We start from the raw sequence: 72,089 nt of genomic DNA, 5'->3' as shown, positions 1-72,089 counted from the left end.
TGAAAAGCAGACTGGGCCGACTGGCTTCCTACAATTTACAAAGGGCGGGTCCCAAAATTCTGTTGAAGCACAATAATTTAGGATGGACTGGTCCCAAAACTCTAAGGAAGATACAATTTTGGATGGACCCAGAAGTAAAATAATTTAGGATGGACTGGTCCCACAATAATTGCTCCTGGTGTTGGCACGATCAGAGACTCTCACTCTTTCCCCTTCTCGGTCTATATAAGAATTTAGGTATGAGCCCAAAGTCATCTCAAATCAAAGGCAAACTTTTGGAAGACAAGGAAATCATGGCAATCAACAAGATTGGTGCAATGGCTCTTCTTTTTTGTGGTATGTACAATTTTATTCTTTTGTATATGAGTTGAACCTGTTGGGGCAATTTTAAAAAATAAAAAGAGAACCATTCATCCCATCTAAAAAATAAAAAATAAAAAATAAAAAATTGAGCATCTCCCAAAATTTATAAGGATGATTTTTCAAAATATTTGCGCATCACCCCATACGTGATTTGGTTGGCACATGATTTAAAATGATTTTGGTACTGAAAACAGGAATGATGCTTCTGGGAGCAAATGTGGAAGGTAGTATAGAGATAGCAAAGTATATATTTGGTTTGGTTGATAGATGCCTTATATATAGGCTAAGAAATTAGGAATATTAAATATCCAACACCTATTGTCTGGCAACAATTGCTTTTGCATAGGAATCCTTAATCTGCATTGTTTTGGGACCAATCTGGGTTATCCTACCAGAATTCAGTTTGAGCAATAAGGCTAGTGCATTGAGCGAGCTCATGTGCAGGTCTAGAAGACTAGAACAACATTTCTCAGCCTAAAAAAACACCTAAACTTGCAACTGATGAAGGCAATTTCAATGTCATATACTGAAGGGCCCAATGCAGATAGAAATAGAAAAACTGCAACATTGCCTTTGGTCAAAAGTTGATTGTAGGCTTGCAGGATATTGTTGCATTGTGAGTTAGACAAAAGCCATCCATGTAGGCAAAAGAAAGCCACTACTTCTCACGACTTTGGGCGTGTTTTTGTGTTAGGTGGACAAATTGTCAAGGTTCAATTTTACAGCTTAAACATGGGAATTGTTAATTTGAACCGGATTTATACACTACTAGAAAAATAGCTTTTAGTGACACTTGTATTATGACATTTTTTCCTAAACGTCATAATAGGGTGATAACATGACAGTCAGTCAGGAGTGTCATTAAAAAGGTGCCAAAAATAGACAAAACTACACCGTATCACCCTTAATTTTGAAAATTGGCTCTATGTTTTAGCGCGTGATTATTTTCACCAAAAATTCTAATATTTCCTCCCTTTTCTTACTTACCACATCTCATCACATCTCTCCTCACCCGCTGCATTTTATCTCTTTTTGTATTGTGACTTTTCCCTCCCTCTCTTGTTTCTCTCAATTTAGGGCAAATTTAGCCAATTTTCTTGCCAATCTACTAATTTTTCAAGGAGGAAGCAACTAGGATTCATCCCACCGATGGAGGTATGATGATTAAGATGTTTGTTTAGTTTACTGAATATCAATGATTCAATTTTTTGTTAACATCAAGGTTGTTTTCTTTTTGATTTCTTGTATTTAAGAGATAATTTTAACTTTAGGTCTAAATGGATGATGTCGAAAGATAATTGTCTTTTGGATGCCGTCGAAAGATTCCAAAAAAATGTTATAGCCTTCTTTAGCATCAGTTTGGTAGCATCTGTGACCCACCACATGTTTGATAAATTGACTAAATGAGTTTTTCATTGCTTGCCAAATGGATTTGCTCTCTAGTTTACTCAATTCTTCCAAGCAGCATACCCTTTAATTTTTTGCCAAGGCTCTGCCTTCTTTTCTTGAAATTTATTTTATAAACTTATCTTGAGTTGAATAGAGAACTGAAATACTGCAACATGGTTGAATGTGTCTTTATGTTTTCTCTTCAGATCTTTAGTTTGAACATGCATTTTCTGTTTGAGATATTTAGCTGTTTTTGTCTATATAGAGCTGGTCACATCAAACACAAGCTCAGGCGATGTTGTAGCTCGTCGGCCGCGAGGCCGGCCGCCTAGCTCCAAAAACAAGCCTAAACTCCCGGTGATAATCACTCAAGAGAGCGCCAACACGCTCCCAGCACATATATTAGAGGTCAATAGCGGCTGTGATGTGTTTGAATTAGTTGCAACATATGTTAGAAAAAGGCAAAGAGGTATTTGCATATTGAGTAGTAGTGGCACGGTCAACAATGTGAGCTTGAGGCAACCGGCTGCTGCCGGCTCAATCATGACGTTACATGGCTGGTTCGAGATTTTATCATTGTCAGGCTCCTTCCTTCCACCATCAGCTCCACCGGGTGCCACCAATTTGACCATATATTTGGCTGGTGGATACGGTCAAGTTGTTGGAGGAAATGTTGTAGGAGCTTTGATTGCTTTTGGACCTGTGATTGTTATTGCTGCTTCTTTCACTAACGTAGCATATGAAAGACTGTCTTTGGATGAAGATGATCACTCACTTCAGGCAGTGGCAGTAGTGGTGCTGTTGCTGGTGGCTCAAATAATAAATTTTCTGATCCATCTTTAAGGCTTCCCTTATTCTAAATTAGTTTGTAATTTGTAGACACTTTTGGTGTGGATTGTTTGGATGATGTACTTTTGCTCAAGTTTGGATGATTGTATTGCTTCTTTTATATTATTGTACTAGCTACGTTACAATCCTTCAAAATTTAGGATTGGAGATGCTTGTGTGGTAGGATGAAATGTGGTTTCTGCCGTCATATGATATACAGCAGGAATTTGGAACACTTTAATTTGGATGCTACACCGACAAGTAGAAAATGTCATAAAAGCTTGATCTAGTTACTCTTCAAAAGTGTCATAATATTTCTATCTACTTATACTAAAAAAGTGACATGATATGTTATTGTACCCCAACATTTCTTGTCATTTGAAAGTGTCATAATATGCATAGATAATGATATTTAATAGTGTCATAATAATGATAAATTGAGACACTTAAAATTGTCATAAACCTATCATGACGCTAGAATGGATAACGCTTCTAATAGAGCGTCATTAGAGCCTAAACGTCATGACATAGATCTATAATGACGCTTTTGAATGTCATAAAAGGACACTTTTGTAGTAGTGATAGGTGATTATGCATTGCTGATGTATGGCAAATTAGTGCTGAATGTCTCATTCTTCGCATCGCTGCCTTGGACCAAAAACAAAAGGAGTTCAAATATTTTAAGAGCTCTACTCTAGAATTTCGAGTACACGTTTAAATTGAATGAGCATTTGAGATTCAATACAAAGAGTCATTTTTGTGGTGACTATTAATCCCTCTTTCCTGATTTGTTTGTAGCGTTGCATCTAGGTAGTGAGCAGTTTGTCAACTGATACGTTTTATCAACTCTGACCTGCTATCTTAATATGCACATTCACTAACACTTCAATAAGGCCGATACTTCTGATAGAGCGGTTATTTGGCACATTTTGCACCGTTATTTTGTCCTAATTTTGGCTATTCACGGTGCTAAGAATTGGAATTGCACTTATATTCAATATTTGTGTGAATTGTAGGTAGTAGGCATGAAAAATGATCTCGCGGGGTAAATTTTCAGAAGACTTTTCGTCTCAGGGCGTGGCTACGCCTTAGAAGATGGACGAAACCGAAAGCCGGACTGCGGTCCACGTGAACCGCGAGAAGTATGGGATAAAAACTCCAAAAGGATAGCTTTTGTTAGATGAATTACTCCAAACGTCTCCTTTCTTTACTTTCTTTTGGGCGGCGGCTATAAAGAGAAAAGCAAGATTCAAAAAGTAAAAATAGACCCTAGCTTTAGCTTCAGAAGTGAGACGCTTTTTATTTTATTCTTTTGCTCTCCGTCGGCTGCAATTAGATTAGTTTTGAGTTTTCTTTTTCTTCTCTTTCAGTCAGACGTATTTCTTCTTTTTCTTTTAGCTTTCATCTTGTACGGCTTGACTCCTGAGTTGTTACTTTAGCTTGAGACAATTCGCGTTGATTTTCTGCCTTGTGATTGCGACCCCAATTCTTCGGCAAATAATCGAATGAATTCAATTAAATCACACGGGATCGACACGATGAGGAGCGGCTAATTTCCTCCTCTACCCAAAGGTTGACGCGAGGGCGCGGTCTATCACACCTGTGAAATCTAATCAAGCTTTCATTATTTCTTCCAATTCGTTATTATTCGTGCGTTTTCTGAATTAATTGTTCATGGGTATTTGATTAATCGAATATCAACGGCCGGGTATTTGATTTAATTTAATAGCCTACTGCCACGTTAATTAAATAGAATCCGTAATTGTTCATTTAGTTAACACCCCGTGGCAACCACCATAATTGGATTTATGATGGGGAAACGCAAGATCTAATTTAAATAAACCCTCTTAGCGTGTTTATTGGTTAGGGTTGGGTTCTTCTAGCTTTAATGCAATTGGGTAATTAAATTCCTACGGTCGTACTTAGGGTCGTTTTCTGGTTAGAGAAGCAGTCAATGGTCGTACCTTGACTGTCGAAAAAGTAAGGAAGAGCTGGTTGTCAGAGCTTATTGATGGCTATAACCAGCCTAGTGATAAATGGATGAAATATCTTTGCATCGATGAGCATTTATTTGGACCGTGCCTGAGCAGTTGATCCTTTGGGTAGTAGAACTTTTATTAATTGCTATTTTTAGTGAATTGTGCTTTGTGAGTTAGTTTTGAATTTTGTTTGTTTTATTTTTTTATTTTTTATTTGCCTCCCATTGAAAATCCCCCCAATTTCGTTCTACTAATTTGGAAAGAAATAATTTTCTACCTGCTCCCTGTGGAATCGACCCTACTTGCCATTGTACGTAAAATTAGTATTTTTATAGACAAATTCGGTATATCGGATCAAGCAAACTCTTCGGGAACAGGGTGAATCAAGTAACCCATTGCACACCTAGGGTCCCTGCTCCAGTACTTGGATTTGTTCTATAAGTATTTAATTGAGGTGGTAATTAGGACTTTTTAGTAATTATTATTGCACAGGTTCGGCACTTGTCAATTTTTGGCGCCGTTGCCGGGGACTGGTGCCTGATTAATTTGTTTCTTTTTTAGTTCAATTTTTTTTCTCTTATTTTTTTACATATATATTATGGCTGCTAACATTTCGTATTTTGGTGATAGACTGGATTTTAATTCTACAAGGGGTTATGAGACTCATGCTTTTTCTAATGATCAATGTGCTGTTGCAAATTGTGGAGCTTATTTTGCCTCGAATTATTCAACCGACATATGCCCTGCATTTCAAGATGGTCTAAGTACTCCAATCGATACTTTTGAAGATTTTTCACCTCAATATCAAATGTGGTATGACCCTTATTCGAACAGATATGAGCAAGGATGGTGGGATGATTCCACTTTTAATTATGAACAAAGGCCAATAGATTTTCAACAGCTAGAGTCTCAAGGACCGTCATCCATGTCAGGTATGTCTCTTGAAGAAATAGTTGAATTAATAGCTACTAACACATATCAAATTCAAGACACGTCAATTTCAACAGGAGACACAAAGGTTGATTAAAGAGATGGAAGATGGAAGGCGTGAATTGGCATCTACAATGAGCAAATTGATTTCTCCATTTTGTGAAGAATTGCCCTCAACGGCTATTATCGACCATGAAAAAGATGAGGGTATAATTATCCTGACAAATGACATGGAACTGCAAGAGTCTCATGAAGAAGAATCTAAAGATGCAGTTGAAAAGAGAATTGAAGTACAAGAAAAGGAACCCCAATATCAAATTGTTCAAGTGGATGAATCCAGTGAACAACCTCCAAATGCGGTGACACCTCCCCCATTCCTTGATCAATATTCTCTTGACCCTTATTCTTTAATTCCTGTTAGTGAGATTGATTTTATTATATCAGAAAATTTTGAGTTTTATGACAGGAATAAGTTAAGAGTCACGATGGCAAAATATCTCGAACCAATAAGTGCTCTTGATGGAGGAATGAGTGAAGATTTAAGGTCATCACTTATTTGTTTTGCACCATTTACTAATCCATGGAAGACCGTAGCTCGTGGAGTCAAGAATTACTCTATTTACGAGGGCTATCAGGATTACATAGAAGATGAAGCACTGAAACGAGCTACACGATTTTATCCTCCGTGAATAAACATGACGATGTCTAGCCAAAGACATTAAAGAAAGGCGCTGCTTGGGAGGCAACTCAAGGATTATTTTGTTTTAGTTTTCTTATATTTTTGGAATTTTTATTAAGTGTTAGTGTCATTTAGTGGATTGCTGTTTTGTGGCAGGAAGCTGGCAGTTGGACATGCCTACTCTAGTTGATCATGCCTAAGGAATGAAGCTTTGAAATTGATGGTCAGAAGACTATTATTTCCAAGGCGTGCCCACGCCTTCCAACCCTTCCGAAAACGAAAGTCAAAAAGGAAAAAAATTTTCCTAGCCCCACTTTTCTACTTTTTTTTTTTATCCTATCTTATCTAATCCCTTTTCACTTTGTTTTAGCTTCAGTCTTCTCCTTCCTGTTGGTGTTGCGTCCATCGCTGCCACTCCACCTTGCGTCCGCCGCCACCACACCACCTTGTGCACGCAGCCGTCTCACCTCCTCCGCCTTAGTGTCTCACTTTCCCTCCCCGGTAGTCAAGGAAGTTTCTTTTCTTTTCTCCTAATACTTCATTTGTCTTTTCTACATTGAGGATAATGTAGGTTTTAAGTGTGGGGGAGTGGCTTCCATTATTTATTTTTGCTTTGTTACTCCAAAAAAAAAACAAAAAAAAACAAAAAAAAAATGGGAAAAATGAAAAAAAATTAAAACATTGTAGTTAGTCGGCTTTTTATTTATTTCTATGTTTGTTAATGCTGGAGCATGTTGCTGTGATAAATGAAACAATCAAGGTGCGTGGGTATGTGGGTAAATATACTAGCTATGCATTTCGTTTTCCCTTGGCAGTGTTGTTGAGTGTTGAATACGCTGGACTTGACCCATTTTTGAAACTTTTGGGAGCTTTTGAGCCTTATATGAGCATATTATTCTTGTTTGCTCTATTTTTGTTTGATTGAGTGGGTATCACACATGGTATTGGCATTCTAGAACTTGCTAGTTTATACATGTCAATGCCACATTTTTGTTGAATTAGATGCATTTGAAATGATAAGGGCATTTAGGATTTAACCATCTTTAGCTATCTAAAAAAATCAAGCCCTCATCTTATCTCCCAATAGTGAACCAATTTGAGCTTTTGTCCTTCGTTTCTGGTTGTTATCCGTGTTTGTTAACCAAAGACCTCTTTAAACTTTCTTGTTTATCCCTGTGTTGTCACGGGATGTCTGAATTCCATCATTTGTGCAAAGCAAACAAAATTGGGGTTGCAAGTGCTGATAGATTAGGAGCTATATGATGCTATCCTTGTGTAAAGGAGGGGAAATTGGAAAAATGCCACTGATCAGAGAACTTTGGCTTACAGGATGTGCCCAAACCTTACAGGACTTTCTCCTGAAAAAAAAAAATTCCTGAAGAGATCTCATGACCAGAGGACTATGGGCTACAAGGCGTGCCCACGCCTTGCGAGCAGTATTCAATCAAAAAAAAAAAAAGAGGGAAAGAGAAAAAAATTTTGGGGCACTTGTACAGGGTGTACAGCAAATGGAAATTGGCTTGTTAGTGAAACTCCTCCGGTAAAGTACTGTGGTTATTGGTGAGTTTCAGACATTCTCTTGACACTTTACCACCTATCTACACCTTCTTAACCCGCCTTTCACCCGAAGCCCCATTACAACCCTATTAAAGTCCTTTTGATTTATGTGTTTAATTCACTTTTAAGTGGTGGAGATGTGATAAATGTGCAAGCCTATGGTAATGGCATTCCGTGATGTTGAATTGAGCGTTCCTAGTATTCATATAGATTCTTTGAATTACAACATGTCCGGTGTGTTCTACCTTTGGTGATACTGTCAGGGATCTGAGGTGCTTGTGTTAGTATAGCTTATTGCATGACCTTTGCTCTCTCGGTTGTACTTCTGAGCTCCGAAATGCTTGAGGACAAGCATTGTCCAGGTGTGGGGGGATTTGATAGAGCGGTTATTTGGCACATTTTACACCGTTATTTTGTCCTAATTTTGGCTATTCACGGTGCTAAGAATTGGAATTGCACTCATATTCGATATTTGTGCGAATTGTAGGTGGTAGGCATGAAAAATGATCTCGCGGGGTAAATTTCCGGAAGACTTTTCGTCTCAGGGCGTGGCTACGCCTTAGAAGGTGGACGAAACCGAAAGCCGGACTGCGGTCCACGTGAACCACGAGAAGCATGGGATAAAAACTCCAAAAGGATAGCTTTTGTTAGATGAATTACTCCAGACGTCTCCTTTCTTTACTTTCTTTTGGGCGGCAGCTATAAAGAGAAAAGCAAGATTCAAAAAGTAAAAATAGACCCTAGCTTTAGCTTCAGAAGTGAGACGCTTTTTATTTTATTCTTTTGCTCTCCGTCGGCCGCAATTAGATTAGTTTTGAGTTTTCTTTTTCTTCTCTTTCAGTCAGACGTATTTCTTCTTTTTCTTTTAGCTTTCGTCTTGTATGGCTTGACTCCTGAGTTGTTACTTTAGCTTGAGACAATTCGCGTTGATTTTCTGCCTTGTGATTGCGACCCCAATTCTTCGGCAAATAATCGAATGAATTCAATTAAATCACGCGGGATCGACACGATGAGGAGCGGCTAATTTCCTCCTCTACCCAAAGGTTGACGCGAGGGCGCGGTCCATCACACCTGTGAGATCTAATCAAGCTTTCATTATTTCTTCCAATTCGTTATTATTCGTGCGTTTTCTGAATTAATTGTTCATGGGTATTTGATTAATCGAATATCAACGGCCGGGTATTTGATTTAATTTAATAGCCTACTGCCACGTTAATTAAATAGAATCCGTAATTGTTCATTTAGTTAACACCCCGTGGCAACCACCATAATTGGATTTATGATGGGGAAACGCAAGATCTAATTTAAATAAACCCTCTTAGCGTGTTTATTGGTTAGGGTTGGGTTCTTCTAGCTTTAATGCAATTGGGTAATTAAATTCCTACGGTCGTACCTAGGGTCGTTTTCTGGTTAGAGAAGCAGTCAATGGTCGTACCTTGACTGTCGAAAAAGTAAGGAAGAGCTGGTTGTCAGAGCTTATTGATGGCTATAACCAGCCTAGTGATAAATGGATGAAATATCTTTGCATCGATGAGCATTTATTTGGACCGTGCCTGAGCAGTTGATCCTTTGGGTAGTAGAACTTTTATTAATTGCTATTTTTAGTGAATTGTGCTTTGTGAGTTAGTTTTGAATTTTGTTTGTTTTATTTTTTTATTTTTTATTTGCCTCCCATTGAAAATCCCCCCAATTTCGTTCTACTAATTTGGAAAGAAATAATTTTCTACCTGCTCCCTGTGGAATCGACCCTACTTGCCATTGTACGTAAAATTAGTATTTTTATAGACAAATTCGGTATATCGGATCAAGCAAACTCTTCGGGAACAGGGTGAATCAAGTAACCCATTGCACACCTAGGGTCCCTGCTCCAGTACTTGGATTTGTTCTATAAGTATTTAATTGAGGTGGTAATTAGGACTTTTTAGTAATTATTATTGCACAGGTTCGGCACTTGTCAATTTTTGGCGCCGTTGCCGGGGACTGGTGCCTGATTAATTTGTTTCTTTTTTAGTTCAATTTTTTTTCTCTTATTTTTTTACATATATATTATGGCTGCTAACATTTCGTATTTTGGTGATAGACTGGATTTTAATTCTACAAGGGGTTATGAGACTCATGCTTTTTCTAATGATCAATGTGCTGTTGCAAATTGTGGAGCTTATTTTGCCTCGAATTATTCAACCGACATATGCCCTGCATTTCAAGATGGTCTAAGTACTCCAATCGATACTTTTGAAGATTTTTCACCTCAATATCAAATGTGGTATGACCCTTATTCGAACAGATATGAGCAAGGATGGTGGGATGATTCCACTTTTAATTATGAACAAAGGCCAATAGATTTTCAACAGCTAGAGTCTCAAGGACCGTCATCCATGTCAGGTATGTCTCTTGAAGAAATAGTTGAATTAATAGCTACTAACACATATCAAATTCAAGACACGTCAATTTCAACAGGAGACACAAAGGTTGATTAAAGAGATGGAAGATGGAAGGCGTGAATTGGCATCTACAATGAGCAAATTGATTTCTCCATTTTGTGAAGAATTGCCCTCAACGGCTATTATCGACCATGAAGAAGATGAGGGTATAATTATCCTGACAAATGACATGGAACTGCAAGAGTCTCATGAAGAAGAATCTAAAGATGCAGTTGAAAAGAGAATTGAAGTACAAGAAAAGGAACCCCAATATCAAATTGTTCAAGTGGATGAATCCAGTGAACAACCTCCAAATGCGGTGACACCTCCCCCATTCCTTGATCAATATTCTCTTGACCCTTATTCTTTAATTCCTGTTAGTGAGATTGATTTTATTATATCAGAAAATTTTGAGTTTTATGACAGGAATAAGTTAAGAGTCACGATGGCAAAATATCTCGAACCAATAAGTGCTCTTGATGGAGGAATGAGTGAAGATTTAAGGTCATCACTTATTTGTTTTGCACCATTTACTAATCCATGGAAGACCGTAGCTCGTGGAGTCAAGAATTACTCTATTTACGAGGGCTATCAGGATTACATAGAAGATGAAGCACTGAAACGAGCTACACGATTTTATCCTCCGTGAATAAACATGACGATGTCTAGCCAAAGACATTAAAGAAAGGCGCTGCTTGGGAGGCAACTCAAGGATTATTTTGTTTTAGTTTTCTTATATTTTTGGAATTTTTATTAAGTGTTAGTGTCATTTAGTGGATTGCTGTTTTGTGGCAGGAAGCTGGCAGTTGGACATGCCTACTCTAGTTGATCATGCCTAAGGAATGAAGCTTTGAAATTGATGGTCAGAAGACTATTATTTCCAAGGCGTGCCCACGCCTTCCAACCCTTCCGAAAACGAAAGTCAAAAAGGAAAAAAATTTTCCTAGCCCCACTTTTCTACTTTTTTTTTTTATCCTATCTTATCTAATCCCTTTTCACTTTGTTTTAGCTTCAGTCTTCTCCTTCCTGTTGGTGTTGCGTCCATCGCTGCCACTCCACCTTGCGTCCGCCGCCACCACACCACCTTGTGCACGCAGCCGTCTCACCTCCTCCGCCTTAGTGTCTCACTTTCCCTCCCCGGTAGTCAAGGAAGTTTCTTTTCTTTTCTCCTAATACTTCATTTGTCTTTTCTACATTGAGGATAATGTAGGTTTTAAGTGTGGGGGAGTGGCTTCCATTATTTATTTTTGCTTTGTTACTCCAAAAAAAAAACAAAAAAAAACAAAAAAAAATGGGAAAAATGAAAAAAAATTAAAACATTGTAGTTAGTCGGCTTTTTATTTATTTCTATGTTTGTTAATGCTGGAGCATGTTGCTGTGATAAATGAAACAATCAAGGTGCGTGGGTATGTGGGTAAATATACTAGCTATGCATTTCGTTTTCCCTTGGCAGTGTTGTTGAGTGTTGAATACGCTGGACTTGACCCATTTTTGAAACTTTTGGGAGCTTTTGAGCCTTATATGAGCATATTATTCTTGTTTGCTCTATTTTTGTTTGATTGAGTGGGTATCACACATGGTATTGGCATTCTAGAACTTGCTAGTTTATACATGTCAATGCCACATTTTTGTTGAATTAGATGCATTTGAAATGATAAGGGCATTTAGGATTTAACCATCTTTAGCTATCTAAAAAAATCAAGCCCTCATCTTATCTCCCAATAGTGAACCAATTTGAGCTTTTGTCCTTCGTTTCTGGTTGTTATCCGTGTTTGTTAACCAAAGACCTCTTTAAACTTTCTTGTTTATCCCTGTGTTGTCACGGGATGTCTGAATTCCATCATTTGTGCAAAGCAAACAAAATTGGGGTTGCAAGTGCTGATAGATTAGGAGCTATATGATGCTATCCTTGTGTAAAGGAGGGGAAATTGGAAAAATGCCACTGATCAGAGAACTTTGGCTTACAGGATGTGCCCAAACCTTACAGGACTTTCTCCTGAAAAAAAAAAATTCCTGAAGAGATCTCATGACCAGAGGACTATGGGCTACAAGGCGTGCCCACGCCTTGCGAGCAGTATTCAATCAAAAAAAAAAAAAGAGGGAAAGAGAAAAAAATTTTGGGGCACTTGTACAGGGTGTACAGCAAATGGAAATTGGCTTGTTAGTGAAACTCCTCCGGTAAAGTACTGTGGTTATTGGTGAGTTTCAGACATTCTCTTGACACTTTACCACCTATCTACACCTTCTTAACCCGCCTTTCACCCGAAGCCCCATTACAACCCTATTAAAGTCCTTTTGATTTATGTGTTTAATTCACTTTTAAGTGGTGGAGATGTGATAAATGTGCAAGCCTATGGTAATGGCATTCCGTGATGTTGAATTGAGCGTTCCTAGTATTCATATAGATTCTTTGAATTACAACATGTCCGGTGTGTTCTACCTTTGGTGATACTGTCAGGGATCTGAGGTGCTTGTGTTAGTATAGCTTATTGCATGACCTTTGCTCTCTCGGTTGTACTTCTGAGCTCCGAAATGCTTGAGGACAAGCATTGTTCAGGTGTGGGGGGATTTGATAGAGCGGTTATTTGGCACATTTTGCACCGTTATTTTATCCTAATTTTGGCTATTCACGGTGCTAAGAATTGGAATTGCACTCATATTCGATATTTGTGCGAATTGTAGGTGGTAGGCATGAAAAATGATCTCGCGGGGTAAATTTCCGGAAGACTTTTCGTCTCAGGGCGTGGCTACGCCTTAGAAGGTGGACGAAACCGAAAGCCGGACTGCGGTCCACGTGAACCACGAGAAGCATGGGATAAAAACTCCAAAAGGATAGCTTTTGTTAGATGAATTACTCCAGACGTCTCCTTTCTTTACTTTCTTTTGGGCGGCAGCTATAAAGAGAAAAGCAAGATTCAAAAAGTAAAAATAGACCCTAGCTTTAGCTTCAGAAGTGAGACGCTTTTTATTTTATTCTTTTGCTCTCCGTCGGCCGCAATTAGATTAGTTTTGAGTTTTCTTTTTCTTCTCTTTCAGTCAGACGTATTTCTTCTTTTTCTTTTAGCTTTCGTCTTGTATGGCTTGACTCCTGAGTTGTTACTTTAGCTTGAGACAATTCGCGTTGATTTTCTGCCTTGTGATTGCGACCCCAATTCTTCGGCAAATAATCGAATGAATTCAATTAAATCACGCGGGATCGACACGATGAGGAGCGGCTAATTTCCTCCTCTACCCAAAGGTTGACGCGAGGGCGCGGTCCATCACACCTGTGAGATCTAATCAAGCTTTCATTATTTCTTCCAATTCGTTATTATTCGTGTGTTTTCTGAATTAATTGTTCATGGGTATTTGATTAATCGAATATCAACGGCCAGGTATTTGATTTAATTTAATAGCCTACTGCCACGTTAATTAAATAGAATCCGTAATTGTTCATTTAGTTAACACCCCGTGGCAACCACCATAATTGGATTTATTATGGGGAAACGCAAGATCTAATTTAAATAAACCCTCTTAGCGTGTTTATTGGTTAGGGTTGGGTTCTTCTAGCTTTAATGCAATTGGGTAATTAAATTCCTACGGTCGTACCTAGGGTTGTTTTCTGGTTAGAGAAGCAGTCAATGGTCGTACCTTGACTGTCGAAAAAGTAAGGAAGAGCTGGTTGTCAGAGCTTATTGATGGCTATAACCAGCCTAGTGATAAATGGATGAAATATCTTTGCATCGATGAGCATTTATTTGGACCGTGCCTGAGCAGTTGATCCTTTGGGTAGAACTTTTATTAATTGTTATTTTTAGTGAATTGTGCTTTGTGAGTTAGTTTTGAATTTTGTTTGGTTTATTTTTTTTATTTTTTATTTGCCTCCCATTGAAAATCCCCCAATTTCGTTCTACTAATTTGGAAAGAAATAATTTCCTACCTGCTCCCTGTGGAATCGACCCTACTTGCAATTGTACGTAAAATTAGTATTTTTATAGACAAATTCGGTATATCGGATCAAGCAAACTCTTCGGGAACAGGGTGAATCAAGTAACCCATTGCACACCTAGGGTCCCTGCTCCAGTACTTGGATTTGTTCTATAAATATTTAATTGAGGTGGTAATTAGGACTTTTTAGTAATTATTATTGCACAGGTTCGGCACCTGTCAATTTCGGATCCTGCTTGGACAAAACGGATCGATAAATAGAAGTACATCTTGTTCATTAACATCTCGGAAATATTCTGACGTAGTTAAAGCAGTCAAACCAACTCTCATACGAGCTCCCGGCGGTTCATTCATCTGACCGCAAACTAGAGCCACTTTTGATTCTGCAATATTTTTTTTATTAATCACTTCAGATTCTTTTCAACAATTTTTTTTGGCAAATTAATGTTTTCCATTGCTGGAGAGTAAAGTTTAACAAGAGAGGTACTACCTCATATTTATGTCCACTAATTTCTAGCACTATACAATCGGAATCAAAATTGAAACATTCACTACCGAACAATAAACAAAGCAACGCTGATCAAATCTGGATTCCGATGCAAGCTCCCATTTTTCTTTAGCTAGAGGAACACCACGCCAAGAGGCAAGAATCATCTGAATAGCGGTGACAACCATTTCAACAGCTGCCACATACAAGAAGTTTGAATTTGCTGGAAAATCTGTTTATTCCTTACTTGCCAGATAGAATGGAGTGTTATAGTTAATTTTATGTGCAAAACAATTTGAGCCAGCACCACCATTCAACTTCATTTTACCAAGTTGTATGTCTTCTAGTTCTGTATATCAAATATAGCAGTGGAATTGTAGAGGAATTACAGTAAACGAATAATTATAGTATGTAGTAACCAAATTGATCTAACACTTTTCAACACAATTATTATTAATAAAAGCAAGAGGAGTCAAGCTAGCTAGTAGCAGCTAGCATACTGCTCTTACAAAGTACCAGAGGACAAAACGATCACTAAACCTACAAGTTGTCAATAAACTCTATCACACCTAAGAATAAATGTACATTGAAAAACACCATTTCATAATGAAGGATGATGATTGATGGCTGACAACCTCAAATCCACAGGGGCCGAATAATGGATGGGTATCATGAATGAAAGGCTTGCAAGTGAAGAGCAAAATGAGGAAAGCAAAACGTAACTAATTTTGCATGGACATTGTACTAAAACGTGGAACGCATTGGAAGGACTGGCTTCCAATAATTTACAAAGGACTAGTCCCAATATTCTGTTGATGCACATTAGTTTAGGATGGACCAGGAAGCACAATAATTTAATTAGGATGGAGAAGACTGACATGGCAGTTAATTTTGATTGAGAAATTATTTTTACTTAACAGTCGCGTGCCAAACACGTGATTTTCTCCATCCAAATTAAGCAATTTATCGTTTTTCGACTAAATGTGGTAAAATATAATTAATTCATGTATTAAATGTGGTGCATCTAAAAGTTTGGCAATGAAATGTGTCCCTAACTCAAAATTTAGGGACGAAAAGTGGATTTTTCCTCTCATCAATTACTTCTTCACTGAATTTGATTATCAACGAGATCATGTACATGCTGTATTCCAGGCAATGGTGATTTCTGAACACGTCCGAAAACATTTTGAACCCAAATTTAGAGTACTAAACTAAAATCATGTTCTTTTGTCCTATATTTTAAGTAACTAGTATAGGAGAGCGTCCGTTGCATGTTGTTTGTATTCCTTTTTGTGATATTTAGTCGCTAAGTTTTTTCTCGTGACTACTAGAAATAATAGAGATATTAAGGATTTAAAGTGTCGTATCAAAATAATATTCTCCTTCAATAAAACATAAAAAAATACAAACTTTAAATGATTTTCAATCTCATTAGAAAGCGTAGAATATCAATATCAATCTAAATTAAAATCCAGCAGATAAACTACTCACATAAAAGTCTCCAAACAAACTCCTCCAAAAATTTAATGGAATTTTAACATACTTGACAACCATTTTATTGAGTTTGGTACATCCATATGCTGAACACTCAAACTGAAAGTACTAATTCACGAACGACATATACTACTTTTTGTATAGAAATTTACATGCAGGATTAAAACCATCAACGCAAATTCGCAAAAGTTGATATATTTAACAAAGAAAAAGGTTCTATCACTGTGGTCTTGTCAGGAGGTACCCTTATCGATACAATATAAATGTGGTACATAATCAACAATATGAAAGAATCATTTGAAATCATATGTGCAAGAAATTAATGTCGTCACCTACCCCAAAAAAAAAAGAAATTAATGTTGTCTACTTACGTGTTTAATGTAATACAACTTAATGGTTCAGTTTTTATGTATTGATTGCTTGATTAAAGTTGATATGGATACATATCTAACTCGGCCCTCACAACGAATTAGTTTGGATAGCAAATTATTTATACATATTTATCTGCTTGCATCATAAATATATTTTTAATCATATTTTTATCTCATAGGCATCACATCAGAAAAGTGTTGCACTATTTTTTTAAAAAAATTTTCCCAAATAATCTCCTATCTAAACACAATCGCATCGGCCAAAATGGAATCTATTTTCATTGAAAAGTACTACACTATGTTTTTTTGAAAAAAAAATTATTCCAAATAATCGTAGTTTGTTTGGATTGAGCATTATTTCTCCAATTTTATTTGCTTACATCATCATTACAATTTCCAATACACCTTTTTATCTTTTCGATTACCTTTTTATCTCATATACATCACATCACAAAAAGTGCTATAGTAAGAATATCCCAAATAACTTACAATCCAAACAGTTGCAATTGGTCAAAATGGAGTATATTTTCTTTGGATGAGAGGCCAGTTCCTCTGGTGAATACCTTTATGCGCAAAAGATAGAGGTCCAAAATTCACGTAAATCTTTACAAAAATGTCTACGGACATAACGTGGCCAATTGAGGTCCTAAATTCATGCAAAACTATCTACGGGCAAATCTATCTTTTTAGCTTAATTCCCATTAAAAGAATCCAAACTCCCTACTTATGACTTTGGACAAAATTATACTCCATCCTTGAATATCAAATGTTTCGCCAATTATATAGCAAATTTTCCATTATAAATATCTGAACTATAAAAAGATTTCCTTTGAAAAAAATATTTGCGAGCCAATCTATTGATATATAAAGAAACAAAAAGTAAACTAATAGCTACAGACATAATCAATAAAAAGAAAGCCATATATCAGTTTAGACAGGAGTTTTAGTGCTGTTCTAACTAATACACAGTCTAACAAAAGGCAAGTCATTCATCGTTTACAAAAGGATACTTGGAGCAGTTCTTCTGTATTAGATCCTACCGCATTTACTGTGATCCATTAGATTAGACTGTCAACAGATACCTGACATATGGCAAATTAGGTCGACCGTCTCTCATTCTTGGTACTCCTGATTTGTTTGTCGCATTGCATATCAGTAGCGAACAATTTGTCAACAGACACGTTTTATCAACTAAAAACATTGAAGAAGGAAATCTACAAAACATTTGTTTGGTGATGAGAATTCAAAAGTTGCTAGGAATATTTGAAAAGAAACCAATAATGGCTGGGTATCATGAATGAAAAGCAGACTGGGCCGACTAGCTTCCAATAATTTACAAAGGACGGGTCCCAAAATTCTGTTGAAGCACAATAATTTAGGATGGACTGGTCCCACAATAATGGAGGAGGGGCTGGAACGATTGTAAGAGACAGCCGTTCCGGAAGGTTCACGGCCATGATTAAGCCAAAAAATTTATACGGCTCAAATCACTTTTTGTAACTCGATTTTCACGTCATCTGGAATGATTAATTACATTTCAAAAAATTATACGCAATTCTCCCAAAAATACGAGGGAGCGAGAAAGATTCTACAGCTTCTCCAATTGAAATTTGTCCAATTAATGTAATTGTTACAATATATGCTGTAAACTAACATTGAAATTTGTCAACTCATACAAATAAGTTAGAGTAAATTTACAATTAATATTATATCAACCAACCTAAATTGGATAAAACTCAACTCGAGAAACCCATTTTGGATAATAGTTTCAAGAACTTGACGATCCTTTCATTTTACTTGATCCACCAACTTCTTGTCCATCATTTGTTCAGTATTATCCAGAAAAACATTATGGAGACATTAGAGTATACCCGTCATGGATAATGTTCATATATACCATCATGAGATCAGCATTCTAATCTCTTGACCTGGGCATTAATTACTCAAAATCAACCCCAACTGATGCAGCTCACATTTTCTCACTTCCACCTTACCAATTTGACCAATTCTCCAAGACAAAAAGAAGTATCCTTTTATACTGGATATTTTTTTTAAATCAAAAATCAAAAAACATTTTCAGCTCTACGGAAGATTTACTTGATTTTGACTCTAAATTAACATTAGAAGAATATGAGGAAGAAAATTAGCGTTATTCAATATGACAAATTCATGCATAACTTCTTACTAAATTAATTCCAAAAATGTACTTAGTTAAAAAAAAACCAAGATAATGTGTGTTGCGCATTGTACGTACTACTTTTTAAAAGTATGCTCCTTTTGTCCACTACTTAGAGCAGCTAGCATAAGAGAATGTACATTGTACATTATGCATATTACTTTTTGTCATACTTAGTCACAGTTTTTTTTTTTCTCATGAATACCAAAACAAAAAAAGAGATATTAAGCATTAAAGTGTTATACTAAGACTAATTTTCTCCTTCAATGAAAAATATAAAAAAATTTTACAAACTTTAATTGATTCTCAATCTTATTGAAAGTCATAGAATTTTAATATCAAATAAATTAAAATTAAGAAGCTAAACTACTCTCATCAAACTCTCCAAACAAACTCCTCAAAAAATTTAATGAAATTTCAACAGTCTTCACAACTATTTTCTTGAGTTTGGTACATCCATATCCTGAATATTCAAAGTAAAAATATTAAGAGGAAAATGAAGGATAAGATTTTATTCAAGCAAAAAGAAGAAAAGAACCCCGTTGACAAATTTAAACACATTAATATATTTGTGGACTCTCTCATTGTTTAGTTAAAGAATCTAGTATCCACCCAAAAAGTTAATTAGCATTTGATCAAGCAATTTGGTTACCAAAAGAACCATCTAAATGTTGTGTTCAATACAATGGTGATAATTAGGCACGTCTAGAAAAATTCCAGTGAATTTCAAGTGTTTCGTTCCATTAGACATTGAAATAATTTTATTGGTGGATATCAGAATAATTAGGAGGTACTAGATTTCTTTTTGGTGAAAAATTTGCGATCATTTTGGTGGATGGAATAAAAATAGGGGACAAAGATTGCATTTCCCACTTCAAAAATTGACCTTGTGAGCTCAAGTTCCAAAAAAAAAAAAAAATCTAAAGTAGGTATTCTCTCCTTGGAAGATGCCAATTTTGCATGACTACAAAACTATCAACAGATTAGGTTGAAACCAAATACATTGATCAAAGACGATTAAGGATGCCTTATATACTTTTTTTTTTTTCATCACTGTGGGTATCCGAGTCTACACCCGACTAATTTCATAGCGCTCCAGCAAAACGGGCCCGACCAATACTGAAGAAGATAATAACTGAATTGCTGTCCGGAATCGAATCCAGGTAAAATTCACCTAAGAAAATTATTTTCATCAGCAGAGCAACCCAGCGCAGCGCGGGCAAGGATGCCTTATATACATTTCAATCTATTTCAACGTTGCCCTGTTCATTTAATAGAAACAATTGGTGGGCCTATGTGTTTTGAAAAAAGTCGCACGTCCTCTGTATATCAAACATAGGTGCATCGCATCTTAACTGACATTGACAGGCATGCAAAAACGTGACTAATTTTGCTTGGGAATTCTAGTAAAACATTGAATGCACAGGAAGTACTGGCTTCCAATAATTGACGAAGGACGGGTCCCAATTTCTGTCGAAGCACAATAATTTAGAATGGACCTGGAAGCACAATAATTTAGGGGGATTATATCAGAAGCCACTCTGGAGGTTTCTCCTAATATTATTCAGTATCCTTAAGATTTTAAAAACAACACTTACTTCTCATAATAATTACAAAAAGACTTTATTAGCCCTCGTTTGATACATAATTTACATATCAAATAAAGAGCTAAAAAAAATAGAAACAAAAAGAAATAAAAGAACTTTTTTCTCTTTCTCATTTCTCCAACATCCTCTCTTACTCATTTTTTTGGGATGACTATGCAATTTTTTATTTTTAAATTATAATAAATTGAATTTTATTTATCTTTTACCTCTTGTGATTATGATAGAATGGGGTTTGACTTCTTTGTTTATTTCGAGTTGATTTTTGTAATGATTAGTACAATTTAAAGGATTGGACCATGAGTTGAGAAGAAGTTGGAAAAAAATATATAAAGTTCATAAGAAATCGATTTTGAGCATATAGAGTTAAATTGCTGTTAATATATTTCTACTAACATCTTTTTTTTTTCCAAATTTATATTTTTATGGACTATAGTTTTGTGATATGGTGGTATTACAAGAAATTATTTTTTAGGTGATGATTTTTCTTGGCGTAAACAAAGTGGCTTATGAGTATTTTTATTTAGCAAAATAAGCAAAAGGGCAGTTTAGGGCTTTCACACAAATAGTAAAAGTAAAAGAGGCAAGTCATATTTTTAATATCTTAAGAGTGATAGATGATATTAAGAGAAAGCTCAGAGGAGGTTTCTGATATTTTCCCTAATTTAGAATGGACCAGTCCCAAAATTCGAAGGAGGATTGGGTTTGTTTGGATATCATTTTATTAGTAAAAATTTATATGATTGCAGCATAAACATATTTCTCAAGTACTTTTTTATCTTTTTAACTATTTTTTTATTTTATAAACATCATATTACAAAAAGTATGACAATATTTTTTAATATATTTATTTCAAATAATTTCCTATCTAAACATACTCGATAATTTTGGACGGATCCAAAAGCACAATAATTTAGGATGGACTGGTCCCACGATTACGTGGAAGCACAATGAGCAGAATAATTGCACCCAGTAGCAGGAGGGCAGGTGGGCGGGCTCAATAAATCTGAATTCACTCTTTACTCTTCTCGTCTATATAAGAACACAGGTATAAGCCCAAGCGATTTCAAACCGAAGGCAAACTTTTGGAAGACAAGGAATCATGGCAATCAGCAAGATTGGTGCAATGGCTATTCTGTTTTGCGGTATGTCCAATTTTATTCTTTTGTGTACGAGTTAAACCTGTTGGGGCAATTTTTAAAAATAAAAAGACAACTATTCATCCCATATGTGTATATATATATAAAAAATAAGTTTCGAGCATTTTTCAAAACCCTATACGGGATTTGGTTTGCACACGATATAAAATGATTTTGGTACTGAAAACAGGAATGATTCTTCTGGGAGCAAATGTGGAAGTCATGGCTGTCAGGCCCGGGCCTATCAGGCCGTGCGTACTGATTTGCATACTGACGCCGGTGTACAAGATCTGTAATGGAACTAAGACCTACACAGACTGCGGCAATTGTTGCTTCGACGAAGGCTGCACTCTTTACTTTGGGGATGGAAGTTCACTATATTGTGAGTGGCCTTGGGCTAAATATTAATTCCATGATTAGTGCTTGTGCTCTAGACAGCCAATATCAGGCTAAACGAGTACTAAATAATGGGTAAAATATATGCCCCTTTTAGTTTGTGTTTCAGTTCCCACGAGAGTGGAATGTAACTATGTAGTATATCAGTGATTCATGAGATAGTGAATCATGTTCAAGTGAAACATAACTAAAATTTTTACAATTAAATCGTAACAAGTTATTACTTGAGAAGTGACAAAGGGAAACATTTGGATCTATAAGTTCAAATAGAACTTGGATTGGTTCTTTTCATTTTAAATCCTTTATCCTGTATTGAGACTATAAAGAAAATTTGCTCTAGTGAAGGAACCAAGGTCTCATTACATACCCATAGACTTGTTAAGCTGCTACCACATGATTTGGTGAAAATCATTGATAGGAATAAATGTGAAAATAGAAAGAGTACCTGCGGATAGCACCATAGTTGATCCATTTACTAAAACTTATTTTAAAGGAAATAGGATAGTCATGTAGACTCATTTGATCTTTGACTTATGAGTGATCGGCTTTACTGTAAGTGGGAGTTGAAAGTGTATATGCTTTAAAGTCAATCAACTTCTAGGGTTTAATATTCACTTGAACTATTTATGTTATAATAAGTGACATCTTTATAATATTGGTTGCTTATATTTATATAAGTATGATAAAGTCCTCAGAGTAAACCTAATCGATGAAATCATGTGAGTTATGATGATGAGATTCATTCGATTATAAATAATGTTTATTCTTAAATATCTCTAGTCAAAGTATTAACAAGGCAAGACACTGTTAATATGGTTATACTAACACATACTATACTGCTTCTATTTAATAAGTATTCGATCTCATCTACTATAGTGTTTGAGATACCTAAACTAGTATATGAGTGTTTGATAGGATAATCAAATTTACTAGATTGATCCGTATAAGGATATTCTTTAAGTGCCAAAGGATTAATCTCTAAATGACATTTGTGTAATTAATTCTTAGATTTAAGATTATTAGGGTATCTTGAGTATGGAAGGTTATATTTTGTTTTGATATATGATTGCTCCCGTAATAGAGAATGTTTACATCATTAGCTTATAAGTATATACTTAAAGCATGAAAAGATGGTGAATAACTTATAAGGATTTAACACCTCTGATGAAAAAGGAGTTATATCATGTCTGGCAATTTGAAGATGTGGCAGCCCCACCCCCCCTAAGGCGAACCAGAGGGTTCGGTGAGTCACCTGCCCAGCTCTCGTCGGAACTCACTCACTCAATCATCTAACATCATCAAATATAATTCGTAAATAAACTTTACTTCTCGCATAAGCCAAGTACTTAAACAAACCGTACCATTCAACTTACTCTGTCCAAAAGTACAATTTCAAGCATCAAAGAAAATGTCGAACTTAAAATACTTAAATTCAACTTAATTTACAATTTAAAAATTCCTAATCCAGGGCACAGAAGCACCACAGGATTCACATTTTCCCAAAGACACCAAAGTCATCCAAAAGATACTAAAGTTTTCCCAAAGTACAAATACAAAAGTGGGCATTCAAAATATAACATTTCTTTTCTAGTTCTCCAAGACTTCATACAATTCAGAACCTGTCAAGGAAAACAAATTGGAAGGGATGAGCCAATAACTCACTGGTGTCTCAAAACATGCAATTCACATAGGGCAATTTAACAAGTACAAATGGACAAGTAAGCAATGAACAATTTAGGAAATCGAAGTAACATGACAAGAAAAGGATACGGGGCTCTCAGGAGCCAAAGTCCTCGTGCTTGATCAGGGAATTTATAGTAGTTGACACTCCGTCAACTTTCACTATCTAATATCTATGTAGACATTTCCCTAATCTACACGTTTCCTAGTAACGACTTCCCCCTTATTTTCCAGCCCGACTCCAACAAGAATTTTGCAAGCACTTTTACCAAGACGGCAGAGAGGTACCTCCCACTCTAATAGAGCATGGTACGTACATCCGTTTGGTTTATTTAGTCGACGAGACCACGCTCCAATCGACCTTGCAACACTTGTACTTGTGGCATTTCACGCAATCACATAGCATATAACATTTCATGATATCTCTAGCAAGTACTTTTAATAAGTAGTTCAACTAGCAGTTAAACACGATTCATGCAAGAGACACTCACCTCAAGTGAAGAGTCTAGAATTCCAAACTTTGATCGAGATTGTGCTCTTTACCAACTCCTAAAATCATACAAAGAATTCACATAAATTTCCACTTTTGAGTTGGCAAATTTAACTCGAGTCAACTAGCATTTAATTTCACTCAAAAATCCCAAACTAGTATTAATTGTTTTCTCAAAGTGAAATCCACAAATTTCGAGTGAAATTAAATTTTGAGGTTTCTTTAAAACCAAAAACTTGCTAAATTCGTCAAATATTCCAATAACCAAGTTCTAGAGTCATATAAGAAATTAACACCACTTTGGTGTCACAGGTTGAGAAAAATCACGTTTAACCATTTAGAGGAATTTTCCCTTCTAATTTTTCCCAAAATATCTTGGGGAATTCCTTTAAGAGGAAATCATATAAACCAAGTAAAACTAGTCGTTGGAATTTCTATAAAATAGAAACTCCTTAAGTTTGCCAAATTCCATTGACCAACTTGGTTCCAGGATTTTTATGAAGGCAAAAACTTGAGTTTTCAAGAAAATTTCCAGATTTGGCATATTTCTCGAAATAGGGCATTTGGTCTAATAAAATTCAAGGTTATTGACTCGAAGTGGACCTAGTAACAAAGGTTAATGCTAGAAAACATTTTCGGGACAGATTTAGTCCACATTTAACCAGAACGAAATCCAAACGTCAAAATCATTTCTAATTTCAAACAAAATTTCTGTTTTGGGTAGCCTCGTGAAGAATAAAATTTTGGTCCACTTTTTGAACGTAAACTCTACTAGATTTTGTCCCGAAATTGAGCTATACACACCCCTTAACTAAACACAAGTCAAATTGGGTTCATGTTAACGTGAAAATCATTCAACGTGTCTCATGCAAAGCTGGAAAAATTTTCAAGTGCATTCGGTACAAGCAGTCCATTTTCTCTTCAATTTGTCCAAAATTTTTCAACTACTCAAAGGCTACATTTTTACCCAAACAATACTTCACATATAGGTTAACATGTTTACAGCTCAAATGGTTCAAAAACTTGTCAAAACCAAACCCCAAATTCGCCCAAAAATCTGGAAATTTCCAGAATTTTTCGGACAGCTCAAGGGGCATTTTTCTCTTTGATTTTTCAATGAAATTTCCCATTGTACCAAAGCTGCATTTTCACCAAAACTACTCTACACATATAGGTGAACATATACACGATTTAAATAGCTCAATAACTTCAAAAAATCCGGCTCAAAATTTCGGGTAAAAATGGAAGAAAAACAGGCCTGCTGGTTCGGTTTAGCAGAGCAGAATTTTCTCCTCTTTTTGCTCAACCATCTTCAACTTATAACTCATACTTTAAGTCCATAACAATCACAACTAATTAGTCTAACCTCCCAACAAGCAATCCAGTTCATTACCTAAGCAAAAATTGCAAAACAACAACCGGTAACAAAGCTGGAAAATTGCTCCCTCATCCGGCCAGCACCCCATTTTCATTCTTAAAATTTCCCCAACATTTAACCACCACAAAACACACATATAAACACATAAAACACCTCTAGCTTCATCAATTATTAGCTTAGAGGATCAGCAACCCAACAAGTTTCACCAACGCAAGCTAATATTTCAAGAACCAAAAGCTGCAAAAATCTGAAATTTCTGGCTAAGGTGCTAAGCTGGAGTTTGTTACCTTCAAGTGGGTTGTTTACTAGCTAAAGGTATTGTCTAGTTCCTCAAGTTGCTCCTAGAACCACAGAGGGTCAGCCGGCTCCCTTGCTCTCTGTTTCCCTCTCGGTCTGACCACCCACAGCAGCAACACAGCAGCAAACGTTAAGGTGAAGAGAAGTTTGGGTCTGGGGTTTTTGAGTCAGCTTGGAAGGTTCTGTGGTTAGAGGAAAGAAAAATGGCAGCTGGTTTCTCCTTCTCCCCTGATCCGACGCAACGCCGGCAGCAGCAGCAGCGATCTTCCTCCTCCTTGCTCGGTCGAGACAGCAGCCAAGAATGGAGGTGGAAGCTGGAAATGGAAGCTTGAAGATTGGGGTGTGAATGGCTGAGAATGGAAGGCTGTTAGAAGCTTGGAATGGCAGCGGCTTCTGCTTCTTCTTGCACCAGAGGATCGGGAGCTTGGAGGGAAAGAAAAGAGTTGATAGCTGGTGACAAGATGGGAAGAAAATTGGGGTAATCTAGTGAGTAGGCTAGTTGACTTTTTGGGCATGTCATTAATGGTGGGCATTTCGAATTCGAATCGCGTTTACGCGCGGAATTTTGATCTACTGGTAGAATTTCCTCATCTAGCATTTCCTCAGTTTAGTTGTACATTTTTTTTTTTATAACCTCTACATACCCTACATTTCAACTTAGGGCTACATTACACGTCAGTGCGCAAATATTCACCCTAATGCTTAGCTGAACACGAACCGCCAAATAAATTTTTAAAATTCATGTAATTTAAAATATAACATTTATATAAGTAAACAACAATATTTAAATACAATTACATATTATTTAATAAATTCAACATTTAAATAATATTTTGATTTTAATTTTCAGAAATTAATGCAATTTTGAGATTCTCACAGAAGAAGTATAGCTCGAAATTCTTAGCGTTAAGTGCAAGAGTTTTAAAAAGTGTTTCTAGGTATTTATTCATTGGGGTCATCTTTTGGTATAAGAAATGAACATCAATCAAATAATAGAATAAGTACAACTTATTTCAAAATTAATATAAGATAAGTGTGACAAAAAGATATTAATTACATGATAAACTTTTATTGATTTTTTTAATTATTCGCTGTGCATGTCTCTATGATTCCTTACAAAAAAACGCCACTAGTTCTCAGGCTTTGGGGTATTTTCGTTTTACTAGTTTATGGTGATGGACAAATTGTCAAGGTTCAATTTTACAATTTAAACATGGGAATTGTGAGCCTGATTTGAGAGTTAATTTTCACCGGATTTATCAGTGATCGAGCATTGATGAAACATGGCAAATTAGCGCTGAATGTCGCATTCTAACATTGCTGCTTTGGACCAATAACAATAAGAATTCAAATATTGTAAAATTTTTGCTCTAGAGTTTTAAAGTAAAATAATAATCAAATATCCGTTTGGCAAATGAATCTTTTGAAATGTTTGCCTAAATTTTATTATAACTTACCGTAGAAATTGTAGAAAAAATTTTAAAATAAAAAACTTTTTATTTCTTTTCGTTTTCTCTTTCTCTTTCTCTTTCTTCCTTTCTTTTTTCTTTTCTTTCCTCTCTTCTTCTTCTCCCTTCTCCCTTCTCCCACCCTTGCCAGGCCGCCAACCCTCACAGCCGGAAGAGGCAGATGCAAAAAAAAAATTTATTTTTTGCCTTTTCTCTTTCCCTCTCCCTCTCCCTCTCTCACTTTCCCGCCACCTCTCCCTCCTTTCGTCGAAAGTTGCAGCACTAGAAACGGGATTTTTTTTTTTTGCTTTTTCTCTCCCTCTCTTCTCTCTTCTCCCCCTCCCTCGCCACTTCTCCCTCACTTTGTTGGAAGTTGTAACAACAAAAATGAGAATTTTTTTTGCTTTTTCTCTCCCCCTTTGCTCCCTCTCCCCCCCACCTCCCCTCCCCTTCCCTTCCCCCTCCCCCTGAGAGGAAGGGGGAGAAGGCCATCCCCATCGGACCAGGGGGAGGGGGAAGGGAAGAGGAAGGGAGGAGGGGAGAGAAGGCCATCCCCCTCTCCGATCTGGTGGCGGGGGGAAGGGGAAGGGAAGGGGAGGGGAGGAGGGGGGAGAGGGAGAGGGAGAAGAGGGAGAGCGAAAAGAAAAGCTGCATCTGCTGACACTAGCCAGTCTACCGTGGTGGTGGGTTGACATGGAAGAAGAGAGGGAGAACGGGATTTTTATTGTGTATTTTGGATATTTTGAAATGTATAGATAAAAAATTTTGAGAAATTTTTAAAATTAACGTAATTAAAATTAATAAAAAAAACTGATAAGAGGCAAATTTGGGTAAAAACCCATTTGCCAAACAGGCCTTAAATTGAATGAGGGAAGGAAAGACATCCTTCATGGTAGGGTGGGGCCCAAATAATGATTGATATTGTGGTGGAACCCACAGCTGTAATGTCATTTTTTTCCTTCCCAATAGATAATGTGACATGGTAGTACGGGCATAGCGTGGCCAATTGAGGTCCTAAATTTATTCAAAACTATCTTTGGGCAAATCTGTCATTTTAGCTTCATTCCCATGGAAAGAATCCAGATTCTCTCCTCGTGACTTTGGACAAAATTTTACTGCATCCTTCTAGCACTGTACAATCGGAATCAAAATTGAAACATTCACTACCGAACAATTAATAAAGCAACGCTGATCAAATCTGGATTCCGATGCAAGCTCCCAATTTTCTTTAGCTCGAGGAACACCACCACGCCAAGAAGCAAGAATCATCTGAATAGCGGTGACAACCATTTCAACAGCTGCCACATACAAGAAGTTTGAATTTGCTGGAAAATCTGTTTATTCCTTACTTGCCAGATAGAATGGAGTGTTATAGTTAATTTTATGAGCAAAACAATTTGAGCCAGCACCACCATTCAACTTCATTTTACCAAGTTGTATGTCTTCTAGTTCTGTATATCAAATATAGCGGTGGAATTGTAGAGGAATTACAGCAAACGAATAATTGTAGAGGAAATCAAAACGTAACTAATTTTGCATGGACATTTGTACTAAAACGTGGAACGCATAGGAAGGACTGGCTTCCAATAATTTACAAAGGACAAGTCCCAATATTCTGTTGATGCACATTAGTTTAGGAAGGACCAGGAAGCACAATAATTTAATTAGGATGGACTGGTCCCAAAATTCTGTGGAAGCACAATAATTAAGGGTGGCCCGGTCCCAAAATTCTTTGGAAACAGGTATGAATAGTCATATTTGGGGTGTACGGTGATGTTAATGTCAATTTGAGTCACCATTCGAAGGAGAAAAGAAAGGAATCTAGCGAAAAGAAAATGTGCATAACTAAGATGTTTGTCGAGTCTCTTAACTAAGATGTTTGTTGAGTCTCTTATTCTTTAACAAAAGAATCTAATAGCTCATTTTAAGAATATCAATTAAGGAAAAATCCACTTTTCGTCCTTAAATTTTGAGTTAGGCACACATCTCGTTCCCAAACTTTTAGACACATCACATTTAGTACATGAATTAATTATTTTGGACCACATTTAGACCAAAAACGATAAAATATTCAACTTGGATGGAGAAGATTGGCGTGACTGTTAATTTTGATTGAGAAATTATTTTTACTTAACAACCGTATGCCAAACACGTGACTTTCTCCATCCAAATTAAGCAATTTACTATTTTTGGACTAAATGTGGCAAAATATAATTAATTCATATATTAAATATGGTGCATCTAAAAGTTTGGGAATGAAATGTGTCCCTAACTCAAAATTTAGGGAGAAAAAGTGGATTTTTCCTCTCATCAATTACTTCTTCACTGAATTTGATTATCAACGAGATCATGTACATGCTGTATTCCAGGCAATGGTGATTTCTGAACACGTCCGAAAACATTTTGAACCCAAATTTAGAGTACTAAACTAAAATCGTGTTCTTTTGTCCTCTCAGGAGGTATATATCACTGTGGTCCTCTCAGGAGGTACCCTTATCGATACCTATATACATGTGGTACATAATCAACAATATGAAAGAATCATTTGAAATCTAGCAAATCATGCAAGCAAGAATTTAATGTCGTCTTCTTACGTGTTTAATGTAATACAACTTGACGGTTCAGTTTTTATGTATTGATTGCTTGATTAATGTTGATATGGATACATATCTAACTCGGGCCCTCACAACGAATTAGTTTGGATAGCAAATTATGTACACAAAATTATCTGTTTGCATCATAAATATATTTTTAATTATATTTTTATCTCACTGGCATCACATCAAAAAAGTGCTGTATTATTTTTTAAAAATATTATCGCAAATAATCTCCTATCCAAACAGAGTCACATCGGCCAAAATGGAATATATTTTCATTGAAAAGTGCTACACTATTTTTTTTTTGAAAAAATTATTTCAAATAATCACCTATCCCGACACAGTTGCATTGGTCTAAATGAAGCATATTTTCGTTGGATGAGAGGCCAGTTGAGGTCCTAAATCTCTTATCCAAACACAGTCTACGGACATAACGTGGCCAATTGAGGTCCTAAATTCATGCAAAACTATCTACGGGCAAATCTATCATTTTAGCTTGATTCCCATTAAAAGAATCCAAACTCCCTACTTTTGACTTCGGACAAAATTTTACTCCATCCTTGAATATCAAATCTTTCACCAATTATATAGCAAATTTTCCCTTATAATTATCCGAACTATATAAAAAAAAAAAAGATTTCCCTTGAAAAAAAATATTTGCAGGCCGCATTGACCAAAGTTACCATTGAATTGTTTTTGTGAATAAAATAGTCCATTTTTTATGGTGTAAACTTAAAAAGTTTAAAATCAAGATGAGTGATTTAAAATTCTTTGGAAGTACAATATTTAGGATGGTCTGGTCCCAAAATTCTATGAAACAAGGGGTAAGAATAGTCACATTCGCGGGGTAAGTTGGCGTTGGTGTCAATTTGAGGGACTCGTGCCAGTCCAATAATTACAAAGGACTTTTTGTTCAGGTAATTTACGAAGTACTGGTCCCAAAATTATGTTGAATCACAATAATTTAGGACGGACAAGGAATTACAATGATTTAATTAGGATGGACTGGTCCCAAAATTCTATGAAACAATGTAAGAATAATCACATTTGTGGGGTACGATGATGTTAGTGTCAAATTGAGGGACTCCACGCACGGATCGGAATGATGTAACACTTTTTGAACACTTTTGTAACTTTATGTGAATTACTTGTAAAATTTTATAACAAGACACACAATTATTATGTACGGGATCTATATGAACAATAATAAAATATCACACTACTGTTGTAAGTTTGCACAAGTAATTAAGAAGCAATTATAACTTGTTTAAAAAGTATTATACTGTTTTGAACGGTTGTCAGTGCATGCCCCGCGTCCCAATTTGAATCACTACTTGCAGGGACTGGCTGTGGGCGGCCACCAAATGGTGATGCATATGTAGTCTTCAATTGAGTTTGTAAGAATGTATTTATCTTGTAACATGTCAAGCCGCACATATGTATTTTGACAGAATTTCAGGGTTAATCTTCCTATACACAGTTCAACTAAAGTCAATCTATTGATAGATAAAGAAACAAAAAGTAAACTGATGGCTACGGACATAATCAAGAAAAGCCAAGCCATATATCAGTTTAGACAGCAAGTTTTGGTGCTGTTCTATCTAATACACAGTCTAATTTTGACAGGCATGCAAGTGACTAATTTTGCATGGGAATTCTACTGAAGAACGGAATGTATGGAAAGGACTGGTCCCAATAATTGACGAAGGACTGGTGCACAATAATTTAGGATGGACATGGATTGCATCGTAAACATATTTCTCAAGTACTTTTTTTATTTTTCTATCTTTCTTTGTATTTCATATACATCATATTACAGAAAGTGTTACAGTGTTTTTTCAAAATATTTATTCCAAATATTCATCTATACAAACACATTCAATAATTTTGGATGGACTCGGAAGCACAATAATTTAGGATGGACTAATCCGACAATTCCGTGGAAGCACAATAAGCAGAATATTTGCACCTAGTAGCTGGATATACTCTCACTCTTTACACTTCTCAGTCATTTCAATCGGAATCCGCCATTTCAAATCGAAGCAAAACTTTTGGAAGACAAGGAATCATGGCAATCATGGCTATTCTCTTTTGTGGTATGTACAATTTTATTCTTTTGTATGCGAGTTAAAACCTGACTATTCATCCGATCTATTTAAAAAAAAAAAAAACAGTTTCGAGCAGTTTTCAAAAATTAAAAGGAATTTGGTTTGCATATGATTTAAAATGATTTTGATACTGAAAATAGGAATGATTCTTCTGGGAGCAAATGTGGAAGTCAAGGCTGTTAGGCCTGTGCTTGTCAGGCCCGGGGCAGTCAGGCCTTGCCCATTGAATTGCATGGGGCCGACCGTGTACCAGATCTGTAATGGAACGAAGACCTACACATCTTGCACCAATTGTTGCTTCTCCGACGGCTGCACTGTTTACTTTATTGGTGGATTTTCAATAGATTGTAAATGGCCTTATGCAACACTAGGCATTGGACCCCGCGGCTGTCGCGGGGTGCCCATATTATGTAGTGTAACAGTGTCAATTGATGATTTATTTGTGAAGAAGATGTTTGGGTATGAAATAGGTTCAGAGTATAAAAGCAAAAAGCATGCGTTTTTTTTATATACATCCTAAATGGAGAGTGCAGCTTGGTACAAAAGTTAGTTGCAATTTTTACAAAACAAAATTCTAACGAGCTGCCTTGGTTGTTGAACAAAAAGTGTAGTTCTTACTTTTACATTTGACTGTAATGTAAAGTGTTTAGTCTAGTTTTTGATGTTTTGTGAGTTGAGAGAAATCTGGCTCAAGATTGCGCTTGACGGATGATGACATTTCTGCTAAGAGTGAGGTTGAAGAGGCAGGTATTTCAGTGACATTTGTGTCTGAAACAGTTTCCTCGGCTGTATTGCTAAGTGCAGATGTTGGTCCTGTTAGCAGTGTTGGTGGCGTGGTCTGAGCGAGCTGATCAGAGAGAGTTTCACCTGCTGATTCTTCTGGGATGAATGCTGTTAAAAAGTAGAGTGGCATGTATTGTCTCTGAGGTGGCCAGTATGATCTGACTTCGCAAAGTAGTGTTTGCCTCTGTAATTCTTCATTGATGCGCTGAATGGGAATTGGATCTTGCTGTAATATATATTCATAGTAAATGTTAAAAAGCTATGAATATGCATGTATTATATATTACCTTTCTATGAAGGTAAGTTCAATTCAGTACCTTAAGGTATCTTTCGTAGATTTCTAAACCAGTGAATCCAAGTAATGTTTCTGCATGCTTGTCCTCTGCTGTGATTGATAGGAAACCAGTATCATCCGTGATATTGAGTTGGACTTTGGCTCTGTTGAAGTATTAGGAACAGAGAGTTTAAAATTTTTACTTGGCAAAAAAATTGTAATTACTGTACAGATATATCAAATCGAACACTTACTTTGGTCTTGGAATTTTGTTTTTGGAATCACAAAAGTTACAATCAAATTCCACATCCATCAAAGCGCCAGTAGACTTGTTGCAAGTAGGACAAGTAGGAGAGAAAAAGCGTTGGTTGAGATTCACTATTAATGGCATTCCCTTGATCCAGAAATGTTTCATCTGTTGTCGTAGGAGTTTGAAATGATAATGCATAAGTTTCTAAAGGATAAGGGAAATATTTAAGAATGTAAAAAGGGAATACAAATATGTGTTATATGAAATCTTGATATACTGGAGGTGTAATGAGTATGAGAGAAATAAATATAATGATAGATGAGAGATATTGTGAAGTTATAGGAACAATGTGGATCAGGCATTAAAATGCAACTTGACTGAGAAATGAGGTGTACCTGTGGTGTGGAAGAAATGATCTGTGAGATTGGCCGTATTTGGGTTTGAAGTGGTGCAACTGGCTGCTGCTTGTCCTTTTCATATAATTTCTCGTTGATGACTTTGTGAATGTATGATCTGTTCTCATCGATCCTGTAATATAGGCTAAGAGTTAGAATATTGACTTATATCGATATTTTTTTATGGGTAGATCAATCTTAGTGCTAGAGGGTGCTGTAATTATTCATACCAGATTTTCATTGTGGCTGCTTGCTGAAGTGGGGGATCAAGAACTATGGTAGTATTCGGTCTTGTGGTGATATCAATTGCTTCAATAATCCAGGTAAATGAGTATGTGAAAAGTAAAAATTAATAATGTATTGAGTCAATGTATATAGATGAGCATCTGATAAGAAAAATATATGTTTGTTTGGGCCATAGAGGATTTACCATGAAATGCTGTGATCTTTGGCCTGATAATCAGTATCACTGGATGTGTGTGAATCATGTTCATCAGTTGAATTCCTTCAATATAGACGAATGGCTCCCACATGGTGAAAATCATTGGTCTGCATCTGCACCAATAATATATATGATAATCTTAATGAAGGTAAATATATATACAGGAATATATGCATTTTTAATATATGATATCTGTTTAGATGAGTATAAAATTCCAAAAAAAATTAAATGGAAATCATACTCTGGGTTTACAGCAACAAATCTCCGAATTGTTCGAGGTCCTCTAGCAGTTGGTATGATTGTTTCTGGGAATCCTTGTATAATAGCGCAGAGGATATCTGCAGTGAAATATTGAGTAAGTGAAATATAATTTGTGTAACATAGTTAATGTGAAAATATATAGTCTATTTATATGTAATTGTAAGTTGAGGAAGGGAAGCACTACTAAATCTATCAACATCACTATTTTTGTATTTGTCAAGCTGCCAGAATGAAGTAATGGGGAAATGATCTTCAAATTGTATTTCTTTTGCGTTGGTTGCTGCTTTAATGAAGGTGGCCTTTGTTACTGTGAGTTGATATGGCAGGGATCCAGCTTGATTTCTTGCATCTGTTATGGGGGATATACCGGCATTGCCAATATAATATGCATGATATAATTGAAGCTTGTTGTCTGCATGGCTCACATCTCTATTGAATGCAATGGCTTGAATTGTTTCATTCTGGAAAAAAGAGCAGTGAGTTACATTCACGAAGTAGTTAATTAGAAGAATCAAAGATAATAGGTATGAGAAATGGTGTATACCAGTCAGATGGCAAAAGACATAAGCAAGTCTATGATAAAAGATACAAGCCGTTTATAAGAGAGAGGAAATAGTATAAGTGTTTTACCTTTTCATTTGTAAACATGAAACGCTGGAACAAAGAGCCTTGGTCTTTTGCAGGGAATATATTTGATTTTTCAATCACAATGATCTTGATCATCCCATCCTGAGATTTTTCTGTTAGATCACTAATTGGTGTGCATCTGTCGTCCATATCTGTAGTATAACATAAAAAGGTTTACAGCTGTTGAATAGATTAACTTATAGAAGCAGACAGGAGGCATACACATAATTATATAATATAACCATGCAGATAATTATTACTCAAGTATCAGCAGCAGCAGCTAGGATTTCATGATAAACAATATTTCGAGTATAACTGCTTTCTGTAGAATGGACAGTAACGGGTCTTAGCAAGATCTTCACATTTGCTGAGGTTTTTGCTCTAGACAATGCAACATATAATTGTCCATGTGAAAACACAGGTTCCTTTAAGTATATTCCAACAAAATCAAGTGTTTGTCCCTGTGACTTGTTGATTGTCATAGCAAAGCATAATGAAATTGGAAACTGAGTTCGTTTGAAGGGTATTGGATAAGATTCATCATTCGAACTGTGCAATGGAATACGAGGAATGAAAACATGCTTGCCAATATGAATACCAACTGAAATTTCAGCATGTATTACATTCTTATCAAAATTTAAACAAATGAGACGTGTTCCATTGCATAAACCTTGTGCAGGGTTAAGATTTCTAAGAAGGATTACTGGGCACATTGGTTTCAAAATTAGTTCATGTGGGGGCAATCCAGGAGGCTGAATGGAATTTAAGAAATCTCCATGATCAACTTGTTTTGTTGGATCAAGCGTTTGATCAAAACTGATGTATCTGGTTTCTTGTCCTGGAAATCTTTGAATCAAAATTTGATTGACTTCTTGAACAGTCTCATTTGTTGTACTCAAAATAGCTCTGTTAGTAACTGCAGAGCTGCTGGTTAAAAACTCAAACAAGGATGGATACACAGTATTTATTAGAAGGTTTAATGAGGTTGTATCATCAATAAAAGGTATAAGCATTGAAGATGGAAACTTGATTTTGTTATCTAGGATAGTTGGCTCTGTTCCATCTCCTATTTTCAACAAGAAATCAGAAAATGAGGGATCTGACCGTGCTCTCATATTTTCAGTGAGTCGGATCTTTTCCAGATGAGGCCACAGGTAAGAATTGACAAGGGATGCAGAGATGTAATCTTCTCGTTGCCCTTTTCTAACCACCGGCAAAGTTTGCCGAAAGTCTCCACCAAAAACAATTACTTTTCCACCAAAGATAGAGTCAGAATTGAGCAAATCTTTCAATAATCTGTCAAAGGATTCAATGGCATATTTTTTGGCCATTGCTGCTTCATCCCAGATTATTAGCCGTGCAAGTTGAATTAATTTACCGATGGCACTTTGTTTGGAAATGTTGCAGGTGCTGTTAATTTCTTGCTGAAGAGGTATCTTAAAACGAGAATGGGCAGTCCGACCTCCAGGAAGAATTGATGCTGCAGCTCCAGATGTTGCTGTTGCCAAGGCAATATGTCCCCTTGATCTAACAGTTGCAAGCAAAGCCTTATATAAAAAGGACTTCCCAGTGCCTCCAGGTCCGTCAATGAAGAATGCAGCTGGAACATTGGCATCGACTTTTTGCATTATTTTGTTAAATGTACCTCTTTGAGCATGATTGAGTATCGATGAAGCTGCTAAATCTTCTTCAGAAATAGGAATTGTGTATTCTGCTTCAATTTCTTTTGTGATAGCAGCGAAAGGCATTGTTGAAGTTAATTGTGAGAAGCCAAAATCTGCTATATTCTTTCCCATTATTTGTAAATATTCATCAATAAGATGAAGAACCTTTGCTTTTGTTTGTTCTTCTGATAGGAATGACTGATTTGCTATGTCTTCTAATAGGTAGTCATAAAATTTGTCCCAAAGGTTTTTTGGATTGCTCGGTGGACAATATATCAAAATAACAGCAAACAGTTGCCTGAGAGATGATGGCATCTTGTATAGCGCGGCTTCTGATAGACATTGCTCCGCTCCATTGTCAATCTGTAATAATCCTCGAATTTCTGCAGCTCTTTTGAATGAACAAGCAATGAATCCATTTACTGTTTTGAGGTCAGTAAAGGATTTTGGTCTTCGAACATGCATCAGCAGCATTCTAAGATAATATCTCTCGCCTTCTATTGGATGCGCTGTGGTCACACGTCCAATGACTTGTCCACGTTTTCGAGCATACCAGATTCTATTATCTTCATCCCAGACAAAATATTGAGGAAACTCCTTATATAATAAATTGAGATCTTCAGCTTGCTTATTTGTTCGATTCATAGCAAAGAATTCTGTAAGCATTGTTCGGTGAAGTCTTTCATCTTCAATCACATCTTGCAATGGTCTATCTTCATGGAAGGACAGTGGCTGATAATCTTGTAGATGTAAATGGAGAACAATAACAGCTGGATTAATGACACTGAGATCGAAAGCGAAGATTCTCCACATAGCTTCTGGGGCACAGATCTATCGAGCAGACTGGAAATTCTTGATTTCATCAACAATTTTGTCTGCTTGTTCTGCATTCAACTGATATATAACTTGGTCATGACCCTTGTATATATATTTATATATATTTTTTACAGCTTCGATAGCAGAACAAACTTCAACGTTGATGTGGCAATCATATTTTGCTAAAAGATATGCATTATAAGGGATAACCCAACGATTGTCTAACTGATGATCTCTGATCATGACACTGTTTCCATCATCACGCCTTCTATACAATGGATATGAGCTTTTTCCATGCTTGGTGAAGTCACAAAAATCTTTCGGATAGTTGTTTTTGCATTTTTTATTTTGTCGCATACAAGGGCTATTTGGGTTCAGAGAGCCGCACGGACCATGAAGCATATGCTTTACGACAAGAGAGAATAGATATGGTGATCTGATTCTATCTGGCAACTCTGCAGAGACAATTCGATCATATTCTTCTGGAGAGTACATTTTCCACTTGTCTTTAAGGATGATCAAAAAGTGAGCGTGCGGTAGACCTCGTTTTTGAAACTCAATGACGTATGTATATGCTGCTATTTGTCCAAAAATATGCTTTTTCAATAGGTCTTCCTTCAACTGTTCTATTTTTGCACGGAAGACACGAGCAATCAAGTCAGGTCTATTCTGAGTTTCATCATTTTCCCCCAAATGCTGTTTGATTTCGGGCCACGATGGATTGCAGGTGATAGTAAGGAAAATATCAGGTTTTCCGTAGCGTTGCACCAATGCCATTGCATCCATGTACCTGCGACGCATATCTCTTGGGCCACCTATAAAGCTTGCTGGCAAAATGATGCGTTTGCCAACATTTGCGCCATTTGTTTCACCATTTGCGGTAGTGTCTAACAATCCTTGATATGTTTCTGTTCTTAATTTGTGTTGTCTGCTTCTGTAGAATTCCAATCTTGAAGTCTCCAGTTTTACATATGTATCAACAGAGTATTGCTGCAGAAGACGATTAATATGCAGAAGATTGGACTGATCCCCATTCCTAATTTGAAACTTGTATGCATAGTATTCTCAGCATGAAACAGTTGGCCTGCGTTTTTTTTTTTGCTTGACAGCTGCAGTAATAATAAAAATTTAAAGACTTTAAGAAGAAGATTTTCAAATGATAAAATGATTGAACAAAGATATATGGTCATACCTTTCTCTTCTGCATCGATAATTTGATCGATATTAGTACATTGATGAAGAGGCAGTAAATTTTCTTCACTGCAAGTCTGATCAGGTCGGTCTAATATATCAGCTTTGGTTTTTCGTAGAATTCCTGGATGCCAACCTGTTTCGCCTCGAGCATATATAAGAGGGTACTGCAATGCATCATAACATCCATAGTATTGCTTAACTATTTTCTTATTGCCTGTTTTTGTCGAAATTTCGATGTTTCTCGAAGTCTGAGTGTCATTCAGATCATTTTCAGACCAAATGGCTGCAACTTGAGATACTGTAGGTGTGTTGTAGACACGTTGGTCGAAGCCTGGGTCAGATTTTAGAAATATCCGATATCTGTCTAAATCCTGAAGTTCTGCTAAGCTTCGAATAAAAGCAGAATACGGATTTTCATGGAGTATTGACCTAAGCTGTTCTACAATAGACTCTCTGAATTTGCTTGAGATAGCCATTCTATTTGCTAATTCATGTTCTGTATCATAAAAATAAAGCTGCAAGTTCGATGCCTTTTCATCTTCAGAAGGGACTAATGAGTTAATAAAATGGTATATCTGTCCTTGCACTCTAAACGTATAAATACCATGATTCCTCTTACTGAGTTCTTTATTGTAATGGACCCCCAAAGATGTAAAAGCAAACATGTTGTTATAACTCCTAATGCATTGTCTAAACTCTTTTGATTCAGGAGTGTTTGCTTTATAAAGCTGTACTAATTTATCAGGCATTTTGGTTGGTGCTAATCTGATTTCTCCAGAAGCACAGCAAAATCGAGGTGGCTCCATGTAAAATCGCTTAGCATGACAGTGAATACAATCTGGAACAGATGGCAATATACTTGGCTCTGATTGTATCTGCTGTATGAGCGGTATATTTCTTGGACGTCGATATTTGGTTATATTAAAAATGCAAGTGTATTTTCTAGTATGCGTAGGATATAGAATATAGGAGGGGAATCCAAAATTTGATCAGATACCCGCTCGAACTCTTGAGGATGTTGCTATATCAAATCCTTCCTTGATGGCAGATGATGAGGCTGAAAATTCAAAGTTTGGAATGCAAACTGAATATTTTTTGGAGAAATGAACTGATTGAGAGAGCTAGCATGTTTCTCTGATTTCACAGTGATAGTCAATGGGTGAAAGAGGGATATTACTGCTACCTGAATGAGAAGCAAGAGGAAATTGATGTACATGAACATGCGATGAAGCTGGATGAAAGAGGCTCTGTGAAACTGAATCATCATTTATAGGCGAACAAACTATATGAATAAAAGATTAGCACAATGATTACATTTGATATAGCTCAGGAGAAAAAGAAGACAAAGCTAAGACCATATATGAATAAGAGAAGAATAATACATGAATCAATGGCAGAGACAGCTGATGTAGATGGAATATCTGTTTTATCTGAAAGCGAAAACACAGGCAAATCCAAACAGAAACAACCGACTGTATGTTTAGGCGGCAAATCATCATGAATAGGAACATCAAAAAGGTTGTGCTCAGTTGTTTCAGGAATAGTAGTCTGTGTTTCTGCATTTTGGCTTCTTTTACGCTGAACTATTTTCTTGATATGTCTTTCACGATCACGGCGACTTTTTTCTAAACGATATTCATCCTCTGATGAAAATTTACGCTTGCGACCCATATGCAATTGCAGCTAAAACCAATAGAATTCTGTTATCCATAATGTGCAACAATAATAATGACAAACCATCTGGAGTTTGTTCAAGCAAGCAGAATAAGTGTGCATGAGAAAGATGATTGCTATTCAATAGGCAAAGAAATAACAAACATGATTTGCAAGATAAAAAACAACAAAGTAGAATAGACTACATAGTAAGCAGATGAGAAGCAATTAAGTGAAGAAAGGATTGCTTTACCTGAACAATAAACGTCGAATAGGATGGTGGAAAACTGGGGCGTATTGAATGAACTGCTATGATCATGGAAAAAGGACACATAGTGAGCATGAGCAAAATACACAAAAAAGGAAAAAGTAAGCAGATTTTTTAAATTTGGTAATAGTTTATGGAGTGACCTAACGCAAGAAAATTCAGAGTTAATGCAGACAAAAAAGCTGCAAGAAAGAAAAATAATTCTGTGCGAAGTAGTAAGTTTTTTGGCAAAAATCATTGAAGTAGCTAACAGAAGACAAGTCAGAGTCCATGCAAACTAAAAACTTGCAACAAAGAAATGGAAATGATGGGGAAAAGAAAATGATAGAAGCATAACTTGAAGCATACAAAACAAAAATAAGCAAACACAGTGAAAGAGCAAAAAGTTCACCGAAGGAAGAACGTAATAAACAGCTATATTAGGCGCAAAAGTGGAGAAATACAGTAAAGGAAAACAAGCAGCACCTGATTGAAGCAAGCGAGAACGAGGAAATTGGAAACAAAAATCACCAAAAGCTGGCACAAGATCGAGGCTTAACAGAAAGACGCAGGACAAAAGAGAAACATCTCTAAAACATTATCATAGTTGCTGGTATGCACGTAGAGGAAGTCAAAGCAAAGAAACCGATGGTGGAAAAGCTAATGTAGATATAGCACACAGAGTGCTTAACTATACAAAGAGCCTGTGCTTTGGTAAAAGCAAGCACATGCATGCATTAAATCCACGTAATGATTGCAAGTCCACTATGATAAAAGAATCAAACAAAGCAAGCATATCTATATCTATAATCACCGAACGAACCAAATATAGCTGTAATGCGTAAGCTAGAAGCACGTAAGATGAAGTTTGACCCAATGTAATCTGCAAGGTGTAATCTGTAAGCATGCAACACGTAAGGCAAAATTTGACTGTGTAATTTGTAAGCATGCAACACGTAAGGCAAAGTTTGAGAGTCAAAGGAGAATTGCGCCACGTAATGTGGAAGTAACAGACAAGAACCACGTAAGATCTAATGAGTAGTTTTAATTTAATAATCGAAAGAGTTTAATTTAATGGATTTAATAAGGCAGACAACTAATTATCATTTTGTATTGAGCACATATATGTTATGACATTCAATTTTATAGCTAACAATAGCTAACAAATTTTATCAATCTTATCTAAAAACACAATAGCTTTAATTGAATAATTGAGTAGTTTTAATTGAATAATCGAGAGAGGTTGAGCTCAATCTTATAGCTAATAATAGCTAACAAATTTTATCAATCTTATCTAAAAACACAATAGCTTTAATTTAATAATTCAATCTTATAGCTACAACAAGCCAAGACGTTAATGGCTAACCAAATCATGACTTTAGGCATTATATTAAAATCAGCAAAACCAAATCATGCACCTAAATAGCTTAAGTTGTGCCTCCGCCAAGCTTTCTTTACAATTTTGTTCATGGCTAAAAAAAATATTGTTGTTGCACGAAAAAGGTTGAAAACAAAGGAATTGGTGACATAAAAACAACAATAATAGGGTAAAAAAACCGGAATTATTTTAGAATATTCTTCCTTAATGATGTTGTATTTCGAACAAATTAACTCAACAACCGTAGACAAGGAATAAAGAATCGGTATAAACATACATCCAAGAGCACTGACCATACAAGGAAACAATGCAAATATTTCTTCTTACTAAAGAGACTAAATAATGACCATTATGAGATGTTTGTATCATATTCTAACAGATGACTGCAAGGATTCTTTCTCAAGTGGCTACAAAATTTAGTGGGCAAAATCCTATTTTAGATAGCAGATTCTACAATCCACCAAACTGTAAAGGCAGATTTAAGAACAAAAATTATTTTGCTGGGGAATGTCAATTTTAATAAAATGTGGGCACCCTTAAATTGAACATGAGACAACGATTTTTTTTCTTAAATTTTGACATAAAATAAACAGATGATGGGAACGAACGTACGTGATTTTACTATGAATACCTATTAGGGCCACTAAGTGAAGAAGAGCTAACGATTTTTTAAGTTTAGGCCAAAAACAAACAGAGGATAGGGACAACTGTACTGTGAAAACCTACTGGGGCCGCTAATTGTCTGGCAACAATTGCTTTTGCATAGAAATCCTTAATCTGAATTGTTTTGTGACCAATCTGGGTTATTCTGCCAGAATTCAGTATGAGCAATAAGGCTAGTACATTTGAGCAAGCTCATGAGCAGGCCTAGAACAACATTTCTCAGCCTAAACAAACACCCAAACTTGCAACTGATGAAGGCAATTTCACAATTTCTAGCACTACACAATCGGAATGGGTATTGAAACATTCACGTTTTGACACTTCAATAAGGTCGGGTCCTGCTTGGACAAAATGTAAAATGTTGTCGTTAAATAGAGGCAGATCTTGTTCATTAACATCTTTTTTGAAACATTCACTACCAAACAATTAACCAAGCAACGCTGATCAAATCCAGATTCCGATCATCCGATGCAAGCTCCCAATTTTATGAGCCTATTAATTTTATGGGCAAAAGAATTTGAGCTAGCACCACCATTCAACTTCATTTTACCAAGCTGTATGTCTTCTACTTCTGTATATCAAACATAGCAGTGGAATTATAGTACCCAAATTATCTAAGACTTGATCACTTGTCAACATAGTTATTATTGACAAAAGCAAGAGAAGTCAAGCTGGCTGGTAGCACCATTGTCAAATTACTAAAGAGCTACCAAAACTGATTAATTGTACAATAAACTCTATCACACCTAAGAAAATATGTTCATTGAAAAGCACCATTCCATGCAATGAACGATGATGATTGATGGCTGACAGCCTCATATCCACAGAGGCCGAATAATGGACGGGCATCATGAATGAAAGGCTTGCTAGTGGAGAACAAATTGAGGAAATCAAAACGTAACTAATTTTGCATGGACATTTGTAAAAAAACGTGGAACGCATAGGAAGGACTGGCTTCCAATAATTTACAAAGGACTAGTCCCAATATTCTGTTGATGCACATTAGTTTAGGATGGACCAGGAAGCCAATATTCTGTTGATGCACATTAGTTTAGGATGGACCAGGAAGCACAAAGGATGGTCTGGTCCCAAAATTCTGTGGAAGCACAATAATTAAGGATGGCTCGGTCCCAAAATTCGATGGAAACAAGGTATGAGTAGTCAGTTTCGGGGTGTACGGTGACGTTAATGTCAATTTGAGTCACTATTCGAAGGAGAAAAAGAAGGAATCTAGCGAGAAGAAAAGAAACTGTGCATAACTAAGATGTTTGCCAAGTCTCTTAACTAAGATGTTTGTTGAGTCTCTTATTCTTTAACAAAAGAATCTAGGCTTGATTGGCAAATGAGTTTTTTAGATATTTGTCTAAAATTTTACTGTAAATTACTGTAAAAGTTGTAGAAAAATTTTTTGATGTAAATTTTTTAATATTTTAAAGTGTATAGTTAAAAGCTTTGAAATTTTTTTTGAAATTATTATAATTAAAATTGTTAAAAAATTTGTAACAGGCAAATTTGACCAAAAGCTTGTTTACCAAATAGGCCTCTAATAGTTCATTTAAAGAAAATCAATTACTTCTTCACTGAATTTGATTATCAAGGGGATCACGTACATGCTGTATTCCAGGCAATGGTGATTTCAGAACGCGTCCAAAAATATTTTGAACCCAAACTTAGAGTACTAAATAAAAATCATGTTCTTTTGTCCTATATTTTAACTAGTATAAGAGAGCATACGTTGCATGTTGTTTGTATTACTTTTTGTGATATTTAGTCGCAAAGTTTTTTTCTCGTGACTACTACAAATAATAGAGATATTAAGTCTTTAAAGTGTCGTATTAAAATAATATTCTCCTTCAACAAAACATATAAAAAATACAAACTTTAAATGATTTTCAATCCCATTAGAAAGCGTAGAATATCAATATCAATCTAAATTAAAATCCAAAAGACAAACTACTGACATCAAACTCTACAAACAAACTCCTCCAAAAATTTAATGGAATTTTAAAATACTTGACAACTATTTTTTATTGAGTTTGGTGCACCCATATGCTGAATACTCAAACCTAAAGTACTAATTCACAAGCGACATATACTGCTTTTTGTATAGAAATTTACATGCAAGATTAAAACCATCAACGGGAATTCGCAAAAGTTGTATATTTAACAAAGAAAAAGGTTCTTTCGCTGTGGTCGTCTCAAGAGCTACCCTTATTGATACTATATATATGTGGTACATAATCAACAATATGAAAGAAAAATTTGAAATTGTTGTAAAACTAATAAAATAAACTACTATAATAGGAATTAAAATATTAGAGAAAGAAGTAGAGGAATGGAGAGTGATTATTCTTATGATTCCAACTAATACAAAAGTCTTCACAAAGGGTGTTAATGTACCTCTATATATAGGTACTACAAGATTAAAGGTACATTAATCCTATTAAACACCCACTACTATAAGAATATGAAGAAAACTATGAAACGGTTCTTCCACTACATGAATAGATTTATGGATTGTAACTTCTATACATAATGTAGTCATAAATCAAGAATTAATCCTCTTGGGAATACAAAGGGGCATCCATACTTTTAATTGTTTCATAACACTCCCCCTTGGATGTCCATTACACAAAGAATATGCCTCATTAAAACCTTATCAGGGAAAAATCCATCGGGACAAAAACCTTAGTGAAGGAAAAAGAGTACACTATTCTTGTGTATTAATTTCTCCCCCTGATGCAAACATTATTTGAGATCTTTTAGTTGTCGCGTTCCAATATTCTTCGTCAATTGCACTGAGATATGGTACTTCAGGACCAAGTATTTGTTCATCTTCATCTCACGATCTAAAAGGATCCTTATTAGGATCTAATGATCTGACGACCATTGAAGTACTTAATATATGTGCCTCATCCATATAAAACCGCTTTAATACCTTCCGGGTATATGCAGTTTGGTGGATAAAAATTTCACTTTTCAAATGCTTAATTTGTAAATCAATGCAGAATTTTGTCTTTCCAAAATTTTTGATCTCAAATTCTTTCTTCAAATATTCAACACTATTTTGAATCTCTTCAGGGTTTCCAATCAAATTTAGATCATCAACATATACAGCAATTATCATAAAATTTGATCCATTTTTCATGATAAAAACACATTGACATATTGGATCGTTGGTATCCAAATATTTGTGAAAATTCTTGGGCTACTTGCTTTACACCTTCAGGTGTTTGGACTACAAGTCCAAAAACTTTTCTTTTAACCAATAAATCCAATTCAGATTGTATCGTATCTTTCCACTTTGAACAATCATTTCTATACCGACATTCATCAACCGATATAGATTCATGATTCTCATCAACTTCTATAATATCAAGTGCTACATTTCATTAGGTTTCAATTAAATTTTCTATGATTTCATTCTCTTCAGGAGTTGGCTCTTCAGGAGCGACCTCTTCAAGAGGTTGAATTTTGTCATGACATTTATTTAATCTCCAAAGATATTTGAAATCAATTTATACCTAATTTAGGTAGGCCGGTCTTAAATTTATTTGTAGCACTTGTGCATGTCCTTCAGGGACATGCATTTTAATCAGAATATTTCCTGCAGGAATAGTTGATTTAATAACTCTTCTGAAGTCGATAAATATAACTATCTACAAATGAAGAATTTCTTGAACTTTTAGTTCATATTTTTTTGTATGAGGATCGAGGAAATCCAATTTTTCAGGTGATTTCCTTTCAGTTGATTTTTTCCTCCTCCTAATGTCGGGAATCGTAGTTCATCGAAAATAAATAAATCATTCAATAGATCACCTATCAATATTTTACAATATTTAATCATAAAAGGTGATTCATACTCGACATAAATTTTAAATTTCTTTTGGAACCATATATAATATAAAGGGAGTATGTATAAATACTTGTAGACTCTCAAATATTCTCACTTTTGCCAAATCATATATCCATTGGGATCAGTAAACTTCTGATTTACTGCAGGTGATGATTATAAATCAAATGAGAATGAAGACAACTATATCCATAGCTATTTCTCTCTCAAATGGTTATTATGATATAGTTAACCTTTATCTTATTTGATTTCTAAACATGATCTCTATTATTGTCTCATTTAGTGTCTCAATTTGATATCCATTTTAACGGATATTCAAATTTAATAATTCTTTCGAGACATGGTAAAAAGTAGTGTTTTATTTATGATAAATTTTTCTCCTACAGGGAGAAATATAGTAGTGATTCTTCTGGAGTTTTCAATCACTTAAACACTACAACTGATTGTGTTTGTCTCTCTCATTGGAATATAGTGTATATAGTAACACTTATTAATAAGACACATATCATTGTCACCATAATTCTTATGGGACAAATATCATCACCATAATCCTTTGATCCCAAATATTTAACATCTATTTCTTCTTCAGGAAGAAAAGTCAATTACTATCATAAATTAAATCAAGCATCATACACCTTCAGGGTGTTTAAAGAAATTGATCATGTGAAGATGCTATTATAATTTTGATTCCTCATATGTACTTCGAGACATTTATCTTTAGGATCCTTACTTTCTTGTCCTCATCATTATTATCCCACTTCAAGTGGTAATTTTTTCTCTTGTCATGGTAAAATATATATTTACCAAAATCATAGTCATGGCAACAACCATAACTAATAAATTGAAATTTAGTCACATTCACTTCTGGGAACGGACTAGAACTAGCATACAATAAGTACAGAATACTTCTCAAAATTTCTCTCAATATTGTTATTACAGGAGCATATTCGAGAAATCAATTGTAGAGAATATCATTTTCAATATATCTTATGAGTAAAATTTTCTCGACACAATTTCAACTAAGAAGTAATTCTGAAAATTGCATAATTATGTTCTTGTAGCCGTAGGTAAATTTATCATACCAAACTTTTGAAATAATGACCATCTTCTGGTGGCCAAATCTTTTGGTTAAAGAACGACCATCTTCAGGTGATCGAATCTTTTTTTTTTAAATATTTCAAAGAACAAGTGGATCCTCAAGCATAATTGATTTTCTATAATAGCATCTCTAAAACTCAATGCATCAGAATATAAGTATTTATAATAAATAATACTAAAGATAAATAAGTAGAATTAAAAGGAGAAATATTACCTCAAAGATGTCAAACAGTATATATTTGTGTTTAATGGTTGCTCAGCAATAGGCACTTGTATTTTTCGATCATTCAAATGTTAGCCATAAGAAATTGAAATAAATTTATGTGTCAAAAATTTACCTCAATAAGTAGATAGAAGTTGTCGAAAAAATACGGGCAGAAGTAGAAACTCGTGCTGATAACGTGTTGTAAAACTAATAAAATAAACTATTATAATAGGAATTGAAATATTAGAGAAAGAAGTAGAGGAATGGAGAGTGATTATTCTTATGATTCCAACTAATACAAAAGTCTTCACAAAGGGTGTCAATGTACCTCTATATATAGGTACTACAAGATTAAAGGTACATTAATCCTATTAAACACCCATTACTACAAGAATATGAAGAAAACTATGAAACGGTTCTTCCACTATATGAATAGATTTATGGATTGTAACTTCTATACATAATGTAGTCATAAATCAAGAATTAATCCTCTTGGGAATACAAAGGGACATCCATACTTTAAATTATTTCATAACAAAAATCTAGCAAAGCATGCAAGCAAGAAATTAATGTTGTCTTCCTACGTGTTTAATGCAGTACAACATGACGGTTCAGTTTTTATGTATTGATTGCTTGATTAATGTTGATATGGATACATATCTAACTCGGGCCCTCACAACGAATTAGTTTGGATAGTAAATTATTTACACAAATTTATCTGTTTGTATCATATATATATTTTTAATCACTTTTTTTTATCACACGGACGTCACATTAGAAAAGTGCTGCACTATTTTTTAAAAAATTTATCGCAAATAATCTCCTATCCAAACAAAGTCACATCGGCCAAAAAGGAATATATTTTCATTGAAAAGTGCTACACTATTTTTTTTTTTGAAAAAATTATTTCAAATAATCACCTATCCCGACACAGTTGCATTGGTCAAAACTTTACAAAACTGTCTACGGACATAACGTGGTCAATTGAGGTCCTAAATTCATGCAAAACTATCTATGGGCAAATCTATCATTTTAGCTTGATTCCTATTAAAAGAATCCAAACTCCCTACTTATGACTTTGGACAAAATTTTACTCCATCCTTGAATATCAAATCTTTCGCCAATTATATAGCAAATTTTCCCTTATAAATATCTTAACTATAAAAAAATATTTCCCTTGAAAAAAGATGTTTGCAGACCGCATTGACCAAAGCTACCATTGAAATGTTTTTGTGAATAAAAATAGTCCATTTTTTATGGTGTAAACTTAAAAAGTTTAAAATCAAGATGAGTGATTTACAATTCTTTGGAGGTACAATATTTAGGATGGTCTAGTCCCAAAATTCTATGAAACTAGGTAAGAATAATTACATTCGTGGGGCACGGTGACGTTGATGTCAATTTGAGGGACTCATGCCAGTCCAATAATTACAAGGGGCTTTTTTTTAAAGGTAATTTACGAAGGATCGATCCCAAAATTCTATGAAACAATGTAAGAATAATCACATTAGTGGGGTACGATGATGTTAGTGTCAATTTGATGGACTCCAGGCATGGAACGGAATGATGTAACCTTTTTTAAATACTTTATAATTTTATGTGAATTACTTATAAAATCTTATAACAAAACATACAATTATTATATATGGGATCTACATGAATAGTAATAAAATATCACACTTCTGTTGTAAATGTGTATAAGTTGTTAAGAAACAATTACAACTTATTTAAAAAGTATTACATTGTTCTAAACGGTTGTCATACTACAACAAAAATAGCTTTTCCCGACATGCCTATAAGGACACTTGCTGATTTGTGTCATTATAGTACTTCTATTATAACACTTATTATTAACTCAATAATATATACTTTATTTTTTTATTTTATCTAATATAAGAATAATAATGTGCCTTTAGACTACCTATCATGAAACTTGAGAAAATGTGAGATATACCAAAAAAAGAAGAAAAGGCACAAAACGACATTGTAGTGAATTGGCGGAAGATTCATTTGCTCAAAACTTTTATTTTGCCGGCCAAAGCACTTAGTCAAATTTTATTTCTTCTTATCTCTCTCACAAGAAACACTCTTTCTGCAAAAAACTATCCTCGGCAAATTATCTCTCAGCCAAAACACTTGGAGTTTTTTTCTGCTGAATCTCCCAGCAAACAAACTTTCCTTGCTTTCCCGTTGAAGGTATGTAATTGCATGGTAAATTTTTTTTTTATTTTGTGAGCAATTAGATAATGTTGTTGCTAAATGTCACCATAAAGAAGCTGTCCATTCTTCAAGTTGTTCCCTTTTTTTCGTGGGATTTTATTGGACATTATTAGCTATTCTTGAAGTTATGTACTATATTGTGTTGAATTGTGAGGGTTAAGTTTTAAAGTTTGCCTAAATTGATTACATTTGAAATTAGTCCCATCTATTTGAGGTTGAAATGGATGTAGTAATAGTTTATGATTTGAGTGCACTTGTTGTTCAGCTTTATTCCTCTCGGTTGTCTAATTGATTCATGTAACTATTTTGTTATGGATTTGTTGCCCATAACCTGCTCGATAAAATATCAAGTAAACAACCGAGAAACTGGTGAATCTTAGAAAATAGATTACAGATAAATCTCATGTGACCAGATACTTCGTGTGAAAATAGGAAACAAATAAATATAAAAGATACATCTAAATCTCATGCATTGAGACCTTGAGCCTGCATGGAGCTGGAAAACATCTTCTCAAGGGTGAAGCATCCCGTGTGCTGCGTCATCTTGTTATTGAGGATATTCTTGTGGAGGATGTAAAAAAGAGCGATGTTTTTGAATCAACATCTTCTATGTTGAAGGTATAACAGCGGTTGCCTATGGTTTAACTATTGTTCAACAATCATGTTGTTGTTGAAACAGCCATAACAATGTTAACACTATCTGCTTAAGTCGTGCGTAGCACTGTCCTAAGAAACTATTTCATGAAATTGAAATGTCTCCCCAGGATTAAACAAGCCTTCTTCTATTTGTTGCGAACAAGAAAGACAAGCTTTCTTCTTGTTGCAAACTAGAAGGATCAGAACTAGCATATTAAAACCAGCAGATATAGAGATAAAAGAGAGAGAGAGATAGAGCAGCTATCAGAAAGATATCAACTGAAGCTGCTGGGGTGATTTTCTGAGAAGGGAATGAATCCTACTTATAGATTTCAGAATGAGGTGCAACCCTTCTCACTTCCGATGTGGGACAAAGACTGCAACTCTTCTCACTTCTCAATGTGGGACAAAGAAAGCAATATTTCTCATTTTCAATGTGGGACAAAGAATATTTTTGAAATACTATATATATTTTACAACAATCTCCTTCCTATTTCAAAAAAATTCTTTGGATAAAGGAAGAATTTTAAAAGTACTCTGTTGGATTTGGTTGAAATGTAATTAGATTGGTGTCTTTTGGACTATAAACCAAACATAGATTGATAAAACATGATCTACAGAATTATTGGTGAAATATAAATTTCTATGAACCAATAACTCTTGATGTATGACAGAGATTTTATCAATCACATTGCAACCCATAATTTGCTGTTAACGCGATTTTGCGCTTTTAAGCCGTGCGCCTGCCTGGTTATTTCATGAGAGCTCTAAAGTTTTGATCAATGAATCTTATAGGAGCGGCCCCACTCCACTCTCATATTGGTGAGTTCATCAAGTGTATATTGCTTTAACTACACCTCCCTAATGGGATATGAATTCATTAAGAGTTTTAACTCATCCTCACAATTACTCAAAGCACTTATCTCTAGAGGGACTTAAATGAAGTGTTTTACCATCAATATTGACTTGTTATTACCCATATGAACCTACTTCATGGGATCACCAATCACATAGGTTGGGTTACTGTCTCTATTGACAACTTGTTGGTCGAAGTCCCATTTCTTTTGTAGTTTGAAGAATCAATTTTCTTCCTACGGGTTTAGTCAGAGGATCGGTCAAATTCAACTCTGACTTTACATAGTCAATGGAAATAATTCCATCTCTAAACAGCTGCTTTACGAAATCATGTCTCAATCTCATGTGTCGACTTTTACAATTATAAGATTTATTTTTTTACAATAGCAATAGCCGCTTGACAGTCACAGTGTACAGACACAGGAGGCAACTGATCCTTAATAGGAGAAATATTGGTTAAGAAATTTCTTAACTAACCTGCCTCAGAACCAGTCAACTCCAGAGCTATGAACTCCGATTCCATAGTTGACCGAGCAATGATTGTCTGTCTGGCTGACTTCCATGCTACTGCACCACTACTAAGGGTGAACACATAATCACTAGTGAATTTTGTATCATTTGAATCAAAGATCCAATTAGCATCACTGCAACCCTCTAATACAGTGGAAAATCCACTATACAAGATACCAAAATTCATGGTACCTCTCAAATATTTCATTAGTCTGACTAATGCAAACCAATGCTCACGATTGGGATTGTAAGTATATCTACTCAATCTACATACAACATAAGCTATATCCGATCTAGTGAAATTCATCAGATGCATCAGACTCCCAATAATCTGAGTATATTTAGACTGAGCAATTGGATCACCATTAGTTTTCTTTAACTGAGTGTTAGTGTCATAAGGAGTACTAACAGGTGTCACATCGTAATTTTCAAATTTCCTAAGAAGTTTCTCTGTATAATGTTCTTGTGACAACATTATACCATCACCTCTCCTTATGATTTTAACACCCAATATCATTTTGGCTTCAACCATATCTTTCATATCAAAATTAGAAGACAAAAAATATTTAGTACTATTTACAATATCTAGACTAATACCAAATATAAGCATGTCATTCACATACAAACTAATTATGACATGTTAATCATTTATAATTTTGACATATACACATTTATCCATTTCTACATATGAGAATCCATCTTTTATCAATACTTGATCAAATTTCTCATGCCACTGTTTAAGAGCTTGTTTTAGACCATAAAGAGATTTAATTAGTTTACAAACCTTATTTTCTTGTCCAGATACAATACATCTCTCAGGTTGAAACATATAAATTTCTTCTTCTAAATCACCATTTAAAAAGGTTGTTTTGACATCCATTTGATTAATAACAAATTTATGGATAGAAGCTAAAGCAAATAAAACTCGAATAGACACAATTCTAGTTACTGATGCAAATATATCAAAATAGTCAATATTTTATTTTTGAGAAAACCCGCTTGCTACTAAACGAGTTTTGTACTTTTCTATAGAGCCATCAGAGTTATATTTTCTTTTGAAAATCCACTTGCAACCAATAGGCTTTGCACCAAGAGATAAGTCTACCAAAATTCAAGTTTTATTTGTCAATATAGAATCAATTTCAGATTTAATTGTTTCTTTCCAAAATTTACAATCAGGAGAAGAAATAGCATCGGAGTATGTTAAAGGATCATTATCAATAAGAAAAGTTTGGAAATCATTTCCATATGAAAATTCTTTTCTTGGCCTTTTGCTCCTTCTTAATTTCTCAATTGGAATAATTTTCTTATTTATTTCAACAGGTGCATGAGAAATTTTACTAGACAGTGGAAAAATATGTTCAAAAAATTCAGCATTCTTTGTCTCAATAATTGTATTACAATCCAGCACATCACTTCTTAAAACAAAAAATCTATATGCAGCACTATGTTCAGCATATCCAATAAACATACAATCAGAAGTTTTAGAACCTAATTTTCTTTTCTTAGGTTCAGGCAACAATACTTTAGCAAGACACCCCCATACTTTCAAATATTTCAAATTAGGTTTATAATTTTTTCATAACTCATAAGGGGTTTTGCCAGTTTTTTTATGAGGTATCCTATTTTGTAAGTGACATGCAGATAGCTTCTTCTCATAAATTATCAGGAACATGAGAACTAACTAACATATAATTCATCATTTTTTTTAGTGTTTTATTTTTCCTTTCAGCTACTCCATTAGATTCGGGTGAATAAGAAGGTGTTATTTGGTGTATTATGCCTTCATATTCACAAAATTTATCTAAGACTAAATATTCACCTCCTCTATCAGATCTAATTCTTTTTATCTTCTTATTAAGTTGATTTTCTACCTCAGACTTATAAGATAAAAAGGCATTATGAGTATCATCTTTATTTCTAAGTAAATAAAGTTTAGTATATCTAGAGTAGTCGTCTATAAAAGTAACATAATATTTTTTGCCTCCTCTAGTCATAGTTTGTTTTAAATCACCTAAATCTGTATGAATTAAATTTAATAGTTCAGTTTCTCTTTGAACAGTTATACAAGCCTTCTTTGTCATTTTAGTTTTTGCACATATCTCACATTTGTCCATTTTTTCATTAATACCAGAAATTAGATCACAAGATTGCATTTTTTTCATATAACTCATATTAACATGTCCTAATCTTGCATGCCATAACGAAATTGGATCAACAATATAAGCAGAAGAAGAAGCATTCTCATTGATCACATTGGAAATGTTAAATACAAAAAGTTCCTGGTTACAATAGCCTTTCCCTACAAACATATTATTTCTTGTCATTACAATCTTATCAGATTCGAATGACACTTTCACCCCAACTTTTCCAAGCAAAGCCACAGAAACAAGATTTGCCCGAATATTTGGAACATGCAGCACATCATTAAGGGCCAGAGTTTTTCCTGAAATGAGTTTCAAGAACACTTTGCCCTTACCAAGAACTTTAGCAGTTTGTGAGTCTCCAAGGTAGACTGCCTCTCCATCATTCTCTATTGGAGAATAGGAGGAAAACGCTTCTCGATTTGCACATATGTGCCGAATAGCTCCAGAGTCTACTACCCACTCTTTCACATTGGCTACAATGTTTACTTGTAAGATAACTGCAATAATTATTTCATCTCCTTCGACTAAATTAGCCTTAGGAGGATTACCAGTTGCTTTGTCACCTTTATTATATCTGCACTGAGCAGCATGGTTACCTGGTTTTCTACAACTGTAGCAATTGCCTTTCTTTTTCTTAAAATTGGGATTCTTTGGTTTGGGATTCCAAGACTTGTTACTTTGGGACTTATTGGCGTACCTTTTGTTGTTGCTTTGTATCAGATTAGCTTTAAATGCCATCTCCTTTATTTTGGCAGCTCTCAACTCCTTCCTATGTGAATCTTCAATCAGGATGTGTTTCACGAGTTCATCAATTGTGTAATTTTCTTCTTTGTGCTTCAGGTTATTTTTGTAGTCACCCCATGACTCGAGTAGCTTTTCAATTAGCATGCCTGCAGCAAATTTCTCGGGCAGCTTGATCTCTTCATTTTTCAACTCCACAAGTAACATTTGGTATTCTGTGACCCGAGCTATCATTTCTTTGTCGTCAGTCATCTGCCATTGATTGTACTTTTTCACAACAAATTTTTGTTTGGTTGTGTCTTCAGCGGTAAACTTCGTTACCAACGCTTCCCAAATTTGCTTGGCTTCTTTGCAGCTACAAAATACGTCAAATAACTCATTAGAAAGCGTTTGTAAAATTGTATGTCGACATACCTTATTGACATTGTCACGACTCTTGTATCTTGACATCTATGGTGGCAGCAGGTTGAGATTCTGTCAGTGCATAGGCCACTCCATGAATGTCGAGTAGAGAGTAGACACGTTACTGCCACCTTTTGAAGTTTTCGTTAACAAAAACCTCAATTCTAGAGACATCAGGAAATGGTTTCACAAAAAGTAGTGCGACTGCGACGGCTGCGGAGGATGGTTGTGGGGTGTTAACACTGTCAGAGGCCATAGTTTCTTAGATTGTTGTCGAAACGGCCACAACAATGTTAACACTATCTGCTTGAGTCGTGCGTAGCACTGTCCTAAGAAACTATTTCATGAAATTGAAATGTCTCCCCAGGATTAAACAAGTTTTCTTGTATTTGTTGCGAACAAGAAAGACAAGCTTTCTTCTTGTTGCAAACTAGAAGGACCAGAACTAGCAAATTAAAACTAGCAGATATAGAGATAAAAGAGAGAAATAAAAGAGAGAGAGAAATAGAGCAGCTATCAGAAAGATATCAACTGAAGCTGCTGGGGTGATTTTCTGAGGAGGGAATGGACCCTACTTATAGATTTCAGAATGAGGTGCAACCCTTCTCACTTCCGATGTGGGACAAAAACTGCAACTCTTCTCACTTCTCAATGTGGGACAGAGAAAGCAATACTTCTCATTTTCGATGTGGGACAAAGAATATTTTTGAAATACTATATATATTTTACAACAATTTTACATCTTGTTATTGAGGATATTCTTGTGGAGAATGTAAAAAAGAGCGATGTTTTTGGATCAACATCTTCTGTGTTGAAGGTATAACAGTGGTTGCCTAGGGTTTAACTATTGTTCAACAATCATGTTTGGGTCCAATGAATTGAGTGAAAATTTTATTTCTTATTTTCTATTTCCATTTTGCTGGCATGGACTCTGGATTTACAGTTGTTTCTGTTTTTTCTTCAGGTGAATGAGTCTAAGGGTCAACATCTTTTGTATAGAGGCCAGCCTATTAAACTAAGGTTTGGTTGCTCTGACTCGTATAGACTTGAACCTTAGACCTGTGTTGGCTGACTGACAAGCGTAACAGTAGCCATTCCATATTTTAATTGCCTTGAGATGGAGGAATATTTAAGGGATATTTGAAAAATATTTTGGGGTTTGCTTTTTTTTTTTTTATATTTAAGTTACTGTTCGATGCATATTTCCCTCCATCAAGCCATCTAAAGGGGTAACATCTGTAGCAACTCCAGCCAAAGGCTCACTGACCTTAGGAAAGCAGGGCTCTCCAAAAATGATCTCTCCTAGCCAACCTCAAGCGGAAGTTGACTTGGTCTGTTGTATATGCAATTAATCATGGAATTAATATTTAGCATAAGGCCAATCACAGTATAGTGAACTTCCATCCTCAAAGTAAAGAGTGTAGCCGTCGGAGACGCAACAATTGGTGCAGTCTGTGTAGGTCTTCGTTCATTATAGATCTTGTACACGGTGCCTCCTATGCAATTTCGTGGGCAGGGCCTGAGAAGCCCATACATGACAGCCTTGACTTCCACATTTGCTCCCAGAAGAATCATTCTTGTTTTCAGTACCAAAATCATTTTAAATCATGTGCAAACCAAATCCCATATAGGGTTTTGAAAAATGCTCGAAACTTATTATATATATATATATATGGGATGAAAAATGCAAACCAAATCATATGCAAACCAAATCTCGTATAGGCAAACTTATTTTTTAAAATTGCCCCTCAGGTTTAACTCGTACACAAAAGAATAAAATTGTACATACCACAAAACAGAATAGCCATTGCACCAATCTTGTTGATTGCCATGATTCCTTGTCTTCCAAAAGTTTGCCTTTAATTTGAAATCGCTTGGGCTTATACCTAAGTTCTTATATAGACAGGAAGAGCAAGGACAAAGCTTTAGTAACGACAATTATGGTAACGAAATAGTTTTTTACTTGATATAATAGGTGGTTGCACTTTTAGTGACCATTTGATTACTTGGTAGGCCTTGGGCTAAATATTAATTCCATGATTGGTGTTGTGCTCTAGACAGCCAATACAGGCTAAACGAGTACTAAATAATGGGTAAAATATATGCCCCTTTTAGTTTGTATTTTAGTTTCCACGAGAGTGGAATGTAACTATGTAGTATATCAGTGATTCATGAGATAATGAATCATGTTCAATAAAATAGAAGTATATAAATGAGTATTTTTCTTACAAAAAACAACATGCCATACATAACAAAATTCATGATACATCACCTTGATTGATTAATTACATTCATAATTCTCCGAAAGTACGCGGGAAAGAGAAAAAGAGAGTTAAAGAAGAGTGCAAAAAGTGGATCTACGGGCTCTCCAATTTGATGTAATTCTTACAATATGTTATAAACTAACATAATTTCGGGATAATTGAAATTTTCCAACTCATACAATTAAGTTAAAGCAAAATTTTACAATTATACTAAACTTGTATGAATTTACACCAAATATTATAAATAATATATCAACCAAGCTAAATTGGTTAAAACTCAACTTGAGAAACCAATTTTGGATAAAAGTTTCAGGAACTTAACTATTTTTTTATTTTACTTGATCCACTAACTTCTTATGCATCATTTGTTTAGTATTATCCAAAGTAACGTTATGGAGTATAGCCATCATCGATAATGTTCATATATATCCCCATGATATCAACATTCTAATCTCTTGACCTAGGCACTAAGTGTAGATAAAAATAGTCAAAAAACAATGTTAACTAATAAAATATAGCTTGAGTCGTGTTTAATAATAATGTCCTAAGAAACTATTTCATGAAATTGAAATGTTTCCTCAAAATTAAACAAGTCTTCTTCTTATTTATAACAAGAAGGATTAGAACTTTAGCAAGTGTTGGTTAAATCAAGTAGAGAGGGGAAGATGTAGAAGAAGAGAAGTAGAGCAAGAAAGCTGGCAAGAAGGTCTCTACTATCAGCTGGCAGGAAGGTCTCTACTATCAGCTGTTGATGTATCTCTAAAGTGGGAGCACAACTAGTATTTATAGGCAGCAAAAAGTGAAAAATAATATCTAATAACATAAAAAAAAAGTAGCTAATTTTCTGTGTAACCAAAAGTAACGTTTAATTTATTCCGTGTAAAGTAACGGATTGTAATATTAAAAGGAAACGTTATGTTACCAATGAAATAAATGGGAACATTATGACCTTCATAACCGATGATAGTAATGTTAAAAGGGAAAGTTATGTAACCAATGAAATAAATGGGAACGTTCTGACCTTCATAACCGATGAAATAAAAAATTTATCTTCTCAAGAAAGATTCAAATTTTGATTTGTAAAATATATTTTTGGTCGCAATAAAACTCACTTGGGACTGAAACGGCCCAACTCAACTCCCCTCTCATGCGCGCGAACCCACACCAGTTACCAACTTAACTTAAACCCAATAACAGACTATGCGTTATAAATGATGAAAAGTCTCTTTAGTTTTTCGATGTGGGACAAGATCTTTTGAAATATTCCTTTTATTTACAACAATCTCCTTCCTATTTCAAAAGATTTTGGTCAAAAGAAATAGTCCGCTGGATTTATTTGGACGAAATGTAATCAGTTTGGTGTCTTTTGGACTATGAACCAAACTTAGATTAGCAAAAGATGACATACAAAATTATTGGTGAAATATGAATTTCTATGAACCAATAACTCTTGATGTATGACAGAGATTTTTAAAAATCTATCACCCTACAACCCATAACTTGCTGTTATAGCGATTTTATGCTTTTAGGCCGTGCGCCTACCTAGTTATTCATGAGAGCTCTAAAGATTCAGCCAATAAATCTTATAGGAGCAGTCTCACTCCACTCTCATATAGATTCATCAAGTGTATATTGCTTTAAATACACCTTCCTAAATAGATATGAATTCATTAAGACTTTTAAACTCACCCTTATAATTATTAGCAATCAAAGCACTTCTCTTCGGAGGGACTTATATTTGAAGTGTTTTACGATCAATATTAACTTGTTATTACCCATATGAATCTACTTAATCAGATCACCAATCACATAGGTTGGGTTACTATATCTATTGACAACTTATTCGCCATAGTCTCATTTCTCTTGCAGTTTGAAGAATTAATTTTCTTCCTACAGGTTTAGTCAGAGGATTGGCCAAATTCAACTCTGACTTCACAAAATCAATAGAAATAATTCAAACTTTAAGCAGTTGCTTTACGACATCATGTCTTAGTTTCATGCGTCGACTTTTACAATTATATGATTTATTTTTAACAATAGCAATTGCTGCTTGACAATCACAATGTATAGACACAGGAGGCAACAGATCCATAGTTGTAGGGATACTGATTAAGAAGTTTCTTAACCAATTAACCTCAGAACCAGTCAACACCAGAGTTATAAACTCTGATTCCATAGTTGATCTAGCAATGATTGTCTGTCTAACTGACTTCTATGTTACTGCACCACCTCCAAGGATGCATACATATACATTAGTGGATTTTGTCTCATTTGAATCCAAGATCCTATTAGCATCACTATACCCCTCTAATACAGTGGAAAATCCAAATATAAGATACCATAATTCATGGTACCTCTTAAATATTTCATTAGTCTGACCAATGCAAACCAATGCTCACTATTAGGATTATGAGTATACCTGTTCAGTCGACACACAACTTTCGTATAATTCATCAAATGCATCAGACTCCCAATAATCTGAGAATATTTAGATTGAGCAATTGGGTCACCATTATTTTTTTTAATTGTGTATTAGCATCATAAGGAGTACTTACATGTGTCACATCATAATTTTCAAATTTCCTAAGAAGTCTTTCTATATAATGTTCTTGTGACAACATTATACCATCATCTCTCCTTATGATTTGAATACCCAATATCACTTTAACTTTATCCAAATCTTTCATATCAAACGTAGAGGATAAGAAATATTTAGTACTATTAACAACATCTATAATTATACCAAATATAAGCATGTCATCCACATATAGACTAATTAACATATATTGATTATTCACAACTTTAATATATACACATTTATTCACTTCTACAGATGAAAATTCATCTTTCATCAACACTTGATCAAATGTCTCATGCCACTGTTTAGGAGTTTGTTTTAAACCATAAAGAGATTTAATTAATTTACACACTTTATTTTCTTATTCAGATTTAACACATCCTTCAGGTTGAAGCATATAAATTTCTTCTTCTAAATCACCATTTAAAAAAGCTGTTTTGACATCCATTTGATGAACAACAAGTTTGTGGATAGAACCTAAGGCAAATAAAACATGAATAGAATAAATTCTTGTTACTGGTGCAAATGTATCAAAATAGTCAATATTTTGTTTCTAAAAAAATTCTTTTGCTACTAAATGAGCTTTGCATTTTTCTATAGAACCATCATAATTATATATATTTTTTAAAATCCATTTGCAACCAATAGATTTTGCACCAGGAGGCAAATTTACCAAAGTCCATGTTTTATTTTGCAAAATAGAATCAATTTCAGATTTAATTGTTTCTTTCCAAACCTTGCAATCAGAAGAAGAAATTGCATCAGAATAAGTTAAAAGATCATTGTCAACAAGAAAGGTTTGAAAATCATTCCCATAAGAAAATTCTTTTCTCGGCCTTTTACTCCTTCTCAATTCCTTATTAGAGCTTTTTTTTTTATTTCTTTCAACAGGTGCATAAAAACTTTTATTGGATAGTGAAAAAATATGTTAAAAAACTTAGCTTTTTTATCTCTATAATTGTATTACAATCAAGTATCTCACTTCTTAAAATAAGAAATCTATATGCAGCACTATGTTCAATATATCTAATAAACATACAATCAGAAATTTTAGAACCTAATTTTCTTTTCTTAGGTTCAGGTAATAACACTTTAGTAAGACATCCCCATACTTTTAAATATTTTAAATTTGGTTTATAATTTTTTCATAACTCATAAGGTGTTCTGCCAATTTTTTTATGTGGAATTCTATTTTGTAGATGATATGCAGATAATATAGCTTCTTTCCATAAATTATCTGGAGCATATAAACTAACTAATATAGAATTCATCATTTATTTTAGTGTCCTATTTTTTCTTTCAACTACTCCATTAGATTCTGGTGAATAAGGAGGCGTTGATTCATGTATTATGTTTTCATGTTCACAAAACTTATCTAAAGCTAAATATTCACCTCCTCTATCTAATCTAATTCTTTTTAGTTTCTTATTAAGTTGGTTTTCTACCTCAGACTTATAAGATAAAAAAGCATTATAAGTATCATCTTTATTTCTAAGTAAATAAAGTTTAGTATATCTTGAATAATCATCGATAAAAGTAACATAATATCTTGTACCTCCTCTAGTCATAGTTTGTTTTAAATCACCTAAATCTGTGTGAATTAGATTTAATAAACCAGTTTCTCTTTGAACAGTTACACAATTTTTCTTGATTATTTTAGTTTCTGTACATATTTCACGTTTTTCCATGTCATTATTATTAACATCAGAAAGTAATCCAAGTGATTGTATTTTCTTTATATAGCTAACATTAACATGTCCTAATTTAGCATGCCATAAAGAAATTGAATCAATAATATAAACAGAAAAGATGCATTTTCATTGATTACATTTGAAACATTGAGTACAAAGAGTCACTGATTACAGTAGCCTTTGCTCACAAATATACTATTTTTGGTCATAACAATCTTATCATATTCAAATGACACTTTCACCCCAACTTTTTTTAGCAATGCTACAAAAATCAGATTTGCCCGAATATTCGACACGTGCAATACATCATTGAGGGCCAAAGTTTTTTCTGAAATGAGTTTCAAGAGAACTTTGTCCTTACCCACAATTTTAGCAGTTCGTGAGTCTCCAAGGTAGACCACCTCTTCATCATCTCCTATTGTTGTATAGGAGGAAAAAGTTTCTCGATTTGCACATATGTACCGAGTAGCCCCAGAGTCTACTACCCACTTTTTTACATTGGTTGCAATATTGACTTGAGAGATGACAGCAGCAATTATATCATCTTTTTCAATTAAATTAACCTTAGAAGGATTGTCATTTGCTTTGTCATCTTTTTTTTTGTGCCTGCATTGAGCAGCAAGATGTCCTGGTTTTCCGCAGACATAGCAAATGCCTTTCTTCTTTTTTAAATTGAGATTATTGGGCTTGTAATTTTGGGATTTATTGGCATACCTTTTATTATTACTTTGAATCAAATTAGTTTTGAGGGTCATCTCCTTAATTTTGACAGTCCTTAACTCCTTCCTGCTGGAGTCTTCAATCAAAATATGTTTCACGAGCTTATCAATGGTGTAATTTTTCTACTTGTGTTTTAGATTATTTTTGTAGTCAGTCCACGGCTCCGGCAACTTTTCAATTAGCATGCCAGTAGCAAATTTTTCAGGCAAATTTATGTCTTGATTTTTTAAGTCCTCAAGTAGCATTTGGTACTCCGTGATTTGTACTTTCATTTCTTTGTTTTCTGTCATCCGCCATTGGTTGTATTTCCCCACAACGAATTTTTCTTTGGTAGCGCCTTCAGTTGTGAATTTTGTTTCCAAGGCTTCCCAAATTTTGTTACCTTCCTTACAGCTACAGTACACATCAAATAATTCATTTGAAAGTGTTCGTAAAATAGTGTGCTGACAAGCCTTATTGGCATAGTGCCAAGATTCTTGCGCCTTGACATTCATAGTTGCAGCTGGTTGTGCTTCTGTCAGTGCGTAGGCCACTCCATGAACGTCCAGTAGAAAGTGCACACGTTCTTGCCACCTTTTGAAGTTTTCATTGATGAAAAATTCAATTTTGGAGATGTCTGGAAAAGGCTTGTGAAAGGTAGTGTGACAGCAGCAACTGAATCAAATGCATCTTGTGAGGTGTTAACATTGCCAGAGGCCATTGTTTCTTAGATTGTAGGCAGAAATAGCCAAAAAACAATGTTAACTACTAAAATATAGCTTGAGTCGTGTCTAATAACACTGTCGTAAGAAACTATTTTATGAAATTGAAATATTTTTTCAGGATTAAACAAGTCTTCTTCTTATTTATAACAAGAAGGATCAGAACTTTAGCAAACATTAGTTAAATTCAGCAGAGAGAGGAAGAAGTAGAAGAAGAGAATTAGAGCAAGAAAACTGACAGGAAGGTCTCTACTGTCAGCTGTTGGTTTGTCTCTAAAATGGGAACACAGCTGGTATTTATAGGCAGCAGAAAATGAGAAATAATATTTGATAACATAAAAAAACATGGCTAATTTTTTGTGTAACCGAAAGTAATGTTTAATTTATTCCGTGTAACGGAAGTAACGGATAGTAATATTAAAAGGAAACGTTATTTAACCGATGAAATAAATGGGAATGTTATGACCTTCATAACCGATTATAGTAATGTTAAAAGGGAAAGTTATGTAATCGATGAAATAAATGGGAACGTTATGACCTCCATAACCATGAAAAAAAAATTATCATCTCAAGAAAGATTCAAATTTTAATTTGTAAAATATATTCTTGGTCATAGAAAAACTCACTTGGAACTGAAACAGCCCAACTCAACTCCCCGCTCATGTGTGATAGCCCCACCTTTCCCTAGGGCGCACCCTAAGGGTTAGCGAACTGCCTGTCCAATTCTCGCCAGGACTACTGAACCGAAAAACATGCAAACCCATACAAAACGTGCAAAAGAACTTCGAGAAAACGAACTATCGGAAACTGAATTAGCTAAACTGAACGATGCAATAGAACTTCGATTCAACATTCCGACAAAAAGCGAAAAGAACAAATGCCACATCAGAATCCGGCCAAAATTTAGCCGAATATCCGGCCGGATTCCTGGCTAGATTTAAGGCAGTGAACAAAATCAAAACTTTTCATTTTTCCCTGACAATCTGGCCAAAATCTGGCCGGATATACGGCCGGATTCTCTGCAATAGATCCCGTCAGATTCCTTTTCTTTCCTTGTTCAAGTTTCGCACTCGCTCAAATTTCCAATAAGTTCACATAACCATAAAAATGTACATCTCAAACGAATACACTTAATATTCATGGTTAAACACTTATATCTATATACATTGGAATGTTTAGCAGTTCAACTGGTAATACAAGTCAGAATATCCACAATTTATCAAAGTACAATTAGGGTTCGCCGGTACAAAGGAGCTTAATCAAAAAAATGTCTCTAACTAGCTCTACTCTTTTCTCCACAAATCACAGTTTCAAAGTTTGTCCCCTGTAAGGAAAACAAAGATAACGAGGGTTGAATTAAAAGTCCAGTGAGGTACCAAAAGTACAAGCATATAAAGATGCACAAACGCCTCAGTTAAACATAGTAATTCAAATAGAAAGGATACAGATGGCTCTCAAGAGCCAAATTCCTGTTGCTTCACTAGAGCTTGATCAAGTAATAGTTGACCCTCCGTCAACTTTCAAGTAAAGTAACCAGTCCAGTAGAGCACCACTTTATACCAAAATCCGTCCACCAAACATACCGCTTACCGGGCCCGAACGCCTCAATAGGAACAGAGATGGTAATACTCGAGTATACCAAAAATTCAGAGTTTCCAATACCTAAAGATTTTCCAAAAACAGTCCCCATGGTTTGTCAATTTTTCTCGACCAAACCCTTACTAGCTCGATTCAATTAACTACCAATGAGGTTTAACTCAGATTTCACAGGCACAGGAAGGTCGTTGGATAAGCTTCCAAACGACATCATATCAAGCACAGTAACAGATTTTAGTTTATACAGTAAATAGTCACACAAGCCAGAGAAACGAGTGTAATAAAGTACACCCTCGTCTCATCCAGAATAAACAAAGATCACAGTCATTCAAGTCATAGATTGCAAGTACAGATAAACCAATTAAGCAATAAATCATGGGAGGGGTACACTCACCAATCAATGGCAACACTTCACTTTAACCCTGGTTCGTCCTCTTGAACTCTCTCGAGTTCTGTGGTCACATATTATATTAAAAAGCTAGCAATACAAAGCCAAAATACATGAAGAAATTAAAGTTTCTAAGACTTCATTTCCTTTCACTTAAATCTCCATTCCACTCATAAATCATACTCAAAATGATTTACCAACCCCAAACTTAAAGTGGGAAATGGAAGTAAGAATTTTTCAGTTTTACGCAACGCTATTTGGAAAATCATATCTCAAGATTCTTAAGTCCAAAATTGATAAACCTTATACCATCGGAAAATAAATTCAAAGGGTTACAAGTTTTTAGAAGACACATTTGTAAGATTCAAACCACAAGTTAGTCAAATTCGAGTCTCAAGTTGCTGCTTCATCCAGTACAAGATAGAACAGGTATGCAATTTCAGTCATCTTTGAAAAATCATAAATATTCATAAGAAGGGAGAAAAAGGTTGAAATCTTCATGTTGATAGTACCCTGACTCTAGTTTCAAACGCAACAAATGGAACTCAATTCTGACTTTTCTACAACAAGATATAGCAGATTTCCTAAGACTATCCAAGGGTTCCTGTGGACAAAATTTTCAGCAGCACCTCCTTTGTTTTTACTACATTTTCCAGCCAATTCAAGACTTCACTCTTACCACAAAACAGCCTCAACTCAAGCATATACATACCAAGCCAATAACTCACTAAATCAAGCATATAACCATCACCTACTCAAGCTAGCAAATGAAACCCTAAATTGAAATTTATGCACCTAAGCTGGAAATTTCTTTAGGCAAAGTAAACTAACACATAAACACTAGATTTCTCATATGTCAAAGCTAGTCAATCATGGCCAACCCTGAAGCTTCATATATGAGCAGAAAATTATCATAAAAACTGAAAATTTTCACAACATTACTTCAAACCATGAAACTTTCTCATAAAACTACCAATTTTGCAACCCTAATCCACTAATTTGCATATAGTTGAAGTAGAGGAAAGTGTATTGCCAAAGATACCTTGTCCCTCCAAGAAAGATGGAAGCTTAGTACTTTTCCTCCAAAAATCTCTCCACTCAAACCCTTAATCTTCCCTAGTGAACCACTTTTATGGAGTATGTTGCAAGCTTGTGGATTGAAACTCAAGATTCAAGCATGAAGTTGAGGTTGAAGATGAAGTTCTTCCCTTGGTTTTTCCCTCTCTCATTTTCGGCCAAGAGATAAGAAAGAAATGAAATGTGTTGGTTAATTTTGCTTCCAAGATGAAGACTAAAACTAGTCTTGGTCAAAGGTCCAACTTCCAATAGTCTCGCGACAAATGGCACCTTAAGGTTTTGTTCTAATCTTCTTGTCTTCCAAAGTTCATTTATCTAGTTAACCTCTAATTATCTCCTAGAACCTTGTAAAATAATATTCCTTTATGCAAGACTTCACCTAGTCATCAAAATTTTACCGTACAGATTGCATTAGCGGGTCTCACGTCCATAATACACTTCAAAATTAACGCGCACTAACTTAGACCAAAACAATGATTTAAAATCTTGACTCACTTATAAAAATCTCTGAAAAATTAATATAATAAAGTAAAGTAAAGAAAATGCATGCGAAGAAATAAAATAAATATAACCTAATTTTTCGAGTTCTCATATCATGCGCGCAAGCCCATACTAGTTACTAACTTAACATAAGCCCAATAACAGACTATGCGTTATAAATGATGAAAAGTCGCTTTAATTTTTCGATGTGGGACAAGATCTTTTGAAATAATCCTTTTATTTACAACACTAATTACTCAACAATCAACCCCAACTGATGTAGGTCACATTTTCTCACTTCCACCTTACCACTTTGACCAATTCTCCAAGGCAAAAAGAAATATCCTTTCGTATTGGTTATGTTTTCTAAATAAAAATCAAAACCCATTTTTGGATCTAAGGAGATTTTATTTGATTTTGACTCTATTTAACATTAGAAGAATGTGAGGAAGAAAATTAGCTTTATTGAATATGACAAGAGTATAAAAGGAATTCATGCATAAGTTCTTACTAAATTAATTCCAAAAATGTACTTTGTTAAAAAAAAAAAGATAACGTGTGTTGCACATTGTATGTATTATTGTTTAAAAATACGCTCTTTCTGTGCAGTACTTAGAGTAATTAGTATAGAAGAATGTGCGTCACACATTAAACGTATTACTTTTTGTGATACTTAGACACAAAGTTTTTTTTTTTCTCATGATTACTAAAAATAAAAGAGATATTAAGTATGTAAAGTGTTATACTATGATTAAAGCTGCGTTTGATAAAATTAAAATTTAAAAACTAAAATTTAAAGTCTAAAATCTTAAATCTAAATCCATTAAAATGTTGAATTGTTAAGTATTAAATCTGATACATTTGAGTATATATCACATTTAAGTGATCAGTGAATAACTTATCATTTATTTTTAGAAATAAGTTTTTCCTAGAAAATTTAGTGCAATTTAATTAAGTTAGATATTCAATTTTTCATTATCAAACACATGTTAACATGTTAAGATCTAAATTCATTAAGTTTAAGTGTTGAATTGGATTATCAAACAAAGCCTAATTTTTTTCTTCAACAAAACATATAAAAAAAACTTTTGTACAAACTTTAATTGATTTTCAATAAGATTGAAAATCATAGATTATCAATATCAAACTAAATTAATATTAAGAAGATAAACTACTCACATCAAACTCCCTAAACAAACTTCTCCAAAAATTTAATGAAATTTTAACGACTTGACAACTACTTTTTTGAGTTTGTTACATCTATATATTGACTATTCAAACTGAAAGTATTAAAAGGAAAATGGAGGATATGATTCTATTCAAGTAAAAAGTAGAAAAGCTCCTCATTAACAAGTTCAAATTCGAAGTGAGTAAGATATGCATATAAAATTAGTTCAATTTCACTGTATATGGATAGTAAGTGAGTATAGGGTATAAAGGATCAAACCAGTTGGGAGCACCATGACGCAATTATTAAGGACTTAAGCTTCCTCTATTGTGTAGACTATCAAATAAAGTCATAAAACAAGCAAAACAAATTATACCATGAAAACAGTAAAAACAGGCCAAGAAAAGGTGGAATCAACTAACCCAAGGCTCTGGGGTATAGAATTCACAGCCTCACCGTAATCGAGAATCAAATGACTAGGGTCTCACTAATGGCTCGTCTCGCTCAGGGTCATTTCCAATGGTAACTGAGACTCGCTCCTGGCATTTCTAATCCTAAAGTACCCCCACTTTCGTGGTGGGATTCAAAGTAAATGGTGCATCTATTTCATAAAATGTAAAGCCAATGCCTATTTAAGTGTATCATTACTTTTTTGTGCTTCCTCCTTCGATTTCATTTATTTCCTTTCTATCAATAAATAGCAAAATTTTTTGCCTATCCATCAACTAGTGTGACCTAAGGTTGGTGATCAAGCAACCCTAAGTGTTAAAGCCAAATAAATAAATAAGTCAAGTACAAGGTGTTGTATATTTTAATAAAAATATCATTATTATTTTGAATTCATTCACATGCTTATTTTGAATTCAAATGCAATAAGTTACAAAATTTGAAATGAATTTTCAGTTATAAGATCACCATTAAAAAGCGTAACTTATGAGATTTATGTCTTGTTTTTGTAACCTATGTAATGATTAGGTTTTAAGAATTTATTTATTAAATTTTGACTATTATACAATGACCTAGACCTTTTCAAATTTTGTAACTGAAAAATATGACACATTTATTCCATTTAATAGTGGTATTCTAATACTCCTAAATTTTTTGCCTATAAAATAGAGGTCACTCTCAACCAAATTTGACACACCTTTCTTGCTATCTCAAAAAAACTATCTTCCTCTCACTTCTATTGAGCATTAGTTAGGTGTTGAGAAGAGTTTTAGCTTCTCTAAATTGTGTAGATTTAGTAGAAGCAACAGTATAGGCTGGGCTGTTGTATCCTAGAGGCGACGTGCCATCAACCTTCTACACTGGACATAATCCCGAGAGGGGCGCGAATCGTCTTAAGAGAGCAACTTAGTCCGCGCCTCACCTAGCCAAAATTACTTTATTTCCCTTTCTTTGATTTTTGTTTTGTAGGTTGATCGTGCATATCAAGTTCTAAAGGAACAACAATTTAAGACGATTCGAGTACCATGGAAGTTGCAAGCAATGTTGCAAACGCTACAACTATTGGATCTAGTGATCTTAACAAACTATTTTGCTTTAGTGGCCAACATTTCAAAAGGTGGGAAAAGAAAGTGATGTTCTATTTGAAGCTAATGAAGGTTGCCTGGGTCTTAGCCACAAAGAATCTAAAAAAGATAGAGACCAGTTCAATGACTAATGAAGAAAGGGAGAATCATGCCAAACAACTTCAAAAATGGAAAAATAATGAGGAAGATTGCAGAAATTATATCCTTAATTGTTTGTCTGATGAACTTTATGATTTTTATTCTTCATCTTATACTTCGGCAAAAAGAAGTTGGAGAGCATTGCAACAAAAATATGATACTGAAGAAGTAGGTTCGAAAAAATATGCTTGTAGCCATTATTTCAAGTTTCAAATGGTGGAAAACAAGCCAGTACAAGAGCAAGTTCATGACTTGCAAATGATCGTCCATGAGATTGAATCTGAAGGAGTCAAAGTCGATCCACAAATGCAAGTTGCAGCCATCATTGACAAACTTCCAACATCATGGAAAGATTTTTAGAAAGGGCTACGTCATATACAACAAGAATTGACAATCGCAAATTTGATGGCAAGGTTGTGCATTGAAGAAGAAGCTAGAAAACAAGATAAAGGTGAAGATTTCAATGAGAGTACTAAGGTAAACTTCCTAACTTCTAGTGAAAATGTCTCTAAGGATCAATAAGACAAAAATAACGCCTATTTGAAGCCTAGAGGGAAGAATATGAATAACAAGTTTTCAAAAAATTATTTTAACCAGAAAAATTCAAATCAAGGACCCCCTTCAAAACAAGTTTCAAACACTCCAAATTTTGGAAATAATATGAATAATAGAGCTTGTTTTGTTTGTGGAAAATTGGGTCATCGTGCAAAAAATTGTCGTTTTAGAAAATTTGGACCCAATTTTAAGCCACAAGCAAATGTGACTCAACTAATTGAAGAGTCATTTGTGGCTATGGTTTCTGAAATCAATTTTATTGGAAATACTGAAGGGTGGTGGGCTGATTCTGGTGCCTCTAGGCATGTTTGCTATGATAGAACTTGGTTCAAAAGTTATTCTTCATTGAAAAAGAAACAAAAGTTTTGCTAGGAGATTCACATACAACCAATGTTCTAGGCATGGGCAAAGTTGAACTAAAGTTTACTTCTGAGCGTGTCTTGACCCTAAGAGATGCTCTTCACATTCCTGAAATTAGGAAGAACTTGATTTCTTGCTATCTTCTCAATAAGGCTGGTTGTAAACAGTCTATAGAGTCTGATCAATATGTGCTTACAAAGAATGGTACCTTTGTTGGAAAAGGTTATACTTGTGATGGTATGTTTAAACTTAATGTTGAAATGAATGAAATTTCTACTTCTGCTTATATCGCTTCTTGTATAAATATGTGGCATGCACGTCTTTGTCATATAAATAGCAACTACTTAAAAAATATGAGCCGTATAGGGTTAATTCCAAAATTGCATAATGAGTTTGAAAAATGTGAATATTGTAGCATGACTAAAATAACTAAACAACCTCATTTGAAAGTTGAAAGAAAAACAGAATTATTAGAATTAATACATTCTGACATTTGTGAATTTGAAAGCATATTAACACGTGGAGGTAAAAGATATTTTATCACATTTATAGATAATTTTTCAAAATATTGTTATATCTACCTTATGAAACATAAAAGTGAGGCTTTTGAGAAATTTCCTATTTTTGTTAAAGAGGCTGAAAATCGTTTTGAAAGAAAAATCAAAAGATATAGAACAGATAGAGGAAAAGAATAAGATACTATTGGCCTTATAAATTTTATCAAATCATTAGGAATAATACATGAGGTTACTCCACCATATTCACCTCAATCAAACAGTGTGGTTGAAAGAAAAAATAGATCTTTGATAGATTTAATAAATACTATGTTAGCAAATTCAAGTGCACCTAAAAATTTATGGGGTGAAGCTAGTTTAACAGCCAATTATACTTTAAATAGAGTACCACATAAAAAAGATTTAATAACTCCTTATGAATTATGGAGGAATAAAAAACCCAATATTGAATATTTTAAAGTATGGGGTTGTTTAGCATATGTAAGAATTTCTGAACCAAAAAATCCAAAATTAGGAATAAGAGCAATTAGATGTATATTTATTGGATATTCTTTAAACAGTAAAGCATATAGATTTCCAGATCTAGAAAATAATGCAGTAATTGAATCTTTAGATGCAATTTTCATGAAGATAAATTTCCATTTAAAGATAGTGGGGGTATAAAATTGAATGAATATAATGGAAAATCCGAAAAAACTAGTTCTTCTAATGCTAAAGTTTCAACTAGAGGAAAAGAGCAATTAAGAACCAGTAAAAGGAAAAGGACACAAAAAGATTTTGGTCCTGATTTTCAAACTTATAATGTAGAGGGGGATCCTATAACTATTTCTGAAGCTTTATCATCTTTTGATTCTGATTTTTGGAGAGAAACAATTAATGATGAAATGGAATCTTTAATGTCTAATAAAACTTGGAAATTAGTTGATTTACTTCCAAGTTGTAAATGGATATTAAGGAAAAAATTTAAACCTGATCACTATAGATAAATATAAAGTCAGGCTTGTTGCAAAGGGTTTTAAGCAGAAAGGAGAGATAGATTTCTTTGATACTTTTTCACCAGTTACAAGAGTGACTTCTATACAACTTTTAATAGCTATAGCAGCAATTCATGAATTAAAAATACATCAAATGGATGTAAAAACAGCTTTTCTTAATGGTGTTTAAATGAAGAGATTTATATGAATCAACCCGAAGGATTTATTCAACCTGGTTTAGAAAATAAAGTTTGTAAATTGAATAAATCTTTATATGGACTTAAACAAGCACCTAAACAAT

At 34.7% G+C, this 72,089-nt stretch overlaps 2 protein-coding genes and 2 long non-coding RNA genes across 10 annotated transcripts; 1 reads left to right on the top strand and 3 right to left on the bottom strand.

Moving 5' to 3' along the window:
- Positions 1–21,210: 21,210 nt before the first annotated feature.
- LOC140013168 (uncharacterized) lies at positions 21,211–21,970 on the top strand. Its single transcript, XR_011820232.1, has 2 exons — positions 21,211–21,349; positions 21,534–21,970. It is a non-coding gene; the product is annotated as an uncharacterized lncRNA (long non-coding RNA).
- Positions 21,971–23,082: 1,112 nt separating this feature from the next.
- On the bottom strand, positions 23,083–26,111 carry LOC113706958 (uncharacterized). The gene is made up of 3 exons (XR_003452137.2): positions 25,575–26,111; positions 23,911–23,968; positions 23,083–23,358 (listed from the first exon to the last, which is right to left on the bottom strand). It is a non-coding gene; the product is annotated as an uncharacterized lncRNA (long non-coding RNA).
- Positions 26,112–32,217: 6,106 nt separating this feature from the next.
- Positions 32,218–41,116, bottom strand: LOC140013831 (replication protein A 70 kDa DNA-binding subunit B-like). Of its 7 annotated transcripts, XM_072064011.1 has the most exons (14): positions 40,830–41,116; positions 39,826–40,402; positions 39,627–39,725; positions 38,442–39,500; positions 35,874–38,358; positions 34,773–34,921; positions 34,327–34,603; positions 34,123–34,219; positions 33,870–33,994; positions 33,670–33,748; positions 33,440–33,572; positions 33,049–33,209; positions 32,838–32,958; positions 32,218–32,746 (listed from the first exon to the last, which is right to left on the bottom strand). In XM_072064011.1, the coding sequence occupies exons 6-14, from the start codon at positions 34,917–34,919 to the stop codon at positions 32,384–32,386; spliced, it is 1,503 nt and encodes a 500-aa protein (XP_071920112.1). In that variant the 5' UTR covers positions 34,920–34,921; positions 35,874–38,358; positions 38,442–39,500; positions 39,627–39,725; positions 39,826–40,402; positions 40,830–41,116; the 3' UTR covers positions 32,218–32,383. The 7 variants fall into 7 exon arrangements, with proteins under 7 accessions (XP_071920112.1, XP_071920113.1, XP_071920115.1 ...); XM_072064012.1 differs by having other exon boundaries at positions 38,442–40,126; positions 40,350–40,405; XM_072064014.1 differs by lacking the exon at positions 39,627–39,725 and having other exon boundaries at positions 38,442–38,576; positions 40,350–40,405.
- Positions 35,030–37,246, bottom strand: LOC113706012 (uncharacterized). Its single transcript, XM_027227910.2, has one exon. The coding sequence runs from the start codon at positions 37,244–37,246 to the stop codon at positions 35,030–35,032; it is 2,217 nt and encodes a 738-aa protein (XP_027083711.2).
- Positions 41,117–72,089: the final 30,973 nt, after the last annotated feature.

Source organism: Coffea arabica, chromosome 8c, assembly GCF_036785885.1.
Source record: "Coffea arabica cultivar ET-39 chromosome 8c, Coffea Arabica ET-39 HiFi, whole genome shotgun sequence".
Taxonomy (NCBI): domain Eukaryota; kingdom Viridiplantae; phylum Streptophyta; class Magnoliopsida; order Gentianales; family Rubiaceae; genus Coffea; species Coffea arabica.
Note: the sequence above shows the minus strand (reverse complement) of the source record. Positions and strands in the feature narration are given on the sequence as shown.

Bases quoted from the DNA above. Each gene is read 5' to 3' on its own strand.
- LOC140013831 (XM_072064012.1), bottom strand. From the start codon at position 34,919: ATGGACGACAGATGCACACCAATTAGTGATCTAACAGAAAAATCTCAG. The intron at 33,749-33,869 runs GTAAATCCTCTA...GGATTATTGAAG, and splicing joins AAAGATCACAGCATTTCATG to CAATTGATATCACCACAAGA. The intron at 33,210-33,439 runs GTACACCTCATT...CTACGACAACAG, and splicing joins TCATTTCTTCCACACCACAG to ATGAAACATTTCTGGATCAA.
- LOC113706012 (XM_027227910.2), bottom strand. From the start codon at position 37,246: ATGTGGAGAATCTTCGCTTTCGATCTCAGTGTCATTAATCCAGCTGTT.